The sequence below is a fragment of the Taudactylus pleione genome, unplaced genomic scaffold, assembly GCF_031769625.1.
Source record: "Taudactylus pleione unplaced genomic scaffold, aTauple2 ptg000451l, whole genome shotgun sequence".
NCBI classification, from domain to species: domain Eukaryota; kingdom Metazoa; phylum Chordata; class Amphibia; order Anura; family Myobatrachidae; genus Taudactylus; species Taudactylus pleione.
The window spans coordinates 8227667-8288285 of NW_028284853.1; the positions used below are offsets into that span (position 1 = coordinate 8227667).

At 47.0% G+C, this 60619-nt stretch overlaps 1 protein-coding gene across 1 annotated transcript; it reads left to right on the plus strand.

Moving 5' to 3' along the window:
* Positions 1-11698: 11698 nt before the first annotated feature.
* LOC148505563 (uncharacterized) lies at positions 11699-60291 on the plus strand. Its single transcript, XM_088448207.1, has 10 exons — positions 11699-11960; positions 31408-35382; positions 40430-40521; positions 40616-40674; positions 45340-45506; positions 46157-46319; positions 47282-47473; positions 49508-49738; positions 59259-59400; positions 59518-60291. Exons 1-10 carry the CDS (start codon positions 11918-11920, stop codon positions 59590-59592), a joined length of 5139 nt encoding a protein of 1712 aa, XP_088304333.1. The 5' UTR covers positions 11699-11917; the 3' UTR covers positions 59593-60291.
* Positions 60292-60619: the final 328 nt, after the last annotated feature.

The window sequence follows — 60619 nt, forward strand, 5'->3', positions numbered from 1 at the left end:
GCAGAGACTTCTGTTGCCCCCCTTAGTTGGTATGTGTTACTGAACACAGTTGCAATTGTTTTCTAATGACAATTACCAAACTTAAATCTATATCTACCTAATTAATATATTCTTCCTCTTTAGAAACCTTAATTACTTAATATATAACCTGGTACTGACAATCACCGCCACAAGCTCTGTACTTTCCTACAGTCCTTACTGTACTCTGCTTTCTGTCATCGGCAGGAGTATCAGTGTTTGGCTTATTACACTGTGATCTATTGTCGCATTTCACAACACAATGCCAGAACATGTTATTGTGAGAATATATTATCCTTTACAAACTGCAAAGCTAGTGACTCTGTTGTAGGTGTCATACAACTGTACAATGGTGCTTTAACTGCGTATTGATAAACTATAATAATGCAGCTTCACCATTGTAACTAAATATATACCCTGAAATTGTATATGTGCTTTAATAGATGTTTATCTTCTGAAATGAATGACCCAAACATAAGCCTTGAACGACTATCTTTCATTAATGTTGTATAGAACAAGGTGTGCAGAATGGACCTGCTGTCACCTTGGAGGAGTGTATGGGATCCGCTAAGATGCGAATGAGTTCCTGAAACACGTACATATATACATTGGTAGATGTCCTTATCTTTCCATGTTCCCATTTTGTCCAGTCCCATATTAAGTTCCATTGCTTAGCACTGACTTTCGGGCTAAGAACCACGCCTGTGGAGCATTGCACTTTCAAAGCAGTATGGCAGCTCAAGGTTAAATTTAATTTATCCCTGTGAAGGCGCTCTGTACGCACAGCTATTCTCTGGCACTTGGATGCCAGTTACGCTGCTTGGGATCAATTCTTAATGAAATCCTCAACTTACAGCAAATTCTGAGGGTTCCTGTAACACACTGGAGGATTTAAACCAACCACAGCTCTCAATAACACATCATGAAAGCACTATATATGGACATATTAATGTAATTTAGTACTGGGTGTACCCATGGCATTGGGAAATGTATCACACTGTACCTAGCATACAGAGTAATAAGGGAGCCAGGGACTGAAAATAGACTCATAGGGGTAAGATTTAATTATCCGCGATGCTCCGTCTGAACCTTGTGAGCGAATATAGCGCAGGTTATTCCATAGGGGTGTGCAAGGATCCCTCTGTAATTACTGCAACATTCGTTGTTGTATCTCACGCTTCATTTAATCTCCACAATACTATTCAGAGCCAAAAACCTATGTGATGAATGCTATATGTACTAGTACTTAGAAGACGTCATATTTTACTGATCGTATTGTTTTTACTGGGATGTAATTATTATTATTATTTATTTTTTTTGGTTTTAGCATAATCACTGAATTTCCAGACTACAAACCATTTGTGCATTTATACCCCCAGCCTGTGTATTGCAAATATCTTAGTTTTCTCTTACCTGCCTGTGCTCTAATACTACTGCTTAATGCTATAGAGCTTTGCTGTTTGTAGTCACGCAGTAAGGTGTTACACACAAACGTCTCCAGATGTGCCAGACCTTGCCTGGGTAATGTGCAAGTCACACCACAGAGTGCGAAGAATAATTCTCTTTAACACATTTCATAGTTAGTAACACTAAAGATTAGCTGCTGTTTACAGCCGGCGCTCTTAGCGGAAAGTCGCCAGAATTAAACAACTTGTAAATTAGAGGTTTTGCAAGTAATATTTACTTTTTGTGTACGTAGTACATTTTTTTCATTTTAGTCTAAATTGAAACATTTTTGTATAAGGGTGAGCTGTAACAATATTGGCATTTGCAGATTGTTTTTTTGTGTAATGCGGCCATTTTACTTTTGAAAGTCCTAGCCAAATATACAACTATATCGTCTGAATACAGCCCTGACAGCTTGGAAAGCAGAGTGCAATACACACAAGGCTTTGCCTGTTCAGGAATAATGAGGTAACCTACTGTATGACACTCAGGGGTCTATTTACTAAGCAGTGTTAGGAGACAGAGGTGATAAGGTGCCAGCCAATCAGCTCCCAACTGTCATTTTTCAAACACAGCCTGTGAGATGGAAGTTGGGAGCTGATTGGCTGGCACCTTATCACTTTTCACTCTGTCTCCTAACACTGCTTAGTAAATAGACCCCTTTGTTTTGTCAGTCCCAGAAGATGCTGGTGGGGCATGCTGAGACTTGCAGTTCCACAATAGATGCTCGACTTGCTGTGTCCTGATTGCGTAAGGAATAGGTTAACAACAATGTAGTCCCAGCAGTGTGCCACCTTCCTGCACAGATGTAGCTGCCACTTGCCTGGTCAAAATGGGATTCGGTGCTAATTGGGGAGAAATATAACCGCTAGAAGGATGGTAGTTTTTCTTTTCCATCAGAAGAGTTATAAGATACCCTATGCACTACAGGGCAATGCTATTTTAGCTCTGGTAATATATATTTTCCATAAATCGGCATTTATACCTTTTCATGAACATGATCTGGTGTCTGATAGAAGACCCATCCAAACAGAAGCAAAGTTTATTGAACTCCAAAGCAGCAGTGTCTCCTGTTCCTGTACACCACCAAACAGCAATGGCCGAATTAACCCCCGACTAGTATATAAAATAAAATAGCTTAAACCTTAGTTGATATTTGGGTGCTGTTTTCCGGTATGGTGGGATGGACATTGAAAAGGTCTCCCGGACACAGTCAAAGCAACATAACTAGTACCAGTTGCTTTTGACTTGTTTTATGTTAGTCTGCTTTGAATGGCTGATCCTCTAGCCAGGTATCTTTCCTCTAAGGTTCCTACAGTAGCTGATATTGTAATTCCACTTCCCCTGGTTCCTGGGTAGTAGATGTTGCCATGGAAACCTCGGCTTGCTCAGTGGATGTGAGTGACAGAGGCCATTATATTTTCCCAGTGTGGAATTATTTAGAATTAAATATCAGCACTGCAGCTTCCAAAATCTAATATGGGCCAAGCTGCTCAGGGTGACACAGTCCTCAGCCATTTCTTATGAAATGTCAAGGGTGTGCTATGTGCACCTCCGAACACCCCTAAACCGGTCACCTCTGAGAAGCTATATTTAGCAAGAGAGTGGGCAATTCTCATTATTTCATACTAGTTCCATTCAGCCCGCCCCACACACACACTTTCATCTCAAGATAAAGGACTGAAGTGGCTGATTTGAATTAACCCCTCACTGCCATCTGTTGCAGATAATGCTGTATTTGGCATATTATCTGCACACACGCAAGGAATTTTTATAGGCTTTGAGTAGTCATCTTGGCCCCAGATGCCTCAGAGTAAGACAGACTTGTTACATAAGGTTGCTATTAAATGTTGTGTGTGTATTCCCCAGTTATTCCTTCGGGAGGTAGTATTACATTTTGTGTGTAACAGCTGGGTTTGACGCTGTGTTGCACCCCCTCAGTTGCTGCTTGGGGAGTATACAATCGGGAAACTTAATACTGACAGCCGGCTTCCCGACTGTCATATCCCGGCGAGGGTGAAATGTCGCGCGTCTATATCTAGACGCCTGTCATTTCCCCGATGCCGGGAGACAGGCGCCCGCCAACCCGATGGAAGGGATGCCGGGCGCCGCGAGAGAACAGCCGCGTGGGGGAGGATTAGGTTTAGGGCACCCGGGGGGGATGTTAGTGTTAGGCACCCCTAAGGAGGGTTAGGGGGTTAGGTTACTTTATACTTTCCTTAGCGACGATCGGGATTTCCAGCGCTGTCGGGCTTCCGCTGCCGGGAACTCTGCTTTTGTCGGCCAGGCTCTGCCGGGAATCATACCAATTCGGTGGGGGTCGTGCTGTGCAGCCCCCCAGTCACGTGTGTTGGGCTTAATAAATGGTGTTTTGATTGTAATAGCTGGGGTTAATGCTGTACAGACCCCAGTTACTCCTATGGGGTTTGGTATTAAATCAGTGACAAATGCAGGATTTCTAGAGTGGGGTTTCCAAATGCTTGGTTTAGAGCGAGTGTGGCCAGTACATGAAGAGAATATAATTAGCACTTACCAAGCTTTAATATGCATCATACAAAGTGTATATACAGGACCAGCGATCACAGTAAGCCATTAAATGCGTGAACTGAATGTTTTTATTTCAAATGTGAGCTCCATTCCAGAGCATTGGAGCAAGTCCGGGAGGCTGGGGTAACAGCATAAGAAACTAATACTGCCCTGGGCATTATATGTACATATTGTCTCTTTATGCACTGTATAGTGCATTAATAATACATAGCAGTGCACCCCTAACAGTGCATGTTTTCCAGATTTCCTAGTTGGTGCACAGGTGTATTTATTACTGGCTGATACATGTTAAAAGATCAGCAGGTGGTGCTAAATAATATGAGATATGGTAAGAACTTACCCTTGTTATCTCTATTTCTACGAAGTCCATAGGGTTCCACAGGATACCTTGGGGTATAGGTGTGACGTCAGTCGCAGGGCACCAAAGAGTTAAGCTTTCAGCCTCCCAGGATGCACTAGGTCCCCCTCCTATACCCCGCCCCCGGGCCAAGGCACCTCAGTTAGTTACCAAGCCATAGGCCGGAGGAGGAGAAGGAAGAGAGAGAACAAAGATCTGGACACATACAAGAATCACATTCTCACCAGAGGGAGACGGAAAACCGGTGACCAGAGCAAAGCCCATCTGCAGCACAGGTGCGACAGGGCGGGAGTCCTGTGGAACCCTATGGACTTCGTAGAAATAGAGATAACAAGGGTAAGTTCTTACCATATCTCATATTTTCTACTTCAGGGTCCATAGGGTATCCACAGGATACCTTGGGGATGTCCCAAAGCAGTATCCTTTAAGGGTGGGGACGCTCCTGTGCAGAAAGGAGAATCCGCCGCCCGAAGGAAGCATCCTGAGAGGCGAAGGTGTCAAACCTGTAGTACTTCACGAAGGTATGGACAGAAGACCACGTAGCAGCCTTGCAGATCTGAACTGCCGAGGCACCACGTCGAGCTGCCCACGAAGGACCCACAGACCTAGTGGAATGAGCCTTCAGAGAAGGAGGGACCGGTAGGCCTTCATGAAGATAAGCTTCAGAAATAGCCATACGGATCCAGGCTGCCAAAGTTTGCTTTGAAGCAGGCCAACCCTTTTTACGGAAGCCATAGAGGACAAACAAAGCGTCCGACTTCCTAAACGAAGAAGTGCGGTCAACATAAGTCCTTAAGGCCCACACAACATCCAAAGAGGCCTCACCCACGGAAAGACCCGGTGAGTTAAAGGCCGGAACAACGATTTCCTCGTTAACATGAAACTGGGAAACAACCTTGGGAAGAAACTCGGGCCGAGTGCGGAGTACTGCCCTGTTCCCGTAAAAAACCAAGAAAGGGGGTCTACAAGAAAGAGCCCCTAACTCAGAAACACGTCTGGCCGAAGCAATGGCCAGAAGGAAAACAGTCTTAGCTGTTAGCCATTTAAGATCCACTGAGCCCAGTGGTTCAAACGGCGGTCCTTGGAGAGCCCTCAGGACCACAGCCAAATCCCAAGGCGCCACAGGTGGAACAAAGGGCGGCTGAATGCGGAGAACACCCTGCATAAAGGTGCGCACATCCGGGATTGTAGCAATCCTACGGTGGAACCAGACAGATAGGGCCGAAACCTGTACCTTCAAAGAAGCAAGGCGAAGCCCATGATCTAGTCCCGCTTGCAGGAAGGCGAGAATCCGAGACAGTCGAAACTCCCGCGGTGCATAACCTCTCGGTCGACACCACTGGAAGAACGTATGCCACACGCGATGGTATATCCTCGCGGAAGACGGTTTCCGAGCTCGTAACATGGTACGCACCACAGAGCTGGAAAACCCCCGGGACCTCAGCATGGCCGTCTCAACAGCCACGCCGTCAAAGACAGCCGAGTCAGGTCCGGGTGAAGGCAAGGACCCTGAGACAGAAGGTCCGGTCGTAGCGGCAACCGCAGAGGACTGTCCACGGACAGACCCTGAAGGTCTGAGAACCAGTGCCGTCTGGGCCACGCGGGAGCTATCAACAGGAGCGTCCCTCCTTCCTGTTTGAATTTCCGGATTACCCGTGGAAGAAGGGAGACCGGAGGGAACAGGTATGCGAACCGGAACGTCCACCGGACGGACAGAGCATCCACCAGAGACGCCCCTTCGTTTCTTGTGCGAGACCCGTACACCGGCAACTTGTTGTTGTGCCGGGACGCCATGAGGTCGATTTCTGGAAGACCCCACCTGTCCACCAGTAGTTGAAAAACATCCGGGTGCAGGGACCATTCCCCCGGATGAACGTCCTGGTGACTTAGAAAGTCCGCCTCCCAATTTAGCACTCCCGGGATGAAGACCGCTGATATGGCCGGAAGATTGCGCTCCGCCCAAACCAGGATCCGAGAGACCTCTATGAGAGCCGCCCGACTGCGAGTTCCTCCTTGCCTGTTTATGTAGGCCACGGTGGTAGCGTTGTCCGACTGGACCTGCACCGGGCGACCCTGGAGAAACCGCTGTGCCTGCTGGAGAGCATTGAAGACCGCACGGAGTTCCAAGATATTTATTGGAAGCTCCGCTTCTGTCGGCGTCCACCTGCCCTGGAACAAGTGTGGACCCGAAACTGCTCCCCAGCCCCGAAGACTGGCGTCCGTTGTCAACAGGACCCAATTTGGAACCCAGAACGGACGTCCCTTGTTGAGGTGGGTCGTCTGTAACCACCACGCAAGGGACAGGCGAACCTCCTGGGTGAGCACAATCGTCTGGGACTTCAGAGACTGAGTCAGCCCGTTCCACTTGGACAGGATCAGGTGCTGCAGAGGTCTGGAGTGAAACTGGGCGTATTCCACCATGTCGAACACCGACACCATGGAGCCCAGTAACCTCATCGCCGAGTGTAAGGACACCCGGCGGCTGTGCAGGCAACTGCGCACCCTTGACTGTAAAGCAGAGATCTTGTCCTCCGTCACGAAGATCCTTTGCTGTCCCGAGTCCAATAAGGCTCCAAGATGCAGAATCCTCCGAGACGGGATTAGAGTGGACTTCTGCCAGTTGATTAGCCAGCCGTGCCGTTGCAGCAGTGCAATGGTCAGGTCCAAGTGGCGTAACAGGAGCTCTGGAGATCCTGCCACCAATAACAGGTCGTCCAAATACGGTAACATGCGGACTCCCTGCAGCCGCAGAGAAGCCGCCATGACCGCCATCACCTTGGTGAAAACACGTGGTGCTGTTGCCAGGCCAAAAGGTAACGCCCGAAACTGGAAGTGGTCGCTGCGGATTGCAAACCTGAGGAACTGTTGATGGCGCAAAAGAATAGGGACATGCAGGTAAGCGTCCTGTATGTCCAATGACACCAAGTAGTCCCCAGGTTCCAGCGCCAGAATGATGGACCGTAGGGTCTCCATCCGAAACTTCGGAACCCGCAAAGACTTGTTGAGTGCTTTGAGGTTGAGAATCGGACGATATGACCCATTGGGTTTCTGTACCAAAAATAGATTTGAATAGAAACCCTGGCCCCTCTGGGAGAATGGAACAGGCACTATAACTCCAGCCTGGAGCATAGTGTGCAATACCTTCCGCAGCTCCGTAGCCTTGTTCCGGTCTGATGGAAGACCCGTGGTGAAGAAGCGAGCCGGGGGTCTGTGCCGGAAGGAGAGGGCGTATCCGTGGGAAACCACCTCCAGAACCCAAGTGTCTGTCGTAGTGGTCGACCAACACTGGGCGAACTGTAGCAGGCGGCCTCCCACCCTGGGATCCCCCAAAGGGAGGCCCGGACCGTCAGGCCGCAGGCTTGTCATCTGGCTTGGGGGCCGGACGTCTGGTACTCCATGCCTGTTTCCGGGGCTTGACCGATTTCTTAGGGCCAGCCTGTCGAGGAAACGACTGTGGTTTGGGCCTGCCCTGGGCCCTAGATGACCGAAAGGACGATGGTCCCGAACCAGAAGGAGCAGCGGCCGACGGGAGACAAGCAGATTTGGCTGCCGCCAGCGTGGCCACAATCTTATCCAGATCCGGACCGAAGAGAACTTCTCCGGTAAACGGCAACGCTTCCAGACCTTTCTTGGAATCTGCGTCCGCCTTCCAGGATCGCAGCCACAAGGTGCGACGAGCAGCTACGGCTGCTGAAGAAATTCTAGACACCAGAGTACTAATGTCTAGAGCCGCCTCGTTGATGTAGGTGGCCGAATCACGGAGATTGCCAATCAACTCTGCCTGTTCGGCCGGACAGTCGGATTCAAAAGAAGCCTCTAATGAATCCGCCCAGCGCTCCATCGCTCTGGCAACCCAGCAAATGGCCATAGCCGGCCGTGCTGCCCCCCCTGCAAGGGAATAAGCGGACTTCAGGCAGATTTCTACCTTGCGGTCCGTAGCATCCTTAAGGGAGGACATGGATGGCATCGGCAATGTGGCACTACGGACAAGACGGGTCACGTGAGAATCCACCTGTGGAGGGGATTCCCACTTAGCAAAATAATTATCCGCGAACGGATAAGCCACCGCCAGGCGTCTCTGCGGCTGGTATCTTTTGCCAGGTTGTTTCCACGCCTCCTCTAAATGGTCCACCAACTGACCCGAAAGAGGAAAGACTGTGGCATCGCCCTTCACATCTTTGAAAAAGGCATACTTAGATTTAGCCGCTGGGGGAACTTCGTCCTCAATCACCAAGGCTGTGCGGACCGCCCGAATAAGTCCAGGAATATATACTTTGGACTTAGCATCAGCGTCCTTAGTATGGAGAGGTTCCTGATCGTAAGGATCCAGAATCTCCCCATCATCAGACGTCCCTTCGTCATCCTCATAAGGAGCGGACAGAGACGCCACCGGCCTTTTATGAGGCCGCATCACAGACTCCCCTTGCAACACATCCGACAAGTGCTGTACAGAACTCGTCAGGGAGTTAACCCACGCTGGCTCCTGAGAACCCGGGAGCGGGGAAATAGGGAGACTGTGGGGTACCACCAATTGTCGTGGGAACCCCTGCATGGGTGACGACACCACAGACTGCTGGGACAAACCCATCGGAGTAAACGCGGGCTGCGGAGCTAACTGGCCCACTAAAGCTGTTAACGCCTGAGCGAAACAAGCCCAGGGCAGCTCCTGTACCGGTGCTGTAACCGTAATAGGCCGCGCCATGGACAAACACTGCCGGCAAAGGCCCTCCGCGCTACCCTCCCCCTCCGCTAACGGTACTTTGCACGTGGTACACTGTAGCCGGAGGGGAAAATCACTTTCAGACATGATGGCACCACGTATGTGACCTCTCTCACCAATTAAGTATTAAATAGGCGAGAGACCACCCTGCAGCACCGCACCGCACCGCAAGGGCTTTAGCAGAAGAACAGGGACAGTAATAAAGCTGACAGTTTAGAGAAGAAAAGTTACAGGCAGCGCTAGCACAGTCACATACAATGCAGAGAAATAACAATTCCTGCACTAACAGCGCTGATTACTCAACTACACAGACACAGGGCCTGGTAGGACACAGCGCTGCATACACAGACCTGAGCCACAGCGGAGGAGAGGTATGCGGGGGGACCCAGACCACGATGCTTCCGTCCAGCGCTTCCAGCAGCGTTCACCATGCGTTCTGGAGAAGATGGCCGCCGAGGAGCAGAGAGGAGGCTGGCCTGGGGGAGGAGCGCTGCCACAGGACCAGTCGGCAGCATGCAGAGAGGGCTGTGTGCAGCGGGGGAGGCGCCGGCTGTGAGACAGGGAAGGCGCGCTCCCCTGGCATGCATTTAACCCCTGGGACGCCGCAGCGCTACCGCTCTGCTGCGGTCCGCTGTCCCAGGGGGTAGTGGAAGCGCAGGTTGGTCGCCTGGCTCCACGCTGCAGCCAGTCCCCAGGGAGCCCCCTGCCTGGGGACTTAGGACCATGTGATCAGCGGGGACCCACCGCGGGACCCCGCTGCTTACCTCTGTCCCCCTTGAATCCGGCCATGGTCCGGAGCATCTGGGGTCACCGCTAGCTGTGACCCCAGACGCCCACCAGCATCCCCGGATCAGTACCGGCGTTCTGGTACCGGCGGGGTGTAGGGAAGACAGCATGGACGTCAGGACTGACTGTCCATGCTGTTCATCCAGATGTGCAGCCACAGCTGCATGAAGAAAAAGCTTCAGGGGCTCTTCTAGCCCCCACTCCAACAGGTGCACCCGACTCCGGCCGGGCACCAAACTAAACTGAGGTGCCTTGGCCCGGGGGCGGGGTATAGGAGGGGGACCTAGTGCATCCTGGGAGGCTGAAAGCTTAACTCTTTGGTGCCCTGCGACTGACGTCACACCTATACCCCAAGGTATCCTGTGGATACCCTATGGACCCTGAAGTAGAAATTTAATTTGTGATACTGAGAACATGTAGCACTAGTAAATATTTATCATATTACTATTTCTATTGTGGTCATGTTGTGGGCTGGGGAGGGGAGTTACCACTCCAACCACCCCCAATATCATGTTTGCCTGTGTAATTGGGGTGTGACTGTAAAATCTGGGGGTAGAGTGCAACTTACTCTTGTGTGTTTGCAGGGGCTATTTAATGGTGTCTGTATGAAACAGCTGGGGCAATGCAGTATAGGTCCCTGTTATTCTGGGGGGGGTAATAGTATCGATGTAACATCTGGAGGTAATAATGTGCAGCTCCCAGTTACTCTTGTGGGTAGTGGTAATAGTGTGTGTGTGTAATGTAATATTTGGGGAGATGCTGGGCAGCTCCCAGTTACCTCTATGGGGAGTGGTAATAGTGTATGTAACATCTGGGGATTATGTGTATTCCCCAGTTGTTCCTGGGGGCGGGGGTGTGTGTGTGTGTGTGTGTGTGTGTGTGTGTGTGTGTGTGTGTATTCCCCAGTTGTTCCTGGGGGTGGGGGTGTATGTGTATCCCCCAGTTGTTCCTGGGGGGGGGGGGGGAGTGTGTATGTAACATCTGGAGGTGATAGTGTGCAGCTCCCAGTTACTCCTGTGGAGAGTGGTAATAAATAGTGTGTATAACATCTGGGGTGATTACCTCTATGGTGATATTCAACCTTTTTCAACTCGAGACACACTATACAAGATTTTTAATTTCTGGCGATGGGGCGTGTTTGACCAATGAAAAAACATACACATTGGCTCCCAGATACAATGCTGTGTATTGCCTAGTTATCCATGAGGGGAATGGTAATAGTATGTGTATGTAACATCTGGAAGTGGTGCTGTGTAGCCCCCACTTACCACTGTTTGTGTGTGTGGGTGCTGTGTAGCCCCCAGTCATGCCTGTGTGTGTGGGGGGGGGGGTGCTGTGTAGCCCCCAGGTACCACTGTATGTGTGTGTGGGGGTGCTGTGTACCCCCCAGCCATGCCTGAGTGTGTGTGGGGGTGCTGTGTAGCCCCCAGGTACCACTGTATTAGTGTGTGAGGGTGCTGTGTAGCCCCCAGGTACCACTGTATGTGTGTGGGGGTGCTGGGTAGCCCCCAGTCATGCCTGTGTGTGGGGGGGGGGGGGTTGTGTAGCCCCCAGATACCACTGTATGTGTGTGAGGGTGTTGTGTAGCCCTAGTCATTCCTGTGTGTGTGGGGGTGCTGTGTATATTCTTGTTATCCCTGTGTGTGGGGTGCTGTGTAGCCTTCTAGTTACCTCGGTGTGGGGAGGGGGTGCTGTAGTCCCCCAGTTGGGCTGGAGCCACCCCCCATACAAGTGATGCAAGAAGATCCCAGTGTACACTGTACAGTGCAGGGAAGGAGGAGGAGAGACGGAGCAGCTACAAGTGACACCAGTGTGTGTGTGAGCCGGAGCTGGGCAGCGGGGTGACCCGAACATGTGCTGCCCGGTGCCGCCCCCTGACAGGCGCGCTCCCCGACTTTCACAGGGGGAGCAGATCGGTACTGCTGCTGCCGCCGTGACCGCGGGGTGCAGGAGGGGGATCTGACGCCGAGCACCGCGGTACCCACTGCCCGTGCCTGGCACTGCCCGCAACCCGAGCTGCAGCTGAGCTCCATGGCCCCAGGATGATCCGCTTCCTTCTGCTGCTCTTGCTGCTTCCCGGGGCCGGTAAGTACCCTGATGGCAGGGAGCAAGGTCATAGAGATGCACTATATATAATGTATATGTGCCTGGGCTTATTCTACCCATCCCAGGTCTTCCCTGTAGACTGATACTAATTATCATTATTATTTCTGTGATGGATCAGCCATTGTAATGGTTTCTCGGAGCATATTAATCTGTATATAACCACTGATCATCTCTCAGTCAGTGCACACACTCCATACATATGGATCTCACACACATTTTACATACATATGTACTGCGGACACACTGCACTCTGTGATAAATATCATGCATGGTCTCTGCAGTTGCACATGTCCTCTTATATGTAGGTGCATTAGCTGTTGCATGTATTTGGTGTGTGTAATGTATCCCAGTCATTTTCAACCCCCCCCACAAAAAAAATAAAATAACCAATTCTCTCTGGGGCTTACTGATTATTTCATCTGCCGGTGACAGATGATCAGTAGTATTGTGTTATTATATATGTGATGTTTCATAGGCTACACATTGGCCTCTGTGGAGGTTTAATTAAGCTGCCTTTTAGTTCCAGTAATGAAGCCAGGTGAGGGGGTGGTGTTGTATCTAGACTGTTTAATTGAATGTATCATAGTTCTTGTGGCTGCCATAAACCTTTTATCACTTTAGTGTAAAATAACTACAACCCACATTATGCTGCGCAGCTCCAGGTTATGATTTGGGTGATGGTGGTTGTGGGTAATTATACATATTTGAGACGCCAAGATTGGATACTACCGGCATATCTTGGAATATTGGCTGTAATAGTGATCAGCCTAAATATGTTTCTGGAAAAAATTGATCCCGTATAGAAGTTTTTTATATATATATATATATATATATATATATATATATATATTAATATAATATAATATGCCAATGAATGAAGAGAGGCGGCACTCAGAGACTTTCTCTCGAATGGTGAACCCTATGCCAGGGTAATTTTATTGGTCAACGTTTCAGGGACCGAATCCCCTTGCTCAGGACAAGTTGTTGTCCTGAGGAAAGGGATTCGGTCCCCGAAACGTTGACCAATAAAATTACCCTGGCATAGGGTTCACCATTCGCGAGAAAGTCTCTGAGTGCCGCCTCTCTTCATTAATCGGCATGTTATGAGGGCACCAGAGCGAGGCATTACTTTTGTGACTTGGAGTGGCGGGGCTTGTTACTACATGGTGTATGTGTGTGAGTGTGTGTGTGTGTGTGTATAAATATATATGTATATATATATATATGTATATATATATATATATATATATATATATATATATATCATGCCTGTGGGTTTATTTTTACAATTATCTAATTATATATTTTTATTATTTACAACTAATTGGTATTTGGGGATTTTTACAAAATGATATTACAATACAATTAAGAATAGAACATTTTTGTTATATGCCTGGTATTGCCACATTTGGGGACCTTTGAAGGCATTATGCCAGAGAAAAATTTGATTAAAGTTAGTTGGATCCGGCCGACGGATGAATAGTTATTGTATTTGTATGGGGTCATCCGCCAACTGATTTAATAACCTACCATGTGACCATGCGTTTCGATGGCGGCATTTGTCCATCTTGGCTACCCATAGGTCTGGCCGATCTACAGAAGATTTTCCTATTTGGTGTACGGGGCATTTTAATGACTTCATGGAGTTTGTGACCCATGTTGGGTTAAAGGCCCCTGTTCTACAGTATGATCTGCCAGTACCACCAACATCTGCTAACACTGATGCCCCGGCTGTGTTTCCATCATATGTGGTTTATCTGTGGTCCGAGAGATTCTTTAGCACTGCACATATTTCCATTTAACATAATGAGGTTCCCGGTCTTTAATAGTAAGACCTGCTGATGATTACCTTTATGCCAGGGATATGATCTGCTCTGTCTCTTACAGTACAGATTTCTCATTTTCCCTCTGTCCAGGAAAAATGAGTATTGTTCTCCCTCTCTATCTCACCATGTTTTTAGTCTGGATGTTGGGGGAAGATGGGTACAGTTGGTGTGTCAATGTGCCCAGGGGTCACAATGCATATTTTCCTTTCATTCATACTCCTGGCACGAATCAGTGGGCACAGGCAATGCTGCTGAGCGGAAACTCGGGCAGAGGCTTCATGGCCTCCCTAGGCCGAGCACGCAGCATGTGGGAGTGAGGTGACCACCCAGACCAATAGGAAGCTACAGTATTAGTTCACACGGTCATGTGTCTGGTTTTCTCCCTGCTTATTGTCCTATTTGGAAAGGGCCAAAACTGGGGTCATGGGCATTTACCATTTTTGTTCCCTGTTATAATGGGCCACCACTGGGACACGATGAAGGCCCAAGTACTTTGTACCTTCCCCCTTCCTTCTCGGCATATCAGGGCATAGGACCACAAGGACGAATAGGGGAAAGGATTTTATGGCCTGGGCAAACTTAAGGTCTCTCAATTGTCCTGATTTTTAATTTCTCAATTATGTCTATAATATGCCCTGGAGAACATTGAATGGTTGGTATTATTGTGAGTTATGGTACCAAACATACCAGAAATTCTCCACTCATTGTGTTTTCCTGCTCTCCATGTTACCCTCTCAGCCTATAATTTTTATCCTCCTCATGGTATCTTTGATATTCCCTCTTTCTTGCTATATCTCCTTTGCGTTTCCCTCTCACTTCCGTAGTCACCAGCTCCGATTCCTCTCTGTCTCTCTCTTTCTCGATGTCTATTTCCCAAGTCGTACTCCCATAGCATCACATGCTACATCCTTATCTCCCTCAATTTTGCTCTTATTCCAGTTCTGCCTGGCACTGATATATATTCAGCTGGTGTTGACTGTACGCATTTTCTAGAGGCTAAAGTCAAAATGACATACTTAGCAAGGCAATGATAACTGTGCTGCCATAGATCTGCTGGTAATTAAGTGTTACGGTTGGAATAGGATTAGGCTTTCAGCTGACTCCATCTAATTTTCAATCCCATCATCTATGGACTGTTAGCGCTTTCAACGATTTAAAGTACCTCTGCCGCCTACACACACAGGCAGCCAGTTCTAGCCATTCACTATGAGCTGGTACATTTGTTGCTGTGTTTTAGGGGTCAGGGAAGAAGGTTTATAAGTGCAGGAAATATTTTGCTGAGCCGAGGCACATTTTCCAGTAGTAAGTAAAATAAATGCAATAATTGCAGTAATATTAATATCCACAGGATGGCAAAGCAAAGCCCTCCATTTACACTAGTACATTTATTACTATACAGCAGGGGTGGGGAACCTTGTTTTCTGCTGAGGGCCATTTTGATATATAAAACATTATTCGTGGACCCGGTTCAGGCCACGCCCCCTTCGTGTGATGTCACACTGGGGTGCGGATACCATCGCCAGTGATTACAGCAATGTATCTGTTGGAGCTGTAAGGGCAGCGATGTGACCGTCTGAAGCGTCCTAAGGACGCCCCAGGCGGCACTGCTGCATAGATTCGGGCTGCAGGGGGCCATTCTAGGCACCCTACTAGCCAGATGAGGCTAGCAGAGAAAAAAGCTCAGAGAGCCAGACCAAATGATTCCAGGGGCCTTATACGGCCCCCAGGCCTGAGGTTCCCCATCCCTGCTCTACAGTGTAATTTGTAGCCTATACTAAGTTAGTATTTGTGTGTAGCCTATGTGTACATTTATTCATGCAATGCAAATAGAATATGATGACATTTGGCAAGAAGACTGGAATGCCCCATATCATATAATATGTATTCGTAAGCTAACGTACTCCTCAGAATGTGTTATATATCAGAGCCAAGCTCCAAGAAAATAAACATATTGGTGCTTGGTACTCGTCTCAGACTGCTGTCCCCATTGAGAATAATGCAGTCGACAGTGTTAGTATACCTAATGCAGGAGTTATCTGTGACATCTCCTGTGTTAGGCATTTCTTAAATAGCCCCGATACCTAAACTATGTGGAATCAGCCATTTATGCATGATTTACGCTTTCATAATTGGACTCCCTCCGCCTTGGCGCTTTGTGTGTTCACAGGTCACCCATAGTGTTCATGCTAGAGCAGGCAGGGGACAGGGCGTCTGTCGAAAAAGGGCACTTCAGTGCGTGGCCACCCTGAAAAAGGGGTGTGGCCGTGAGACACGCCCCCTTTTTATCACTGTAGAGGGTGTGCACAGCACTCACAGAGATGCTAGGCTGCCCCCCAAACTCCCCACCGCAGTGTGAACAGATGCCGTGCGCTTTCAAATCGTTCAGGGGGCGGCGCCACACTGAAACAGCCTAGCGGAAACACTACACCCAGTCATGTCCACCACGATAACCTGCCAGCATTGGCCTCGGTATAAAACAAGGCAAATCGGTGCATGTTTAAAAAGGGTATTTCAGTCTGCGGACCCTGTCTTGGAAGTACCTGTAGGGAGTAGGGTGTTCGATCTGGAGAGCACTGAAACATCGAGAAATTTGCCTCTATGGGGGCGATTCAATTCAACGCGAATTGAATAGTACCGGGTGCGGCTATTCAATTCAGTGCGCTGTTTGGGTGGGCTAAGGATTTTTTCTCATACCCCCCTGGGGATGCGAGGAGAAATCCGACCAAAGTGCCGGGCGCGCAGCTGTTTTTCTGCTTAGTGCGGAGCTAACACAGAGAATGGTGGTTACCGCGCCTTAACACTCTTGTTAAGGTGCGATAACTGGCATTCTCCGACCACACAGCGCACTGAAGTGAATAGCTCCCTATGAAGGCAAGATGTATCAAGCCTTGGAGAGAGATACAGTGGAGAAGTTGCAGCCAATCAGCTTCTAGCTGTCTTTTCATAGATTGTGCTAGAATAAATGACAGTTAGAAGCTGATTGGTTGCTTTGGTGACTTCTCTACGTTATCTCTCTCTAAGGCTTGATACATGTCCCCCTGAGTCTCTTATCTCATGAGTAATGCACAATGACAGGCAATGTATTCCAGGAAATCTGAGTGGGCTTGGACCAGACCTAGCTTACAAATAGAAAAAAAAATGTTATAAAAAAATAAATAAAATGAATACATTTTAATATGTTTAATTTATTAGTCCTCAGAGCAACCAAGATGGCTGCTCCCAACCTGCTGCACTGCATAGGGCAGGGATGGCCAAAACGTTGATCGCGGACACGAGACCAGTCGATCGCGGTGGACGTCCGGGAGCAGCCAGCAGTAGCCAAAAAGAGTCAGGCAGATTCTTATTGGCTGCTGCACCAGGGGCCGGCGCAATGCGCTGAGACTTCATGGCATCTCCCACATGGTGCCGAGCTGGAGGAAGATGGCGGCGGGTGCAGGACTGGGGATTCAGGTAAGTATAGTGTTGTGTATGTGTGTCTCTTATGTGTAAGGGGCACTACTACTGGGAGCACTGCATAATGGGCGCTACTGCATAAGGGGCACTACTCCTAGGGGCATTGCATAAGGGGCTCTACTACTAGGGGCATTGCATAAGGGGCACTACTACATTGGCCATTGCATAAGGGACACTACTGTCGGCATTGTGTATAACGGGCACTACTGTCTCTTGTAAGGTGAATAAGGGACATTACTATGGGGGGTATTCAATTAGCTGCAGGGTTTCCCCTGCGACTGATTACCGTCCAAAATCCCCGCAACGAGGAGGAAGGCTATTCAATTAAATAGCCTTTTCCTGTGCCGAAAAATCGGGATTCAGGAGAGGAAACCCACTGATTCCGCGTAAACTGCAGAATCAATGTTTTTTTTCCCCACGCGTGAACCCTATATGGTGGTTTTTCCGCAGACTTTACCTCGCACCTCCATGAGCTGCGAGGTTCAGTCCGACTGCTTGGATTCGCCTGTGGGGTAATCCCCGCTAATTGAATTGCTCCGGCATGGCATTTGAATACCCCCCTATGTGGTGTAATGTGAATAAGATTGTGCTACTATCTAGCGTAATTTGAATCAGGGATACTATGTGTGATTTCGGCAGAACAGACCCCATGCCCCTTGCTGTGAGGTCACGCCCCCCTTTTTGGACTTGGTAGAGCACAAAAGGTTTTTAACTTTAAAAGTAGATCACCGAGCCTAAAAGCCTGGCCACCCCTGGCCTACGGTCTTTGTGCAGAGTATTTGGTGCCCAAAATCTTTACTGAACAATTTAATAAATATTAAAGTAAACCTTACAAAATATAGTGTTTATGTTACCGATGCAATTTCAGTGCGTGAGTTAAAACTTTGTCAGTGAGGGATTTATATATTCATTATTGAATTATGTGTACATCACAAACTCCTAATCACCAAGTGGTTCCTGTGAAGTGAGAATTGCTGTCCCCTGGTATACTGTTCCCTCACTTCACTCTCCCCTCCTGGCTCCTGTGCCTTATCTGGGCCAGGTTTTCCGGTAGATAAGGTCGCAGTCCTGTGTCCAGGGGGATCTGCGGAAACAGAATGCAGGCATCCTATCCGGCCTCAGGAAGCAGGAGGACAGGATGCTCCAGCCCCACGCTGGCCAACACAGCTCTGTATTGTGGAGTATTGGGAACTCATCAGACTTTCACTTGCTCACAACACGCTGAACATAGACAACAAATAAAAACACAAGGAGGTGTCTGGGCACTGGTTCAGGAGTTTAAATTTTGGTGCCCTCTTCCGTAGCCGAATTGTTAAATGTTTTCTCTGAAAGGTCACCAAATGCTGGAACGGCCGGGGAGCTGGAAAGCTGGAGGCATCTTTTAAGTGCTGTCACGTTAAGAGAAAGTGAAAAATGGGAAGGCCAATTACTGTGTTCTCCTGTGTCCTATAAAGCCTAGCCTTGGATACAACTTCATGTTTCCTGTCTGGCGGCCTCCAGGTCAGGGAACTCAACTTTCCAGCCTTGCAGCAAATTCTTCAGTTGAATGTAAACTGGAGAATTTCTATAGTACTTCATTAGGTACTTGGGTGTACCTTCTCGTGTAAGCCAACAATAGTGGGGGGGGGGCACCATTGCAAAACTCCAAACCCCTCGCTCCATTATATCCTCCCCCCAAAGAAAACGATTTATATGTTTTTTACGCAAGCGTGATCATCAACGAGCACCCATAGTAATGAAATATATCGGAGGAAAAATGCATTATTGTAAAATCGCCACTTACAGAAAAATAAAATAAAAACCACATTAAAAAAATAGAATTCTGCCAAACTGATATAAATTAATGGCAGCTGTTGTGTTAACATCATGTAATAAAAGTGCTGTATTAGAAGTGACAGCATCAGGGATCATCTGGACATAATTTAGTGTTGATAATTGGAATTAATTTTAGTTATCCATACAGCACAATGTGATCAGATATATTATAATCGAATAATTAATCTAATGAACTATTATTTCATTTCATTTGATAAGTGTTCCCCATCCTGCCTTTGTGTGATGACTGCCATCCTCTTAGCCCCTATTGAAGACTGCTCCCTCAGTACATTTTAATAGCTTTCACCTCTTTCAGTTCAGCTTCGTTAATGGGCACCCATGACCCAGTATTTTTCAGGACATTACTCCTGGTCCTGTAGCTTATGAAGCAGGTAGCGTCCTGTGTAATAGACATAATTCCCATAATACCCCTTTTACACCGGAGCTAATACCCAGGTTTTTGAAGGGTTAACCTGGGCAGCTCCCTGGTGTAAAAGGGGAGAGAGTTGGATCGCCGGGTCGAGTGACCCGGCAATCCAACCCAGGTAACTAGCAGAGTTTAACACGGGCGTAGCCCCTGAAACCTTGCTGTGAGAACAGCGCACTCCGGGTCACGATGACCTGGAGTGCGCTGCTAGCCGGCTGATTGGTCTGGCTTCAGTGGCGCTTGGAGATGACGTCATCTCCAAGCGACCACTTTCACTCCGCAAAAGCCGGGTCTATGCAGACCCGACTGCGGTGTGAGCGGCGCTGACTCGGGAATATCCCGAGTCGGCGCCGGCAAAATTCCGGGTCTGATCCGGATAGGAACTTTGTTCCAACTCCAGGTCAGACCCGGAATTTAGGTGGAAAAGGGGTATAATACTGCAGAACTGATTGGAGGGAGAGTGAAAGCTAAGAGTGGGATAAGACCCCTGATTTTACTTTTATTTTACCCGCTATGCCACTGGCTAACACACCTGGTGGCCATATGTGCCAGTGACGTAGACATATGATGTAGCAATGGGTGCTGAGCGTATCTAGAGGACTGTCTAGATCCCTCTGAAGATAGAAACTCTGCAGGAGTGGTGAGTGCAATACCCCTTTCAGACCAAGCCTCTGACCCGGGATATTGCCGTGGCAACACGGGTCCTGGCTTGGTGTGAAAGGGTCAAACCAGGTTGTGTGTCCTGGGATCTCCACCCTGATCGAGCCCAGGCATATACCCAGGACCGATCCGGCTCTGCTGCAGTGTGAAAGGCAGAAACTGGGTAATTTGACCCAGGTCATCACAAAAATTAGCTGATTGGCTGCTGTGGAGCAGTCACCACCCACTTTTGATGACCTCTTCTTTGACATACACTGTTTTGCAGGGCTGACACGAGAATAACCCGGGTCGAAGTTGCAGTGGGAAAGGGATGTGAGAAGCTCTAACACGGCTTAAAACAGTGTTAAAAAAACCTGGGTCGGACCTCTGACTTTGGTGTGAAAGCCGTATTAGATACACCCTGGTAGAGAGTGCAGCTAACACATGGTTAGATCTGGAATAGGACTCCCTTTGGATCTGCATATTTTACATAATCTTTTTATCCTTTAAAGGGGTTCTCTGTTTTGCACATCCCTTTTCTTACCCCCCCCCCCCCATCATAAAGAAAATATGAGGTTCCCTCCCCAGGACTAGCACTGAGGCCTTAGGTCGGGAGCTAATGTTCAGTGTGAGCTTATAGCATTTTGGCGCCAGGTTGCATCTGGTTACATGGGCCATGGGGAGACAGAACTGATGAATGGACTTGTATCATTAATGATGGTTTACTTAAGGTATTGCTTTGGGAGAAACCTTCATCTACAGCCTTCACTTCCTTGTGCCACTATTACGTCTGCTGTATTTGGAGCGATTCACGTCTCAACTCTAGTACCACTAGCAGGACATGTTCCCACAGACAGAAACCCTGAATATAGGTGGGATAATGATTGATTCAGCTAAATATATTAACTCACCTGTGCATGATAGAAGAATTCATGAAAACATGACCTGTCGATGCTACTTGAGGATTACAGTTAAGAGCCCATACCAACTGAACTTGCACTTTTACTTTCATTTAATTACTAATCAAATCTAGTTTCACAGCTAATTGATTAAATAAATGGTAATAAATTATAAATGACTTGCAATGGGAAGCCTTAAAGACAAAATACCAGTCACCATGACATCTAATAACTGTGTTACAGTAGCAGCTGCCGCCGCCTACCTCTCCTGTGCTGTGCAATGCGGAAGTCATGTAAAAGGAAATCAGTCACACCAGCTATTTTAAATAGCCACATATGCCAATGTACATAGGGCCTCATTCAAAGATGGACGGAACTGCAGAGGCGCACACAAGCGGCTGTACAATTCCGTACATCTCAAATGCAGCAGGAGGTGTCTTTTGGAAACAGACACCCCCTTTCTTGCTGCATCTGCAATCCCAGTGGTGCGACTGAGGTTGTAGCCTGGGATCACCATCGGAACAATCGCGATAATCGGTCGCAATGGCTGTCCCTTTGGCCAGGCTGCGGGAGCTGAAGCTTACCGCAGCGTAACGGGGTCCTAGCGGCTTGCAAACCGAGGATGACGCAGACCCTGTCCTCAGTACTCCCAGGAAATGGGGGCTGCACCCCCACGTTTCTGAGAACGGAGGCTGTCCCTGCCCTTGCAATGCCCCCCCAAACGCTTCTGCCTGTCATTCGGATATGTGCGTTAACCATCGGGTGCATCTCTGAACCAGGCCCATAGATCTTATGGGGACAATCGCAGGTGATGTGCTGCCGAACATCTCCGCAATGTGCAGCTGCGCACGTATTTGCCTTTTACAGTAGGATGAACATTGCTAGTTTTCCTGTGCTCCTCTATGGGGTGTGAGGACCAGGGTCGTCTCTTCCATTGGGCTTATTGGGCAGTTGCCCAAGGGCCCTAAGCTTCAAGGGACCCGCCAGCCCCCCCTAGCCGCGGCCAGTTGGTACATTTTTTTTTTCAAGTACTGTGTCCAGATCTGCCAGCCCTCCCCCCCCGCGACGAGCGACCCCCCCCCCTCCGTGGTTGACGAGTACTCACCATCCCGTTACACTGTCCTGTCTATGACTTCCGCCAACTCCAGTCAGATAGTTTCTCTGAGAGACGACTGCTGATTGGTTGTCTTGATGCGCGACCAGCAGCAGCAGCTTCGCCCAGGCCAGCTGCTACTGGCTCCTTCGAGTGTGCTGCTCAGCCACCTGCCGCGTGTCTGGTGCCGGACTGAATCTGATCACTGGAGGATTTGTCCGTTCTGTCGTCGCCTCCGAGTTCTCAGGAGTCAGGTGGGTCAGGACTCCTCAGCCAGGCGAGCCACTGCCTCCCGACCAAGCAGGTAAGACAGAGCCAGGCTGTTTTCCGCGACATGGTCTCTGACTGGGCATTGGATTTGGGAATGGATGTTTTTCCAGTGAATGGGGTGGGTAGGGGCCCCAGTGCATTGCTTGCCCAGGGCCCACATTGCTGTTAAGACAGCCCTGGTGAGGAGAAAGATGTTGCTGGTTGCCGTCATCACCTGGAATTGAATCATCACCTGGAATTGAATCACCACCTGTGAATTTTGTACAGCTCACAGATTTTTCCCTCACTAAATCGCTGGCTCCTAACTGTCAAACATATTTAATTCTGACCAAACATTAGACATTATTGTCATTATTATTATTAATAATATTTATTTATACACTCAGGGTCCACTTTATTAGGTGTATGTCTGCTCGTTAATGCACATATGTAATAGAAAAATCACGTGGCAACAGCGCTATGCAAAAAAACATGCAGACATGGTCAAGAGGTTTAGTTGTTATTCAGACCAAACACCAGAGTGGGGAAGAAATGTGGCTTTGATGGCGGAATGATAGTTGGTGCTAAATTCCAGTGTCAAACTAACATCAGGGCGGCCGGTTGCCCATGGGCCTCCACACACTTGGGAGTTAGGCGTCACACATAGCTACATCACCAGCCCGGGTGCACTGGGACCTAGGGCCTGATTCAGACCCACTCGCAAGCGGCTGTCCGCTCGCAAGTGGGTCGATGTTGTGCACTGCGCATTCGCACGATGGCGGGAGCTCCGTCGTGCGCATGCGCCAGACGCGACAAGCGAAGGACTTTCCTTCGCTCGTTGTGTCTGATCAAAGGGGGCGTGCTGTCGATGTTGATTGACAGCACGCCCCCTTTGGTGGGCGTGCCGGGGGCGTGCCTCCCTGACGGGGGCGTTCCCAAGGGAACGCCTACCGTCAGAAGCCGGCCCACTGACATCACTAGTGATGTCAGTGGGAGTGATTTTGGCTCTGATAGAGGCAAAATCACTCCGGGCCTTGCGTTTGAAAAACTGAACCGCAGGCTCCGGCTCGCAGTCGCGATGGTCAAGACCATCGCGGCCATCAAACTGCACGCTCGTATAGGCTGTGGGTGGTGACCCACAGCTATACGAGCGTCCAGGAGGACGCTCCATAATTATGGAGGGCGGCCCTCATTCAGAGCGTGCGCTCTGCTCAGAGCATACGGCTCTGAATGAGGGCCATAATGTGAACTGGGGGCATTACAGTTTGTCTAACACATTTGCGGTGTTGGGAGTAATTACACAATATATTTTTTAATAACATCACGAGCATATCTTATTGACAATGGTGGTAGTGGCCCCCACAAGTTAGTTGCCCTGGGGCCCCCATAAACCTTCACCCCTTGAATTGTGTACAAAACACATCCAGCGAGCGGCATTCTTGTGGGCACAAAACTTTGTTAGTGAGAGAGGAGACTGGCCAGGATGGTTCAAGCTGACAGGACTGTGACAAATGCGATGGATATTTAAGGCGGGAATCTTATCAATTGCAGTATCGTTACCAATTCCGACCATCCATTTCAGATATGGCACATAGGGGTTGGGTATGCATAAAGTTTAGTAACAACGCGTTTCACGGGCACACTGCACACTTCCTCAGATTTTGTGTATGGTGGTATAACTGTGTTCTACTAACAGTGCCGGCATAGTGTGTATCTGTGTTACACCAGTGAAATGCAGAAGAGCATCTCTCAATGTACAGCATTTCAAACCTTGAAGTGGATGGGCAACAGAAGTTCCACTTATGTCAGCTGAGAACAGGAAACTGAAAATCCCAGGAGATCAGCCGTTTCTGATATACTCAATCCACACTGTCAGGCGCCAACAATCATTCCACGGTCAAAACCATTTTGATCACATTTCTTCCCCACTGTGCTGTTTGGTCTTAGCAACAACTGAACCTCTTGACTGGGTGGCATATCCAATTAGCCGCGGGGTTTACCCAGTGGCTAATTGTCACGCTGGTGGGAATTCAATTAGCGGGGATTCCACGCGCGGGTGTCCCCGCTTTCGGAATTTACCTCGCACCTCATGTAGTTCTTGCGGAATCAGTGTGTTCTCGCGCTGAAGTCCCGTTCTAATGACGCGGGGAAATAGCTATTAAATTGAATAGCTAATCCCCGCGTCGCGGGACTTTTGCATGACAATTAGCCGCGGGTGAAACCCCGCGGCTAATTGGATATGCCCCTATGTGTACTTTTTGCGCATTGAGTTGCAGACACTTGATTGGCTGATTTAGATATGTGAATTCATGTGAAGGTGTACCGAATAATGTGGCCAGTTATTGTGGGATGTAGTCATGTTTTCATGTGAATCCCAGTGTTTCTGAATCTTCTCGTCAGTGCGGTGAGCATGTTCAGGTGAGAACAATTCACTGGACGCGTGACAAAGTTTCACATGCGATGGATTGTATACAATTTCATGCAGCCAATGCTTTTCAATGGGCAGGACCTGTATATGCAGCCAATGCTTTTCAATGGGCAGAACCTGTATATGCAGCCAATGCTTTTCAATGGGCAGAACCTGTATATGCAACCAATGCTTTTCAGTGGGCAGACGCTGTTTATGCAGCCAATGCTTTTCATTGGGCAGATGCTGTTTATGCAGGCAATGCTTATCAATGGCCAGAAGATTTTTATGCATACAATGCTTTTCAATGGGCAGAAGCTTTTTATGCAGCCAATGCTTTTCAATGGACAGAGAGGAGGGAAACAATTGGGAATTGTATAAGCCTGCTTCCTACATATGCAAAATACTAATTTTTATTGTTTCCATTAAAAACATATTCCTCCTGAATGTAGCCGCTGAGTAATAGTGTACAGGCTTACTCGCAGTCCATGCTTTCTGAGCTGCCTTACGGTGCTGGAACGCATGGCTTGGCAGACACAGTTACTGGAAGTGCTGTGCCACTTTCCGCAGGCGCTTTGCCAGAATCTGGAAAGTCATCAGCACAAGCTGTGTACGTTGTCCCAATCAGGTGTAATTGACTGCAACTGTGTGTCTACAGGGTTTAGTGGTCTGTGTGTCAATCAAACGGTGGCTAATTAAGGGCTTTACCCATGTTCAGCTTTCTGCCAGCGGCTGTTTGTTGAGACATGGCATGTTTGAGGTGTCAGGGCGCAAGTAAATTAGTTCATGTTTTCAGATTTCTCTTTATTTTGACATAATAGAGAATCCATTACGTGTCTCCTCTCCTCACAGTATTTGCAAACAGTACATGTCAGTAATAGCAATAATTAGAAGATAATATGTCACTGTTACACACAACCAGTGCCAGATTATGGACCTGGAGCTGAAACGTATGAAGGGCCTATCGTGTGCCGCTGCAGAGGGTGTGACCAGCGCTGCGGCGGCACGACTAGTGATGTGCGGTCCCTCCTTCTAAAATCCTGGGGATGCCTAATATTTGTGGGCACCCCCCAAAAACATTCTGCAAATATACTTAAAAACTATGGGTCTGATTCAGAGCAGCACACAAGCAGCTGTGCAATTCCATCCATCTTAATTCAAATGCAGAAAAGTGTCAGACACCTTGCTGCATTTGCGAGCACCATCGCTACCATTGCGACCGATGGTTGCTCCTTTGGTCAGGCTATGGGAGCTGAAGATCCCGCAGCCTAACTGGGTCCTGGTCACTTCAGAGGCCAGGAATCTGCATCTGCTGACGCAGACCCTGGTCTCGTTGCTCCTGAAAAACGGGGGTGACACGCCCCGTTTCAGGGAACGGTGATCAGCCACGCCCCTGCTCCACCCCCCAACACGCAGCAGCATGTCACTCATGCTGTAGCTTGGGGAGGTCTGCGAGTATAAAATCAGGACCTGTTCTGCACTTGTGCAGTAGGGTTCCTACGCAGACCCCTAACCATCAGAGATGTACGGTCGTCATTGAAAGTACATCTCTGAATCAGACCCTAGGCCCTAAATGTGAAAGGAGTGCTATGTTGTGTTTGAGGAACTGCAGAAAAAGTTTGATATGTTGGTCGCTTGTCACAAGTGCTGGAAGCCAGTTACAGGTGCACTTGTGGTGCCCTTATCCTTCACGACAATGCACCTGCCCACAGGTCCAGGACAGTGGTGGATTTTCTGGCCCATGAACGTGGACCAGGAGCCTGGTTATCCACCGTACAGTCTAGATCTGGCCCCTGCGACTTCTTCGTGTTCCCACAAATCAAGCGCAAGATGCGTGTGATTCATTTTGAGTCACCGGAGGCTGCAGTGGAGACCTTCATCCAGCATGTAGATGACATACCTGCTTCCAGCTGCTTCACCAAGTTTGAGCGCATGGAACTGCCTCTGTGTGCTGTCCTGTTGGGGGAGGTGGGGTGGGACATCACACAGCACAGACGAGGTGCTGAGGGACTCTATAGGGGATGTAGTTATGAGACCAGTGGCCGCGATGCCACCGGTCTTAATCCCGACAGGGGAGGCCAGACAAGGGACTTAAGATAGGCATCTAAATACCGACGCCTATCTTAGGGCCCCATTTACAAACGAAGAGAAATACTAGCGGCAATTTTCGTTTAGTATCACTGTGATACAAACGAATATTCCACTGGTATTTACTAATACTTACCCCCTCCAATGAGGTCCCGCGAAGTCCTCGTCCTCTGCAAGGTCCTCAGCCGGGCTGCCTAACGATGCCAGCAACGGGGCTCCAGTGTCATGCGCATGCGTGACGGTCCGTCTGCGCATGTGCATGACAGGGAGACTCAGCAGTACCTGGAAGGGCTCGCTGAAGCTGGAAAGGCACCACCGGGTCTCCATTGCCGGCAATGGGGCCCACATCGCTCACGCCATCTAAAAGATGGCGAGAGCGATGCTGTACAAACAGCGGTAATCTAAGATTAGTTTGCTAAATACAGAAAAGCAGCATAACCCCTTTAGCGAGCGCTAAAGGGGTTACTATTTGTTTGTAAATGGGGCCCTTAATCCCAACGCCAGAACACACAAGGACGGCAGCCCGAACAAGGTAAGTCTGGGGCGCCCTTAGTGTTAGCCGCAGGGGGGAAGGGTTAGGTTTATGTAGTGTAGCGGGGTTAGCGTTAGGTTTTTGGGGGGTGGTTAGGGTTAGGCACCACTAGGGGGGAGGGTTATGCACTAATGGGGAGACAGGTTTAAGCACTTATGGGGAGGGTTAGGGTGCAGGCTGGGTTAGGCTACAAGAAGGGAGGGTTAGGGGGAGAATGGGGGAGGGTAAGTATACTTACCTGACCCCTGTCGGTATACCAACCAAAGGGATGCCACCATCGGTATTTTGACTGGAGGCATCCCGACAGCCAGCATTACATACCCATTCCTTCTATACACTGCAGGGAGGGCTTGTGGTAGGGGGCTTGTGAAGTTTTCCATGTCGCTCGCCAAGATTCCATACAGCACTCCAAGTTCTAGTCCCCTCTGTGACAAGCTTCGGTCCCCTTACGTGCCCCTCAAGCTCCTGTACCCTTGAAGTACCACTATTATATTACATAGCTTGGTTGGAATGAAAATCTGGTAATGTATGGGATGAAAAAAAATGGTTGTTCAGGCAAATATCTATCACACAGGTTCTCAAACTCAGTCCTCAGGACCCCAAACAGTGCATGTTTTCCAGGTCTCCTTACAGAATCGAAAGTGAAATAATTAGCTCCACCTGTGGATCTTTTAAAATGTGTCAGTGAGTAATGACTACACCTGTGCACCTGCTGGGTGACCTGGAAAATGTGACCTGTGTGGGGTCCTGAGGAGAACCACCGGTCTATCATTTTACACCTTGTGCCTTACAGGCCTGTCATCAGTCTGGCACTTCCAGTGTATGTGACATGTTTACAATCCTTGTTATATATAAAAGACAAGGCAGAGTTATCATGAAAATGGCTTTTTCCAATGATTTGGTTTTGGTCCATTGAGCACATATAAGTCACTTAAACCTGCATAATTGATTTTCTTTATCCTATCCAGGATTTTTATGGACACCCTGTATTTTCCACTCAGGGAAAAAAAAACGTAATGGTCTTTTTGTGATTTTATCAACACGTTTGTATATAATCTATTCTTTATAAGGGTGTGTTGTTACTATCTGGTTTGTATAGATGCAGTTAGCATTTATATTGGAATATATGTATAAATTCAGGGGCGTATTTATAATGGGTGCAGGGTGTGCGGTGCACATGGGCCCCTGGGTCCAGGGTGCCCCGCACCGCACATCCTGCACCTATACTTACCTCTCCGAAGTCCCACAGAGTAGCTCTACACAAAATGCCTGAAAATGGCCACAGCGGCCATTTTCCTGGCGTTTTGCGCATGCACAGTAGGAAATCACCGGGAAAATGGCTGCATCGCAATTTTCCAGGTGATCTACACACAGTGTAGTGCCCGGAGTCTACTGCTGCTGTCAGTTCGCTGACGGCAGCTGGGGAGAGACAGGGGGGCCCCAGACGGGGAGTGAACACAGGCCCCCTCCTCCCTTAATACGCCCCTGTATAAACTGCATAAGTTTCAATAAAAACTGGGAAAATGGAAGTGTTCTAATGCTGGGTTTCACTCTTAAGCGACCCAGTGGCCGACCAAGTGGTCGGTTGGTAAGCCATACACACTTATCAATCGGCAGTCATCACAGCTGGGCAGGCATTTAAATTTGCCCGCTGAGTTGTGGTGTCCGTGTCAGCAGTTCCTGCAGCCAGTGTATGGGTCGGCCGGCGGGTTGCCCGTACCAGGGCCGGCTCTAGGGGGAGTTCGATCAGTGCGGTCGAACAGGGTCGTCACCAGTAGAGGGCGCACCCCTCCCCAACATCCCAATTTCAGCGGGACAGTACTGTCCCACTATACCACCTGTGGGCCAAAGTGTCCCGCGGTTGGTCAAATCGAGAGGTGTGGGACCCCCACCGCCACAGCTGTACGGCAGTGCCAGACCCTGGAGTCTGAATGGATGCTGCGCGCATGTGCACGGCATCCTTTCAGTGACGGGAGAGGGCTGGGGGAAGCCTAGCTAGTTAGGCTCCCCCCCCCAGCCTGACATTATTTGGAGGCGTGCCATGCGGGCACGCCTCCAAAGAACATCACATAGGGGGCGTGACCTATGGTAATTATGCCACACCCCCATTTTCAGTCACGTGCAGTTAGGGCGCAGTTTAGTGAGCTGGCACAGGGTGCTCTGACCCCTGGAGCCGGCCTTGGCCCGAACACACAGGCAGATGCAGCGATATATATCAGAATTGTCTGTGCTGCAGAGCAGACCTGATATGGCTGCTGTACAAACGACATATCTCATAGCGTGCACCCAGCTTAAAACTTCTGACCAGTAGTGTAGCTGCTGTACAAGATTCATTTACAGACACACTGGACCTACACACAAATAAATTCCAACCAATTAAACTTTCTCATTACATTTTTATAACATTTATTACAATACGTTCTCTCTAACTTGTTAATTATAGTTCAAATTTTTGATTTTATGCCCCATTTTTCCCACCTATTTCCACATTCTAGCTGTGCCTCAACTAACAAATATTTTCTATAAAAAACTTTTTTACATTTGGAATATAAGGGAAGGAATGGGTGAACGGGTCATGATATGTTATAGCAATGTAATGGTGCCCACACACATAGCGATGTGCTCACGATCAGCCGATATGTACGATTTCCCTTGAAACTCTCCCCGGCAGCTCTGCACCCAATTTGCACACGATTTGGTGTCCAATCTTCATACGATTTCTTCTCCTGCATCCACGCTTTTACCGTGCATCGCGTCCTAGATTGTCAGATCTGCCCTACTGCACAGCAAATCTGACAATTCGCTGTGCGACCAGCGGGGACTCGCATCGTGATCGTGGGTGGGGACTCACGATTTGGCCATATTTTACATGATCTGTCGTTCCAATGCGTCGGAATCGGCCAGATCGTGTAAAATATCGCTATGTGTGTGGGCACCTTTAAAGGTTCTGACCACCATCATTAAAATGGCGGTTGCTGTATTTAATGTGATCAGCTGTGAGATACTTCAGTCTAAAACCTTATAGTACTGAAGAGGACAGCACGTGATTGGATGAAAGCCAGAGTTTGCCCCATGTGATTGGCTCATGTCCCTGTGGTGTTTTACAGCCAAATACTGCAGTCAGCCTTTTCATTAATGCATGGGATGCTCCAAGCATTTTAATGTCACCATAACATGATTAAAACAGTGGCGGCTATTAACTAACATGGTGCTAATGTCCATAGCAACCAATTAAAAATTTGCATTAATGTTCTAGCTTGATTTAAGTCGACTATATTGCTAATATCAAAATCTAAATAAGGACTATTAGTAGCAAAAAGGGCACGATGCCAACTAAGTGAGGCCCAAATTTTGCATCTCAACCCATAGTTTAAGAATCTCTGTGTTATATCTTTCACCATACAGCTCTATACTCCCCCCATTTACTTTCCCTTTTGGCATGTTTATTTCTACATACAGATGTGTCCACATACGTCCAGCCTCCCTGCATGTTAAACATCACTTCTAGAAGCACCATGCCATGGCGTGACTCGGTAACGCCGAGCGTCTTTTTGTGCTACTTTTTCCCTTTACATTCCTCTTATTTGCAAAGTTATAAAGTGATATGTTACAGCCGCTGACACTGTAATGTAGCATTTTGCATGCAGATACACCCGCACTGGCACACAGAACATAGGCATGCCGCATATCATTTTAATCAGCAGAAGCTGCTTGTGCTTCCTATTTGCATAGCTTTGCAAATAAGACACACTTTAAAGGAAAAAGTCACACAAAAAGTTGCTCGGTGCTACCGAGTCGCACGGCGCTCACGCGTTCTGTATATTGCAACTTGTAGCGTACAGAGTATAGATGTATGTGGACACATCTGTAATGAGGCAAGTGGGCCTCACCTAAAATGACAGCAAGCCCCCCAGGTTTTGAACCATCTCTGCAGCTATGATAAGTGCTGAGCTTCCATTTGATGTTCTTATCGCTTTCCCTGATTTTGTCCCCTGTAGAGCTTTCTAGCAATATTACAGATGAAGTGGAATCTTCTACAAGAACTACCTTGGTAGCTCAGTTAAACATGACTGCGCCTTCCCAGACCAAGCTCCGAAGACCATCAGCATCCCGTGGACCCGTAATCAAAGCAACTTTGCCAAATCCCCCACCTCCCAAAGATGGCAAAACACACCATCATGTAAAAAATTCTTCCAGGACACCTGCCAAAGTCCTAAAGGTACATGGGGGTGGAAAAATAAGTGCTACAAAATCCACCCACGTAAATTCCACCTCTGTTCCACAAAGAGGCTCTACACAATATGTGACTCGCTGGCAAGCCACCAAGAGGCCTGATACTACAAAGAGCCATCTATTGGGAGAGTCGTCTGCAAAGAGATTGAACATCAAGAGACCACCAACTCATCCTAGCAAGCTCAAGAGTGCTATGAAGTCTACCATGAGATACCCATCCGCACGATATCAAAGCCCACCACACTTACATCATAAAAATGTGACGGCAAAGCCCGGTACAGGACGTGTCCTGAACTCCAATACAACCACTGGCTTAACAGAACTGTCCGCCAGCACTAAATCCCATCGGGCTGTCACAACACCATCGAAAAATACTTTGAAATTTGGTCAAAAGGACTTCCCACCTGTAGCCGATACAGTAAGATATCTTCCTCTGGGCACACAGGCAGTGACGCTGGTCAACAGGCAGCTGAAAGAAAACGCAAATGACACTTCAGTATTTTTTAATACTGTAGTAAACAATAATTCCAGCTTCTTCACTAATAATCCCCACCATATTGCTCAGTCATCTCCAAATTATACATCTGCAAATGGGAGAAAACCAATGTTGTATGAACTGAATGCTCTGAACAGCCGAGAACACGTATTGAGTTTGGAAAACGTGACGGTGGTGCCTCAAGTGGATAAGCTTATCAAGATCTCAAGACCTGTGATGCTTAGTGGAATTAATATACCAGAGGCACATAAATCCAAAATAATTCAGGAGTTTAAATCAAAAGCAAATGTAAGGATGCCAGATAGAAAGGTAATATATAACCATACAGAACCAAACTGGGGAGATACTGTCTCCTCAACAGAACTTTTTGGACTCGATGAAAGAGTTCCACTCCAACCAGAACTAACCACACAGGTCAGTCTCAATGAGCCTACATGGATGGACATGATGGTCACTCAGAGTGACAGAACTTTTGATAAACAAAGCCGCCTAAATGTTCAATCTCATGGACATGCAGAAGCAGTTACACAGGTTCATAGTCGAGTAAGGGCAACAGTCCAGACAGCTGTGAAAACCCATAGCCGTGCAGAGCAAGACCAGACTATGCCAGATTTGGTGGCACGCAGACAGATTCAGCCAAACTGGCCACACATCCATCGACATAGACACCCTGAGCTAAGGTCGCAAGATCAAGCTGAAAATAACACCTTGTCTCAGCATAAGCTAACATCACCTGCAAGAACAAGCGTCTCAGAACTGGGCAGGCACCATCAAAAACATCTACACAACTACACCCGACCACATTCACATGAGCATAAGAAGCACCAGGTAGAACAGCAGATACAAACAACTCGAATACCCCTGACACAAATACATATAGGCATACACCAGCAGCCAGAATCAAACACACAGATACAACCAAACCGTCCAAGTCAACCACTGCTCCAGACAGAACCAACACCAGATATACAGAATCATACAATCATCCAAAAGAATGCTAGTTTAAATACAGACCTACTGTACATCTTGCCTCGCTTAAGCATTGCACAACAGAACCACACAGAACCTGAAGTAATCACACAAGTTCTTTCAGAACCATTTCCAACCACACAACCAAAACCAAATACCCAGAGCTTAGCTAACCTAAATTCACACGGTCAGTTTGAACTGACAGTGAGGACCCATCAGACTTTAACCTCGCATAATGAATCTTTGATTACATATAACCAACCAGAACTGCAGAAACTAAACAGTCTGGAAAAAGAGAGCCAATCAGATACATACCCAAAGACAAACACAAAACCATTAACACAGAAACATCCAATATCAAAGTACCACACAAAACAAACAATAGCATATAGCATATCTACAAATACCCAGCTGGAACCAACCACACAACTCCAGCCAGAACTAACCACACATCCCACGAAACAGCTAACAATGTACACCCAGCCAGGGGTTACCACACAAACCCAGCCAGGGCTTACCACAAACTCACACAGAGATGTGTCCACACATAGCAAGCCAGATGTAACCACACATCCCCAGTCAAAACTAACCACACAGACCCAACCAGAGCTGATCATGGAGTCACAACCAGAGCAAACCACACAGAGCCAACAAGAACTAACCACTAAGTTTGAGCAAGACCTGTCTCGAAATATCTGGCCACATTTTTCCACACAACCATTTCCTGAACTATTAAGAAAGAACCCATTGAGTCAAGTCACACACTCCCATCATCATCTAATCACAGAGACCCAACCACTGACAGCCACACAGAGTCCACCAGACAATTTGACATTAATGCATTTCATCGGAACACACCAAGAACCATTCACCGATAGCCAATCTAGACTAAATCAGCCAAGACCAACTTTATGGAGTAGCACAGATTTTTCCACGCAAAGCGAACCAATCCCGAAGACCATGACACAATCACCCACACAAACTGATTCAGTCACAGAGAGCCAAACAGAGATACCCACACAAACGGAATCCATCACAAAGACCAAGACAGGATCACCCAGACAAACTGAATTGATAACAGAAAACAAGACCGAATCTCCCACACAAACACAACCAATCACAAAGGATAAGACGGGATCACCCACAGAAACTGAATTTATAACAGAAAGCAAGATTGGATCACCCACACAAACACAACCAATCACAAAGATCAAGACAGGATCACCTACACAAACTGAACCAATTACAGAAAACAAGAATGGATCACCTTCAGAAACACAACCAATCACAAACACTAAAATTGGATCAATAAGAGAGATCGAACCAATTACAAAGAGCGAGACAGAAATAAAAACACAAACCGAACCAATCACAAAAAGCAAGTCAGACACAATAACACAAACCGAACCAATCACAAATAGCGAAACTGATGCATACACATACACACAAAGCGAACCAGTCACAGAAAGCAAGATGGCATTGTCCACACAAGTCGAGTCAATCATAAACAGCAAATCTGTGCCGACCACCGAGAATAAATCTGAGTATGCCACACATAGTGAGACCGTTACAAACAAAGAGACACATACAGAAGTCTCGTCAAATAAAACTGAATCCCTCACACAACCTAGCAAATTGAGCCATAGAAGAAATAAAACAGAACCAACGTCAGGGGGTGTGATGGGATCAGCCAGCCAAACTGAACCAGTCACCAGATTAGGACCAACCACACCCCATCACATTGAATCTTCAACTCACAGAGGTAAGATACCAGCAGCACAGACCCAAGCAGATCTGGGTACTTGGACACCTCACCAGCTAACCACAATGGTCAAACCTCAGTTGATTAGCACGGAGGAGCCTGAAAGGCAACCACCAAGAAACCAGGCAACCTCAGTACCAGCGATTCCAAGTGTAAATGGTAGCCATTTTACACCACACATGACACCAGATAACAGGACTGAGACATCTAGCCAACCATGGACTAGTGGCCATCAAACTCCTTCTCAAACTGGTATATGGGACTTGGGAGTGACACTGGCTTGGGGAGTGGGAGCTTTTTCCTCCACGTCAAGTCGTGCTTCAGCAAGAGACCTTTCTGATGACATTACTGCAACTGTAAAGAATTATGAAATTGAGGCTTCTAGGTCAACTAAATCATTAACCTCACTGCAGCCCAATGCCTTCACACCTCAGACACTCGGTGAGATGATGTCTGCCCAGCCAGGGGGAGACCGGATCTTCATCGTAGACGAGCAGCAGCCAGTCTTTAAAGGTCAGTCAATCTTGTACAGCCTAAATTGATGCCTTCTATGCCTGTTTAAGAACTTTGTGTATATTTTGCTTGTTTCTGGTCATTTGTCTCTGGATATTTCTCTCATAGTATTTCAGCAGCCTGGCATCAGTCACAGGTAGCAGAAATATGGTGCATACATTTCCCCTCAGTCTGAGTACGCTTCCATGTGTTGTGCTATTGTTGTTTGAAGTAGAACATGTCTTAGAAAAGACGTTAAAAATGGATCATTGGGTCCGATTCAGAGATGGACACGGTGTCGAGATTTACGCAGTTGAGCGATGTTCTGCTACTGTGCATGCACAAAAAGTGTAGAAATACCGTACTGAGCACGCACAAACCAATGTGTGCGATAATGTTCCAGGATGGAGCCTGGGGGGTGACCTAAAGTGATCGCATTAAGGGGCATTTTCACAAGCGTGTTAGGGGACTGTCCCGGGTGTGTCTGGTAACACTAATGCGTTCCAAATCTCAAATACAATGCTTCAGAGGCCATGTTTAGTTGGATTTGAAGAAAGTGGCTAGAGTAGCTACAGCAAATATCGATGGTGCAACTGCAAATATTGATGGTACAACCGATGTTGTGCCGATGTTGGTGTGTTTACCAACTCCATCGCAAATGCACAGACAACGCAGCCTGAAAGTGGACATCTCAACGCTCATACAGTCCATCACACCATCCCGCACAAAGGGAAGGCTGAGATTAGCATTTGTGTATTCCTGCAACCGCTATTGCAAGAGCGCCTGCGACCGCGGCTTTATTACCAACCATCTCTGAATTAGGCCCATTGATTGCTATGAGGATGGCAAAAGCTATTCAGGGCAATTGTGCTGTGAGAAGATGAGGATGTGAGTAGTGTAAGGGGGTGACTTACCTCTAGGTGTCACGGGAAGACGATTGCGTTTAGAGGGTGTGATGTTAGCAGGTGGTTAGGAGGATTGTGATGGCAATGGGTAGGGGTGCAAAGGAAAGATAATGGTAAATGTGAGAACATAAAGGTTACAGTATGTTCAATGTATATAATAATATATTTCAACTTTGCCTTTCACAAAAATATTTTATTTATATACATACTTCAAAAATACAACATACAGTATATATGTAGCAAACATTATGGGGCTCGTGTAGAGATGGTCAAATTGTAAGTCAAAAGCACAGACATAAAATGCATCCAGCTCTCCAACAGTAGTATTTGTGCCTGGGTTACACCAGGAGAGAACAGTAGTATATGTGCCTGGGTTACACCAGGAGAGAACAGTAGTATATGTGCCTGGGTTACACCAGGAGAAAACAGCAGTATATGTGCCTGGGTTACACCAGGAGAGAACAGTAGTATATGTGACTGGGTTACACCAGGAGAGAACAGTAGTATATGTGTCTGGGTTACACCAGGAGAGAACAGTAGTATATGTGCCTGGGTTACATCGGGAGAGAACAGTAGTATATGTACCTGGGTTACATCGGGAGAGAACAGTAGTATATGTACCTGGGTTACATCAGGAGAGAATAGTAGTATATGTGTCTGGGTTGCACTAGGAGAGAACAGTAGTATATGTGACTGGGTTACACCAGGGGAGAACAGTAGTATATGTGCCTGGGTTACACCGGGAGAGAACAGTAGTATATGTGCCTGGGTTACACCAGGAGAGAACAGTAGTATATGTGCCTGGGTACACCAGGAGAGAACAGTAGTATATGTGCCTGTGTTACACCAGCAGAGAACAGTAGTATATATACCTGGGTTACACTAGGAGAGAACAGTAGTATATGTGCCTGGGTTACACCAGCAGAGAACAGTAGTATATGTGTATGGGTTACACCGGGAGAGAACAGTAGTATATGTGCCTGGGTTACACCAGGAGAGAACAGTAGTATATGTGACTGGGTTACACCGGGAGAGAACAGTAGTATATGTGCCTGGGTTACACCGGGAGAGAACAGTAGTATATGTGCCTGGGTTACACCAGGAGAAAACAACAGTATATGTGCCTGGGTTACACCAGGAGAGAACAGTAGTATATGTGCCTGGGTTACACCAGGAGAGAACAGTAGTATATGTGCCTGGGTTACACCAGGAGAGAACAGTAGTATATGTGCCTGGGTTACACCAGGACAGAACAGTAGTATATGTGTCTGGGTTACACTAGAAGAGAACAGTAGCATATGTGACTGGGTTACACCAGGAGAGAACAGTAGTATATGTGCCTGTGTTACACCAGGATGCAGATAAGTAATGTGAATAGATGGCCGCAACTACATATAAAATAGGAGCCACACAAATGATGTATATACAGTGTCTGCCGATAGTCGTCATCATCATCAATGTGTATTTGCACAAGGAGTGGAACACCCACAAGAGAAACGCCTGCTGACAGGTGCATATGCGTCTACGGCCAGGTCAGACTCAGTCGCAGTAACGTGAGCTCGCATCTTACTGTACTCAGCCTGCCCCTCCCTGCTCTCTAAGCACAAGGACATATAAGCGCAAAATGCAACCACATTTTTCATTTGAACAGAATTGTAGAACTTTTTTTTTTTAGGGCCAACTCTACATGAGCCTCATTTATATCCTGTGCACTGTTAGGAATATCAGTATAACCCCATATTCTGCATTCATGGGAAGTCTGATGTAGAGGGGAATGTCAGACACATGCACGTTTTCCCAATTGCTCTAACAAAGGATTCATACAATCACTGATGTTAAAGGTGTTTCTTTAAACCTCTACTTGTGTTGTTGCAACTGAAAAATAAGAAACTCAGGAACCAACGTTGCCTGTCAGGTAAAACTAGTCACGTTGTAACGGTTTGGCTAATTGTGAAATAATATGAATTAGGCTCAGCAACAGGTACATCTTAGAATGTATGTATTTATTTATTAACCGTTTCTTATTTAGCGTAGCATATTCCATTGTGCTTTAAAATTGGAAACATTAATAGAACAAAACTGGGTAACAACAGATCTATATATATATATATATATATATATATATATATATATATATATATGTAGGAAGGCCCTGCTCGCAAGCTTACAATCTATAGGGAAATAGGCATTGATACACAAGGATAGGTGCTATATGTTGCATCATTGGTCCATCCAGAATGCAGAGTTTCTTGGTGGGCTGTATGATATAGCCACACAGAAATGTTGGACAAATGTCAGGAGGATGTGAAAGAAAGACAATGTGTGAGGTTATGTGTGGACTGTGAAAGGGGATGTAATTAGATATGGAAGCTATGATGGTTATGTGGGCGGTACTAGAATCTTGTCTGAAGAGGTGAGTTTTCAGGGAATGCTTGAAGGACTGGAGACTAGAGGAAAGTCTTATTGTGCTTGGTAAGGCATTCCAGTGGGTGGGTGCAGCCCGAAGAAAGTCCTGTAACTGTGAAAGCCATACATATGGGATGTAGTTATAATCCTAATAGTCGTGATGCTGGCGCTTAGAATTCCGGCGCCGGAACCCTACCTCTTGTCAGAATCCCGGCACCGGCATCCCGACGGTAAGTACTGGGGTTAGGGGGAGGGTTAAGCACTAAAGAGGGAGGGTTAGGGATAGGCACTAGGGAGGGAGGTTAGGGTTAGGCGCTAGGGCAGGAGGGTTAGGTTTAGGCAGCTGGGAGGGAGGGTTAGGTGTAGGGAGTAGGGATGGTTAGGATAATCACCGACAAGTGTCGGTATCCTAACCCTGTTCGGATGCCGCGGTCGGGATTCTGACCGTCACGATCCCGAGTGCCAGCATCCCGTACCCATCCCATACATACAGATGCTGCCACATACATCTATCCTTAAATCGCCACAGACTTTGCGTCTAAGCCACGCCATTTGCCCCGCCACACACACTATGCGTCTTATTTACATCACTAAGGCAACAAAAGCACAATGCATGAGTGCCCTGGACACTGGCGCTGCCATTGCATGCAGCTGCTGTGTTCTACTGTAAAAAGGCAAAAGACGGTGGTCCGAAACCAGTGACCCGTGCCATGCATAGTGCCAGGCATCGTTGTACCTTATCTGCCATTTTATAACAATTCCCCCTAAGTGCCTAGGACTCTGTAAGCGACTTTGTATGCGTCTATGCGTTAATAAGATGCTAAATTCAGGAGAAAGGACGAAAGTCCAGGAATCACTACCCGTGGCGCTCAAGTCACGCCATACGTCTCAAGCCATATGGAGCAAAAAGGATAGGTGTATGAAGGCACATCTGTATGGGCCTTATAGCAATATGGGCATGGTTTATTGTGTCTGATCATATGCCTGTCCCGACAGGTGCACTCCCTTCTATCCTAAGTATTCCTCACCATGGTAGCTGCACCCTGAAATATTCTATACTGACATGTTTACAGAAATGTATTTACTTTATTGACGGTCATTGTTTTTTACTGACACTGATTAATATCATTCTAAAATGTACAAAAATGGCAGCATCAATATTCAAAGGGCTTCTTGGTTTTCACTAGATTCTAGATACATACCTCCCAACATGACCCTCTCCAGGAGGGACACAATGCTCTGGTCCTGGACTTCCCTGGTAATTTATGATTGGTGGAGGCTTCAGGGGCGGGGCTGCAGCACAGTCCAAAATTCAAATAGGGGAGTCACACCAACTGCCAGTGAGTCCCAGCCAGTGATGTTTGGCAGTGTGTAAAAAGACAGTTGGTGAGGCTCCCCTATTTGAAATTTGGACTGCGCTGCAGCTCCACCTCTTACCAGGGAAGTCCAGGACCAGAGTATCGTGTCCCTCCTGGAGAGGGTCATGTTGGAAGGTATGTAGATATTACATTCAGACATAAAACCATTGGTGTCCTGAATGGGGGTGAAATGTAGAACTGTTTGAGGGTTGTGCAGATTTCTGCCTCATTTTTTTCTGATGCCCAGTAAATTTACTAACAGTTGGCAGCCATGTTGTCCACTCATCCAGGGAGGCTGTGCAACAGAACCTTAGTGAGAGACCCCACCCAGTCTAACCTATTATCCTTCAGTGTATATTACAAAGTGACATCATCTGTCTCAATGCTCTTCTCCATCAGTGCAAACAATTAATGTCACTCACAGAATGAATACGGACCACCGTGCGGTGTGTGAGCAGCCGGACCCCTGCCGGGCACTCCTCCTACAAGAGGTCAGTATCTCACCAAGAACAGCGCCGGCGTTGTGGTCTAATTATGTATTAAACAGCTATCCACGCTCTGACCTAATTTCCTCCTTTCTTGCAGTTGACTACAGCTTACAAGTCTGCTCCGGGATTTGATAAGACTGAGATTCTGAATGTGACGTGAGTGATCTGGTCATAGCTGTGACATGGTCTTTGTTATTCGGTGGGATGGGACAGCATGGGGAGCACATTTGTGTCCTTAGTAACGTCTACACATGTAGCATACATGAGAGTAATGAACCACATTACACAGAGAGAGGGTACTGTCTGATTAATGGCTGCAGAGTGCTCTGTACAGAGTGTATTGCACAACAACATAACTGGGGCAAGGAAAGAAGCTACTTCCCTGAATCAAACATTATAACATTTTTAGGAGTTAGAAAATGAATTAACAGATAAAGCATTAAGGCCCTAATTTATCAAAGTGTTTTATCATTGACAACGAGAGATAAAACTCGTTGCGTATGATAAATGTTGCTCCAGCCAATCAGCTCCCAACTGTGATTTTTCCAACAGATGACAGTTAGGAGCTGAATGGCTGTAGCACCATTATCATACGCAACAAGTTTTATCTCTCGTTGTCAATGATAAAATTTGTTGATAAATGTAGATTACAATTTAATAACAGCCAGGTGACAGGCCCGGGTAATAACTTGAAATGCACAGTAGTGACAGTGATAACAGCCAGGTGACAGGCCTGGGTAATAACTTGAAATGCACAGTAGTGACAATGATAACAGCCAGGTGACAGGCCTGGGTAATAATTTGATTTGCACAGTAGTGACAGTGATAACAGCCACGTGATAGGCCCGGTTAATAACTTGAATTGCACAGTATGACAGTGATAACAGCCAGATGACAGGCCCAGGTAATAACTTGAAATGCACAATAGTGACAGTAATAACAGCCAGGTGACAGGCCCGGGTAATAACTTGAAATGCACAGTAGTGACAATGATAACAGCCAGGTGACAGGCCCGGGTAATAACTTGAAATGCACAGAAGTGACAGAGATAACAGCCAGGTGACAGGCCCGGGTAATAATTTGATTTGCACAGTAGTGACAGTGATAACAGCCACATGATAGGCCCGGTTAATAACTTGAATTGCACAGTATGACAGTGATAACAGCCAGGTGACAGGCCCAGGTAATAACTTGAAATGCACAGTAGTGACAGTGATAACAGCCAGGTGACAGGCCCGGGTAATAACTTGAATTACACAGTAGTGACAGTTATAACAGCCAGGTGACAGGCCCGGGTAATAACTCGAAATTTACAGTAGTGACAGTGATAACAGCCAGGTGACAGGCCTGGGTAATAACTTGAAATGCACAGAAGTGACAGAGATAACAGCCAGGTGACAGGCCCGGGTAATAATTTGAATTACACAGTAGTGACAGTTATAACAGCCAGGTGACATGCCCGGGTAATAACTTGAAATGCACAGAAGTGACAGTGATAACAGCCAGGTGACATGCCCGGGTAATAACTTGAAATGCACAGTAGTAGATGCGGCCGCCCTCATTCAGAGCGAGTGCTCGCATAGTCACCAGTGATGTCAGTGGGGCCGCCCCCAAATGGCAGGCATTCCTTCGGGAACGCCTCCGTTTGGCCAGCCACCCCCCCTGCCCGCCTACCAAACGGGGCAAGCTGTCAATCACCATCGACAGCTCGCCCCCTTTGGTGCGAGACCCGGAGCGACGGAGCACCCGACGCTAGCCGAGTCTCGCGCATGCGCACGACGGAGCCAGCTCCGTCGTGCGCATGCCCAGTGGGCAAACATCGACCCGGTTGCGAGCGCTCAGCACTGCGACTGGGTCTGAATCAGGCCCTAAGTCTATTACCCTGCTGTTATCATTGTCACTACTGTGCACTACAACATGTGATCTAAGTCTATTACCCTGCTGTTATCATTGTCACTACTGTGCACTACAACGCGTGATCTAAGTCTATTACCCTGCTGTTATCATTGTCACTACTGTGCACTACAACGCGTGATCTAAGTCTATTACCCTGCTGTTATCATTGTCACTACTGTGCACTACAACGCGTGATCTAAGTATATTACCCTGCTGTTATCATTGTCACTACTGTGCACTACAACGTGTGATCTAAGGCCCTGATTCAGAGCTGGACGTTCTGACAGAGCGCTCGCTCTGAATTAGGGCCGGCCTTCTTGTTTTTTAGTGCGGCCTCCTGGCCTCGCAAGCGGCTCGATGTTAATGCCATGCGCATGTGCCACCCACAGCTTTAGCGAGTGACCAGGTGATGGTCGCGATGGTCTCGACCATCGGGGCTTGCGACGAATCCCTTGCGGTAGGGTCTCGTCTACCGCAAGCCCCAGGTAGCTTCCGGCTCTAACAGGAAGCTACCTGGGGTGATGTCCTGCTCTGACATCACCAGTGACATCACTGGTGATGTCGGTAGGGCCACCTACAAACGGCAGGCATTCCTTTAGGAACGCCTCCGTTTGTCCGGCCACACCCCCACCCCGCCTACAAAACGGGGCGAGCTGTTGATCAACACCGTTTGTAGCGAGCCCCCCGGAGCGAGTGAATTTGTCACTCGCTTCGGGGCTTGCGCACTGCGAGCGCTGCGCGTGCGCAGGCCCTCAGCATCGACCCGCTTGCGAGCAGGTCTGAAAGAGGGCCTAAGATCACACTCTGTAGTGACAATGACAACAGCAGGGTAATAAACTTAGATCACACTCTGTAGTGACAATGACAACAGCAGGGTAATAAACTTAGATCACTCGCTGTAGTGACAATGACAACAGCAGGGTAATAAACTAAGATCACACTCTGTAGTGACAATGACAACAGCAGGGTAATAAACTAAGATCACACGTTGTAGTGACAATGACAACAGCAGAGTAATAAACTAAGATCACACAGTGTAGTGACAATGATAACAGCAGGGTAATAAACTAAGATCACACGCTGTAGTGACAATGACAACAGCAGGGTAATAAACTTAGATCACACTCTGTAGTGACAATGACAACAGCAGGGTAATAAACTTAGATCACACTCTGTAGTGACAATGACAACAGCAGGGTAATAAACTTAGATCACACTCTGTAGTGACAGTGACAACAGCAGGGTAATAAACTAAGATCACACGCTGTAGTGACAATGACAACAGCAGGGTAATAAACTAAGATCACACACTGTAGTGACAATGATAATAGAAAGGTAATAAACTTAGATCACATGCTGTAGTGACAATGACAACAGCAGGGTAATAAACTTAGATCACACGCTGTAGTGACAATGACAACAGCAGGGTAATAAACTAAGATCACACACTGTAGTGACAATGACAACAGCAGGGTAATAAACTTAGATCACACACTGTAGTGACAATGACAACAGCAGGGTAATAAACTAAGATCACACACTGTAGTGACAATGATAACAGCAGGGTAATAAATGTAGATCACACTCTGTACTGACAATGACAACAGCAGGGTAATAAACTAAGATCACACGCTGTAGTGACAATGACAATAGCAGGGTAATAAACTTAGATCACACACTGTAGTAACAATGACAACAGCAGGGTAATAAATGTAGATCACACGCTGTAGTGACAATGACAACAGCAGGGTAATAAACTTAGATCACATGCTGTAGTGACAATGACAACAGCAGGGTAATAAACTTAGATCACACACTGTAGTGACAATGACAACAGCAGGGTAATAAATGTAGATCACACGCTGTAGTGACAATGACAACAGCAGGGTAATAAACTAAGATCACACACTGTAGTGACAATGATAACAGCAGGGTAATAAACTAAGATCACACACTGTAGTGACAATGACAACAGCAGGGTAATAAACTAAGATCACACACTGTAGTGACAATGACAACAGCAGGGTAATAAACTAAGATCACATGCTGAAGTGACAATGACAACAGCAGGGTAATAAACTTAGATCACATGCTGTAGTGACAATGACAACAGCAGGATAATAAACTTAGATCACATGCTGTAGTGACAATGATAACAGCAGGGTAATAAACTTAGATCACACACTGTAGTGACAATGACAACAGCAGGGTAATAAACTAAGATCACATGCTGTAGTGACAATGATAACAGCAGGGTAATAAACTAAGATCACACACTGTAGTGACAATGACAACAGCAGGGTAATAAACTAAGATCACATACTGTAGTGACAATGATAACAGCAGGGTAATAAACTTAGATCACACGCTGTAGTGACAATGACAACAGCAGGGTAATAAACTAAGATCACACGCTGTAGTGACAATGACAACAGCAGGGTAATAAACTTAGATCACATGCTGTAGTGACAATGACAACAGCAGGGTAATAAACTAAGATCACACGCTGTAGTGACAATGACAACAGCAGGGTAATAAACTAAGATCACACGCTGTAGTGACAATGACAACAGCAGGGTAATAAACTAAGATCACACACTGTAGTGGCAATGACAACAGCAGGGTAATAAACTAAGATCACACACTGTAGTGACAATGACAACAGCAGGGTAATAAAAGTGACAATGACAACAGCAGGGTCATGGTGCTTGATCACAAGTTGAAGTGCACAGTCATTCTTTAAGTCACCAATTGTTTGCATATCTGTTTAGTTAATTACCTTCCTGCACATACACCTCTCATTACATACAGAACATACTATATGTGATTATTCCATTCTCCAGATACTGCAGAATGTTAAACACACAGTTTAATAAATCTGCCTTCCAGACTGCTCTGGCAATCGCTGCCTGCTTGTCGTTTCAGGCTGGCTGGGACGGCCATAGAATACAAAGTGCTGTTTACTGTGCGAATAGGGAGTCCGATGACTGAGGCGCAGGAACTGGTCCTTACTAGCCCAACATTGCTTTTTGGGTCCTCCGCATCCTCAGAGAACACCTTTGTCTCCAGGATGCACATTGCGCCCCTGGCAGGTGAGTAAGCCACAGGCGGCCAGCTGCGGTAATGCAAAGAGCCCAGCCGTGTAACTGTTGCGGTATTATGGATGGTTTGAACCTTGACCTGTTCTCTGCTTTACATGTGACTAGAAATATTTTCTTCCTGTAATAACCAGATATTTCTCTGCAGAGATCTGACCTGCTGACCAATTCTCCATTCTGTCACTACTTCCTCTATGAGTGCCTGTGTGCTACTGACAGAATTTAGGGGTCTATTTACTAAGCAGTGTTAGGAGACAGAGTGAAAAGTGATAAGAAAGAGATAAGGTACCAGCCAATCAGCTCCCAACTACCATCTCACAGGCTGTGTTTGAAAAATGACAGTTGGGAGCTGATTGGCTGGCACCTTATCACTTTTCACTCTGTCTTCTGACACTGCTTAGTAAATAGACCCCACAGTCATTGATATCCATCCGAGTACGATCACATTTTATGTCCCTTCAGTAAGTCTTCAGTAATTTCACTTTATTAAATAACCACCGTAGGAGAGGAAGTCATTCCCTGCCTAAAGGGGCCAGAATTCATTGGTGTCAATCTCAACCCCTGTCAAAGGCTTTTATTCCCAAACCTGTAATAACATTAATATGTAACGCACCACCCACTGTCCTGTCTCTCTTCCATGGAAGATCGTTCTGCTGATCCATGCGCAGACTGGTTCTCTTGCCCCCAGGAATTCCAATGTGAGCCTCTGCGCGAGTATAGCGCCCTCTGTCTGTCACCATGCCACAGCACCTTCTGCCACAACAACGGCATCTGCATTCATCGCAACGGGCAGGAGCCAGAGTGCCAGTGAGTAGAAACGTCTGCATTTCAGTATCACTTTTTATGAATAGGAGGAATATATAACGTTAATTGCAGATAAAGAAGACGTTTTTTTTTATTATTTTAAATAACATTTTAGTATAGTGTACTTTTAAAACAGAGGTAGGCATCCTGCGGATTTTGTACTGCTGGGGAACCATATGTCCAGCATGCCCTGCAAGCTAAAAGGTATGCTTATACTTGTAGTTCCACAGAGACTGGAGACACAGGTTGTCCAAGCCTGCATCATCATTTGCAGTTACAAGAACAGGACTTTTTCGCCTATCAGTCTTTGGGGGAGATTTACTAAGCCATGGATGGACAGGGCCGGGTCTTCAGAAGGAGCCGCGTCCTGTTCAGAAACGGGACTGAGACGAACTTTACCTGCTCGCGACCGAAAAAGGGGGCGTGACCTAATTACCGTAGGCCAGACCCCCTAAATTACGTTTATTTGTGGGCATATCCGTATGGCACGCATCTCGTTAACGTCAGGATGGGGGCGAGTCCAGCACTCCATCAGTAGCTGGGCTACCCCCAGCCATCTTCCTGCACTGAATGGATGCGCGCGGCATCCGCTGTCTTCTCCGGGGTTCGGCACAGCTGTGGAGGTGCCCAACATCTCGACCCCCTGCGGGTGGAACAGCGGGACAGTGTCCGAAAAACGGGACTGTCCAACTGAAATTGGGAATGGTTGGGAGAGGTGCGCCCTCTATGGGGTGGCTCCTCTGTTCCACCGCAATTGTCGAACGTGCCTCGAGCCGGCCCTGTGGATAGAGATAAAGTTGAGATAGATAAAGTACCAACCAATCAGCTTCTAACTGCCAATGTACAGGCTGTGTTTGAAAAATAACAATTAGAAGCTGATTGGTTGGTACTTTATCTCTCTCCGTGGCTTAGTACATCTAACTTTGAATATCTTGTTCTTATTTTACATGTCCTGACCCCATTAGGTGCCCAGTCGGCAGAGATTTCTGGTACATGGGACAAACATGCGACTACCGAATGAGTCACCATCGCCTTGCCGCCATTGCCTGTGCCATTGTGTTTTGCATTATTATTTGTGCCGCAGCTGCCGTTTTCTTCCTGGTGCGGAGGTTTCAGACACAGATCCTCCAACAGAAAGTGGCACAGACACAAAGCAGGTATATAACATAGGGTATGCAATGTCATTATGGCGTAGAGTGCGGCGCTGCAGGAGTTGACTTAAAGGGGACGATTAAATTCAATGCGAAGGCCGAAAAGTGCCAGTCAGATAAAGGCAGTTCTTGGCCAATAGCTTTGCTCATTTTCCCTGGCACACCATACAGCTGCGCAACAAAATTAGCAAAGTTTGGCTACCATGATAGATGGTAATGTGCGCATTCGACATCGCGCATAATTAAATTCCCCTCTAAGTGAATGGTTGCCATGGTAATATGAGACATGGGGGTATATTTACTAAAGTCCGGGTTTTTAGAAGTGGAGATGGTGCCCATAGCAACCAATCAGATTCTAGCTATTATCTCATAGAAGGTGCTAGATAAATGTTAAGTAGAATGTGATTGGTTGCTATGGGCAACATCTCCAGTTCTATAAACCTGCACTTTAGTAAATATACCCCTAGATTTGCAATGGTTGGCTGTGCCTTCCACCAACAGAATGTTCTGCACAGAAAATCTCTTCTCCTTGCTCGCCACCTGCTGGCTGCTACAGTTACTGAAAGACACTTGCTCAGGGTGTGAAAGTCAAGTGAGTAATGAGGCCAGCCTGGGAATCTGTTACCATGGTAACCAGTGGAGTGTGCCGATATAGGTTATACTTTCTCTGCAAGGTGTATAGCACATTGTTTGTGTTTCTGACACTGCAAGTAATAGTGTTTTCTAAGCAAATAGTTTTACTCCGATGAATGAAAAATGCAGTAACACTTGCAAAACTCATTGGGGCAATTCAATCCTGTTCGCATAGCCAAAAATGATCATACTTCCAACATCGCACATTTTTCTGAACACCTCTGCGGAGTGCAAGAGAATATATGCAGAGTTGGTGGGCGTGAGGTGCAGCAATTCTGACTGTTTCTACGGCATTTCATGACCATCACCCCTAATTCTAGTCCAGTTCTAAAGTCCCATTAGCACTGTAGCATATTGTGAAACGCGTGAGGTTCCATCGGAAACCTGCACGGTGACAGTCCACAGGATTTTAGGGAAGCAAAACTCACATTATTTCTTGCATCCCGTAGAGGAGTGAGCATAAATAAGCAATATTTGACCTACTATAGTAACCAGAAATGCCTACAGTAGCCTCTCGTATTAGTTTCTGATGAACAAAGGCTAATAAAGTCTGTAATGATATGGTCACTATATTCTGGGACAGAAGAGGAAGAATAAGAGAACAGCACAGAGAAGTAAAACCTTTCGTCCACCACCCATATGTCAGCATGTAATGCCCCCGTTTTCTCTGACCTAGCATATTTAGGGTTCCTATCAATTAAAATGGACACCCGTGGGACTGGAAACTTCTTCAGGCTATAGATTCTGCCCGTGCTTTATTTAAGATCCTAAATAGGGTATAACAGCTATATAGGAACCTAGTCCCTATTCTCCTATTATATGCTTCAGATGGTCAATAAGGGAGCTAAGTGTAGTATAGAGCTCCCAGTTTCAGATCATCACCCCACTATTACCCCATTTTTTCTGTTGCCCAATTTATAGGCTTCTGGAAAACTGGAACCTACAAGAGTTACAAACTCTCAAACCTCAGATTTGTTATTTGCAAAAAGGATAAATTTGAGACTTGCTGGACTAATGGTAACACTACCAATGGTGACCGGACGTGTCCAGGGTTCTAGACGCCCTAAACTACAGGATAGCATGAAGTATAAAACCTCCTCACCATGTGACCTAAAGGAAAGTGCTACACAAAGTGATATCACAGCCTGCCATATATAATAGCGCAATCCCTCTCGGGATTCCGACGGGCGGCGGTAAATTAACCGCATCCCTCTCCAATGTAGGACTGTTGTTAAAAGGACTTTTAACAGTAAGAGTTGCAAATTGTGAGTTTATTAGACAGCAGAGATCGCACAGCTCACCGGAGTATTGTAAACAGATTAATATGTTTTGTTCTCCCATAATAAATATTACCCTGATACTTTGGGGACTGTATGCTCGGTGACCTGACAATGTGTCTGTAATCAGTTACAGGAGGTTCAGTCGCTTTGATGATGTCCCCACGCATTTCTGGTGTCCCTCGCAAACATGGCTGACGGCCTCGGCCTCACTCAATTCTTTGGATAACCCGGCTTTCAGCAGCTCTGAAGAGGTGTTTCCACTGCAGGCCTTGGGGAGCTGCGTGTGTGGATGCCAGGACGGGGCACGGAACAGCGCCCCACCAAACCCTCCACAGCCACCTTCAAGGGCTCCACCCAGGTAACAGACAAAGTCTACAGTCATTGAGTGGATATTAGTCTAAGCATAAGTAACCTATGACTCTCACTAAGCAGAGGGTAGAGGGTGGTTCAATAACAACTAGGGTCATACTCCTGTTTTGCGATATTGTTTTATGATATTACTTTTGTTAATTTTAGTTACATTTTATAATATTTTTTTCTTTGCAGAGATTTTTTTTTAGCTATATACTGTATATATTTTATATATCTAACCGGTGAGGCACTGAGCTGTGTCATTGGCTCCTAGTGAATAAATGTACTGCAGCCCTTTCTATTTTATTGGGCCAGTCCACAAGTTAAATACATTTTTAATTAATTCTTAGGAGTTTTCGTCCTCCATATTGTTTTTCTACTGTGTTACATAGGGATTTTTATGAGAGGCAAGAATGCATTCGACATAGATTGAATAAAACTACACAAAGGGTACTACAGAATCATATTTAATAAAGTAGCATTTTGGGAGTAGACACAATTCTATGTGGAGGAGACACAGTTCAAATTAAAATATTGTAAAGCATTTTTTTCTAAACTCGTTCCTCAAGGCACTCTAACAGTCCAGGTTTTAAGGCTATCCATGTTTGAGCAGAAATATAAATACTGCACAGGACCAATGGGCAGTGGGGCTGCAGAGAGTCCCGGTTGCCTAGCATCATCAGACATTGCGGTTGGCGTGACACGGTGTCCTGGTCGCTTAGCAACGACCGGGACCCACCAGACCTGAAATCTACTTTGGCGGCTTCTACCATCAGCAGTACGTTTCCATATCTGAGGCAGAGGGCAGTGACCAGTGAAACGCATTAGATCAATGGAAACCGTAATGTATTTTCATTTCTGAATTATTATCCACTCACAAAGTTCTTATATTAACAGAACAAAAATTAGTTTGAAGACACTATCCCCTGCTGGAGCAGTCTCTCTTCATATGTTACATACAAGTATTACTAATAACAGCGCTACACTACTAAGGACCCTCCTAGCTGATATTATATATTTAGACAACTCAGTGGGCAGTGTACTGCAGCTTGCACTAAAGCCATCACTACTGCCACTGGCATGCATAGCAGGGTGCAGGGTGTGTAGCTTTTACTGATCTTCCCAGACAATATAGGGCAGTCTTATATCCTGCACCATGATGTTCCTCAGGCTGCACGGCCTGCAGCCCTCCGCACTGTATGAATAATAGATATAGTACATACAGACTAGTGTATAATGGCATAAACACAGCAGCCATATCCTATGCTATCCTGCACTTGTGAAGGATCCAGGATTTCCAGATTACTAATTTTACTCTGGAGTCCTGCAAACCCCGATATCGCCCTCTGCCATGACCATATAGATGTCAGTCACAACCTGCCCTAGTAAGTGGGAGTCTATATAGGTGTCCATCACAATCTGCCCTAGTAAGTGAAAGACTATATAACAGGGATGGGGAACCTTAGGCCCTGGGGCCGTATAAGGCCCTCGGAATCATTTGGCCTGGCCCTCAGAGCTTTTTTTTCTGCTAGCCCCGTCTGGCTAGTAGGGTACCTAGAAGGTCACTCTGCAGCCAGAATCTATGCGGCAGTGCCGCCTGGGGCGTCTTTAGGACGCTTCAGACAGTCACATAGCTGCCCTTACAGCTCCCCGGAGCATCCTCAGGATGCTCCAGGCATTGCTGTAATCACTGGCGACTGTGGCCCTGCCCCATGTGACGTCACACAGAGGGGGCCACACAGAGGGGGCGTGGCCTGCACCGGGCCCGCAAATAATTATATATATATCAAAATGACCCTCGGCAGAAAAAAAGATTCCCCATCCCTGCTATATAGGTACCCTTCACAATCTGCCCTAATGAGTGGGAGACTATATAGGTACCCGTCACAATCTGCCCTAATGAGTTTGATACTATATAGGTACCCTTCACAATCTGCCCTAATGAGTGGGAGACTATATACGTACCCGTCACAATCTGCCCTAATGAGTGGGAGACTATATATAGGTACCCGTCACAATCTGCCCTAATGAGTGGGAGACTATATATAGGTACCCGTCGCAAACTGCCATAGTGAGTTTGATACTATATAGGTAGCCATCACAATCTGCCTTAGTGAGTGGGATACTATATAGGTACCCGTCACACTCACATTGTTAATGTTATGAAATAGTCTGTAATTCCCAATACTGACCAACTGAGTGCAACACTGCACAGACAAGGAGCTGCCATATTACTGTTAATCTGCTGTTAGTCTGCCCTAGTGAATGTGATACTATATAGGTACCCGTCACAATCTGCCCTAGTGAGTGGGAAACTACTGTATATAGGTGCCCGTCACAATCTGCCTTAGTGAGTGGGAGAATATATATGTACCCGTCACGGTATGCAGTCGGGAAGCCGGCGGACCTAATCCAGACAGTCGGCTTCCCGACTGTCAATTCCCGGCAAGGGTCTAAGACAGGCGTTGATATGCCGACGCCTGTCATTAGACATACGTTGGGAGCCCGGCGCCCGGCATCTCGATCGAAAGGGACGCCGGGCGGCAAGTGCGGATAGCGGCGGGGCGGGAGGGTTAGGTTTAGGGTTCCCGGGGGAGACTTAGGGTTAAGCTCCCCCCTGGGAGGTTAGGTTTAGGCTAGGGGAAGGGGGGTTAGAGTTAGGCACCCCCCTGGGGGACTTAGGCTTAGGTGGCGGGGAGGGGGGGGATTAGGGTTAGGCACCCCTAAGGGAGGGTTAGGGGGTAGAAATAGGTTAGTATATACTTACCTTTGACGATCAGGATTTCCTCCTCTGTCGGGATTCCAACCCGGAGGTAAATCATACCGATTCCCCCGTCACAATCTGCCTTAGTGAGTGGGAGAATATATAGATGCCCATCCCATGAATCTGCCCTTGTGAGTGGGAGACTAAGCAGGCATGGGGTGGGGTGGGGTAGCCAGACAGAAAGGGGTGATTTGCATGTCTGTCTGCCGCGATCCGGCACATGCGCACACAGGACGGCAGCCAGAGAGTGTGCAGTGAATATCTAATCTGATTTTCTGATCTCACTCCATATATGTGATTGTATCCTCTCCCACCACTCCAGTGCTGCAGGGGTTAGTGAAATCCTGATGCGGACTCAGAGACCCTATTACCTTAGCAGCGGAGGTATTGGGAATGTGCAGGAACGCAGTGCTGTTATTGGCTGGGCTGTTGTCATGGTTACACTTCTCTCAGCACTGGGAGTGCGGAGGCTGCTTCAGGGAAGATGTTGAGGACAGGCTTACTGAGAGAGGGGGGGGGAATCTATTACAATCTGTAAGAGTATCGCACAGAGGGGGCACAACGTCCCCTTCACTAACCCACAGACACTCTTTTAGGTAATGCCACCTTCTAGGTAAACTGATATGTCAGTATGTGTCATTCCTCCCCATTCCACATTAATGGTTGGTAAAACGTCGAATTGCAGGGTGCGATGATGGCGGCCTCGCTGGGGTCTCTGATTTTATTTATTTCCTTCCAGCTTAAACATAAATCTAACATTTGTGCAGCTTCTTATGTAATAAGTATCATTAATTTCCTCACTGAGACTATGCTCATTGTTTAATCCAGTGCCTTCATATATAACCCGGTCATTACATAGAGACACATGTATACTGCCGCAGTACACGGAGAGATACACGTACACTGCCGCAATACACAGAGAGACACACGTACACTGCCGCAATACACAGAGAGACACACGTACACTGCCGCAGTACACGGAAAGACACACGTACACTGCCGCAGTACACGGAAAGACACACGTACACTGCCGCAATACACAGAGACACACGTATACTGCCGCAATACACAGAGAGACACACGTACACTGCCGCAATACACGGAGAGACACACGTACACTGCCGCAATACACGGAGAGACACACGTACACTGCCGCAGTACACGGAGAGACACACGTACACTGCCGCAATACACGGAGAGACACACGTACACTGCCGCAATACACGGAGAGACACACGTACACTGCCGCAATACACGGAGAGACACACGTACACTGCCGCAATACACGGAGAGACACACGTACACTGCCGCAGTACACAGAGAGACACACGTACACTGCCGCAGTACACGGAAAGACACACGTACACTGCCGCAGTACACGGAGAGACACACGTACACTGCCGCAGTACACGGAGAGACACACGTACACTGCCGCAATACACGGAGAGACACACGTACACTGCCGCAGTACACGGAGAGACACACGTACACTGCCGCAGTACACGGACACACGTACACTGCCGCAGTACACGGAGAGACACACGTACACTGCCGCAGTACACGGAGACACACGTACACTGCCGCAATACACGGAGACACACGTACACTGCCGCAATACACAGAGAGACACACGTACACTGCCGCAATACACGGAGAGACACACGTACACTGCCGCAATACACGGAGAGACACACGTACACTGCCGCAGTACACGGAGAGACACACGTACAACGCCGCAATACACAGAGACACACGTACAACACCGCAATACACAGAGACACGCGTACAACGCCGCAATACAGAGAGACACGCGTACACTGCCGCAATACACAGAGGGACACGTACACTGCCGCAATACACAGAGAGACACATGTACACTGCCGCAATACACAGAGGGACACATGTACACTGCCGCAATACACAGAGAGACACATGTACACTGACGCAATACACAGAGGGACACATGTACACTGCCAGAGTACACAGAGAGACACATGTACACTGCCGCAATACACAGAGAGACACGCTAACACTGCCGCAATACACAGAGGGACACACGTACACTGCCGCAATACACAGAGAGACACGCTAACACTGCCGCAATACACAGAGGGACACACGTACACTGCCGCAATACATAGAGGGACACACGTACACTGCCGCAATACACAGAGAGACACACGTACACTGCCGCAGTACACGGAAAGACACACGTACACTGCCGCAATACACAGAGAGACACACGTACACTGCGGCAATACACGGAGAGACACACGTACAACGCCGCAATACACAGACACACGTACAACGCCGCAATACAGAGAGACACGCGAACACTGCCGCAATACACAGAGGGACACATGTACACTGCCGCAATACACAGAGGGACACATGTACACTGCCAGAGTACACAGAGAGACACATGTACACTGCCGCAATACACAGAGAGGCAAATGTACACTGCCGCAATACACAGAGAGACACACGTACACTGTCGCAATAAACAGACACACGTACACTGCCGCAATACACAGAGAGACACATGTACACTGCCAGAGTACACAGAGAGATACATCTGGAAACACACGTGCATTTCGTTCACATACATGCTTTTAAAGTAAAGAGCATTTGTCTTGTGGCTGGATTGTCACAATTTATCTGAGTCCATCAGTAACGTGATCAAAGACAGGACCTGATCCAGATGGGACGCTAAGACATTAGCAGCTGCTGTGCGAAAATATGCTGTTACAGCCGCCTGGAAATGTATTGAGATGCCCACAGCGGCCTCACAGATCCAAGTAAGGGTGTACAAATATGCAGCGGTGGTCGCAGATCCAAGCAAGGGCGTACAAATATGCAGTGGTGGTCGCAGATCCAAGCAAGGGCGTACAAATATGCAGCGGTGGTCGTAGATCCAAGTGAGGGCGTACAAATCTGCAGCGGTGGTCGCAGATCCAAGCAAGGGCGTACAAATATGCAGCGGTGGTCGCAGATCCAAGCAAGGGCGTACAAATATGCAGCGGTGGTCGCAGATCCAAGTAAGGGCGTACAAATATGCAGTGGTGGTCGCAGATCCAAGCAAGGGCGTACAAATATGCAGCGGTGGTCGCAGATCCATGCAAGGGCGTACAAATATGCAGCGGTGGTCGCAGATCCAAGCAAGGGCGTACAAATATGCAGCGGTGGTCGCAGATCCAAGCAAGGGCGTACAAATATGCAGCGGTGGTCGCAGATCCAAGCAAGGGCGTACAAATATGCAGCGGTGGTCGCAGATCCAAGCAAGGGCGTACAAATATGCAGCGGTGGTCGCAGATCCAAGTAAGGGCGTACAAATATGCAGCGGTGGTCGCAGATCCAGGCAAGGGCGTACAAATATGCAGTTGTGGTCGCAGATCCAAGCAAGGGAGTACAAATATGCAGCGGTGGTCGCAGATCCAAGCAAGGGCGTACAAATATGCAGCGGTGGTCGTAGATCCTTCCATAATTGACCATCATAGTATCTATATGGTCATGCATAATTGCTGAGGGAAATGAGACATTGGCGCCATATTTTCTGCATACAGGATCACAGCTGTAGGCAGATACACGCCCCGAAAATGTGCGGTACACGGCAGTGTGTTTGCCGTCACTCCGTTACCTTCCACAATACGACCCCCATCTGTCAATCACTTGCGGAAAAAAACTCACTACAACCATAGTCGCATTTGATCGCTATTCAATCACTGAGCGCGTGTAAGACGCATGCGCAGTCCAGCGATAATCGCTCAACAGCATGAACATCGAAATAGCACCATATCTGAATGACACCCAGAGTCTGTAAGAGGACACCTGACCACTAAGCTAGCCGTCCTAGTACTGATACAATCAATGAGTGTCAACATCTGTGTAGCATTAAATCAGGACAATCACAGGTCTGATTACCCCACAATGTAGCCTATATTTTCTGAACGAACACTCAGCAGGAAGATTCTAGAGAATAATACTGTAACTTTTGTCTTTGGGGAGGAGGGGTGGGGTTGACTTTAGGCTCTGCAATGCGTCTCTGGCAGAGAGAGAGAATGGTTTCATAGATAGCTGCAATTTTGCTGTTTAATTAAGAGCTTGCACGCTGTGTGTTTTTGTCCTGTGCTCCATTAAGTCGACCTCACAGAACCTGGAAGAATGTTTGATTGGGCATAGAGGCAAATAAATCAAATACAGCTCAGCTTACAGTGCCCTCTCCCCCTCCCCCCCCCCAATGTAACCCTTTCCTCCAGGACAGGAAGCAGATGTGTGAGGGGCACAAGCTTCGTAATTCTGTGTCTGTGAACACTTTGTACTCTGGACAATCAATGGCACTGCATATTATTATCCTTTATTTATATGGCGCCACAAAGGTTCCGCAGCGCCTTACATAGTACATCAGTGAGCACACAAGAAAAACAATTATTAGTAATACAAAACAATGCAGGACAAGGACATGGTTTATACACATAGCTGCATATAACACAAGAAGCCGGGTGTCAGCAGCCAATGAGGGAGTTAGGAGTACATCATAGTATAAGTAGGGGAAGGAGAAGCACATGAGGGACGAGGGCCCTGCTCGTGAGAGCTTACATTCTAAAGGGGAGGGGCAGACAGACAGGGGTGACACAGATGGGGTAGATAGTGAGGAAGGAGCATGGAGCAGTGGGTTAGGATATAAGCTGCGGAATATGTGTATTATAAGATGACCTGATGTTATGTCAAACTTAAGTTCTTCATCTATCTCTATAACATAAATATTTGTGGGTTTTAGCATCTAAATACATCCAGCTAAAAATGCAGGTATTATGGGACTGTCCCGCCATCCTAATAGTGAATACTTTGTCCTAGCTGCTGGGTGCTATGCCATGCTCCTGTGAGTAGGTGCTTCTCACATGCTAGACCCACCCAAAAAGAGGTGCAGCCATGCCCAACATGCTGTGGCCACGCCCCATCCAGGGGGGCCCCCCAGGATGATGCTGTACCCAGGCCCTGGATTTCTCTTGGCAGCCCATTCAAAGCCACTCCTTATATTCCGCTAACGGATTAGCTACATGAATTGTGACTAGTGGCAGCAAGGGTGGACGTCATGTTTTACTGTAGAAACTGTGAGCTTGATAGCAGAAGGTAACCAGGTGACCTAGTTATGTATCTAATGTATGTTTCAAAACGTGAACATTTTAAATTAAGGTTCAACAGATTTACAGCTGGGCGGTCATTCTGCCTATCCCATACTTGTCTTGCTGTAAAAATTCTCCCTAAGGGGCCTATCTAATCGAGGAATATTTTCGTGATATGAAGTATCTCCTGGACGTATTTACGGAAGACCCCCGCAGATGTCGGAGAGATCTGCTGCCATCCCCCGTTTTCACACTTACATTTTTTTTTTGTGGGGGCTGCTTATTTGTAGAGTCTACAAAGCTCCGGAATCCCTCCCCAGCACCCCTGCACGCAGAACTACGGAGGGGTCCCGAGTAGTGAAGTGACAACCTTCTTTAGAGCCCCTGTCTCTGTGTGTTACAATACAGTGGGGCAATCCTCAATTTCTTATCAATCCTTAATTTGGTATTGCCACAATAAGCAGCTTCTGCGCCTTTGGTTTCAAAGCCATCACCACCAGCTCTATACTGATTGTAAGAAAGCCCACTACAATTAGGGAGGTTGCCTATGACTGACAAAGCCTGTAGAGAAGTTTGCTTGGCTCCAGAGCATTTGCAATGTGAAAATACACAAGGTCTCTTCACAAAATGCAATTACTTTCAACTTTGCAACAGTCCCTAAAGCTGTATACACACACGATTTTGTTACCAACGATTTTATGAACGATTTTCTGTCAGATTAAAAAATCTGACAGATAATCTGAAAGATAATTTGACAGAAAATCTGAAAGATAAAGTGTAATGAACGATTTTGCATATTCCCTTACTGAAAATCATTGAGTTGACAAGTCTGACTGAACTACAAACTACAAACGTGAACGCGCATGAACGATAATCGTTCATCATTTGACTCAGAAAGTGAACGATTTTTTCAAACAATTATCGTTAAACGATATCGTTTAAAAAATTGTTGTGTGTGTGTATGCAGTTTTAGGCTTCAGATAATGAGTGGGAACTTTTATACCAGGTGTCTGTGGGCACCTTTTGGGCTTCCAAGCTTACCTGAGACTGCAATGCCTAGCAGGTCTGCTAACCTAGCCACCGGTGGCCCATATCTGGTATAGCGGCATCTCTCAATTATCAGTCTTTTCGGGACTTGTATACCAGTAAAGGTGCATACACACGTAATGATTTCTTGAACGATTTAACTATAACGACGTCATTATCATTCAATCGTTGAAAAAAATCGTTCAGTTTCTGAGTTATCGTTCATGCGCGTTCCTGTTTGTAGTTCATTCTGACTGACCAACTGAATGATTTTCATTAAGGGAAGTTACAAAAAATCGTTTGTAGTTAAAAAAATCGTTAATTACACTTTAAATAATCTGACAGAAAATCGTTCATAAAAGCGTTGGTAACAAAATCGTTGTGTGTATGCACCTTTTCTTCTAAAGCCGCCTCAAATCCAACGCCGGGACATCCATGCTGGTGTCTATCAGCCAGGTATGTGCTGTAAGATAGGCGTTACATGCTTATTATAATTTCTGAACGTAGATATGTTTTAGGTGGAAACATAAATGATGAACTTTTTTCATAATATGTTTTATAGCGTGTTCTAGTAATGCCAAGGAAGTGACATTGCAGTGTCTGCTGTATCCTAGGCTAGAGACCAGCTGCAGCAGTGTCAATGACCTGATGATAGATTCGGGGAAAGCGAGTGATGTGTCGGTTTGCAGCTGGCCCATGGAACCCATTCACTGGACTCCCTTCCCGATCTTGCACCAGCTCTCTCTACAGTCTCCGGTATGTGGAACTGCATAGATCTCACTAACCGTTTCCCATGGGTTTGAGAGTGACAACACATTGGACAGAGCTACTGTAGTGCTCCCTTCATTCATGATGCTTCTCTCTCTATTTCAGTTTCATGCTCGTAGGCCTCACTCTTACTTTGAAGGAATGGAGTTGGTCAACACAGAGAGGAGCTGGACGGCATAGCTGCCGGAGATGTCATGGAAGAGTCTTAGAAGAAGGGTTCATGAACAGGGTTTTATAAAGGACACTGAAGACAGTGCCTCCGCTATGTTTAATGGTCTCTGCGCCTATCTGTAAACTGGGTGCTGACCCTGCAACAATGGACCTGACCATATTGAAGACCTCAGAGTCACCAGCTCATACTGTGAATAGAACTAGTGATGGTTCAAGCATCATGGAGTGAACTTATACCATGCAGTGGTTTAATGTCCTCACAGGAACTTCAGCCCCACAAGTCCTTGGTTGGACAGGGACGATGCACACGTCATACACTGCGTGTTGCACTTATTGTGTTGTTCATCATCCTGTGTGATTGCAGAAACTCCCATGGTCACCCCCTCTATAGACTGCTCTGGACTGTTGCATCACGCCATTGCCATACAATGATTTCATACACTACTGTCTTGCCAATTTGTGCAATAGATGAAAGCGTTAATGCCCATAATAAAGTGTTCAGTAATTGTGTAGAGAGCAGTCGTGGGCCCCTAGACAGATGGGTGGGCTGTCACCTTCCCCATACAGTGTGTCAGAGAGAAAGTGAGAACTTGTGTTACAGTACATGTGGGATCCACACAATGTTGGGGGACTGGGTACAATAATCACTTTTGTTAAAAATCTGAAATACACAAGCAATGCTTTATACAGATATTGTAAACAAACATTAAAAAAAAAAAAAAACTAAATGTACAATATTTTCTCTTGATCTGTGATACATACAAGAAAATACTGTATAGGATATCTGCTAGACAGGAGCCCCCCCAATTTTTTTTTTTTGGTGGCTCCTGTCTTCCCTCTATAGATGCACTATGACATCCTTGTGCCGGGGGATGCAGACATTTTTAATTGTCAGGAAATGTGTGATTATAGGATTAGATGTGCTCTACCTCACCTCCCCTCCCCCTGCCGCCCCAATGTATAAGCACTCACAGAGGCAGGGGAACGGTAGTTTGACAGAGGGGAGGCATGATCACCGGAGAGCATCTGGATAAGT

Excerpts from the sequence above, each read along its gene's own strand:
- LOC148505563 (XM_088448207.1), top strand. The coding sequence starts at position 11,918 with ATGATCCGCTTCCTTCTGCTGCTCTTGCTGCTTCCCGGGGCCG. Across the intron at positions 40,675-45,339 it reads ACTGAGATTCTGAATGTGAC|GCTGGCTGGGACGGCCATAG; the intron begins GTGAGTGATCTG and ends TTGTCGTTTCAG. Across the intron at positions 47,474-49,507 it reads GTGGCACAGACACAAAGCAG|TTACAGGAGGTTCAGTCGCT; the intron begins GTATATAACATA and ends GTCTGTAATCAG.